This window comes from Macrosteles quadrilineatus, unplaced genomic scaffold (assembly GCF_028750875.1).
Source record: "Macrosteles quadrilineatus isolate MER2022 unplaced genomic scaffold, UCM_ALF_1.0 Scaffold_1__1_contigs__length_201487025, whole genome shotgun sequence".
Taxonomy (NCBI): Eukaryota; Metazoa; Arthropoda; class Insecta; order Hemiptera; family Cicadellidae; genus Macrosteles; species Macrosteles quadrilineatus.
In genome coordinates, this window is record NW_026542594.1 from 116,054,304 (window position 1) to 116,115,830 (window position 61,527).

General features: G+C 35.3%; 1 protein-coding gene across 1 annotated transcript; it reads left to right on the top strand.

Moving 5' to 3' along the window:
* Positions 1-1,511: 1,511 nt before the first annotated feature.
* On the top strand, positions 1,512-38,772 carry LOC129000038 (dihydroxyacetone phosphate acyltransferase). The gene is made up of 16 exons (XM_054426892.1): positions 1,512-1,662; positions 4,114-4,339; positions 6,750-6,926; positions 9,047-9,176; positions 10,650-10,853; positions 12,027-12,178; positions 12,779-12,963; positions 13,419-13,582; positions 25,242-25,370; positions 29,815-29,929; positions 29,976-30,220; positions 30,644-30,723; positions 30,934-31,098; positions 31,539-31,708; positions 32,487-32,548; positions 35,468-38,772. Exons 2-16 carry the CDS (start codon positions 4,136-4,138, stop codon positions 35,563-35,565), a joined length of 2,280 nt encoding a protein of 759 aa, XP_054282867.1. The 5' UTR covers positions 1,512-1,662; positions 4,114-4,135; the 3' UTR covers positions 35,566-38,772.
* The last annotated feature ends 22,755 nt before the right edge of the window (positions 38,773-61,527 follow it).

Here is a 61,527-nt window from a genome sequence, read left to right on the forward strand (position 1 = left end):
ATAAAATGTTATATAAATGAAATATTAAACTTCCTTTATTTAAAACATTCTGAAAGGATAATTATTGCTATTTTTTAGGCCTACAACCACTAATATTGATATAATGATGATGTAACATTATCATCATACCATGGCTGAAATACTTAACACGGCCTTTTATTAAACATTAGCATAGACTAACCAGGGAGTATGTTTTATCTATGACATTAGGCCTACCCATAATTTATTTACTACTCAATTTATGATAAAACAACTGTTAGATCATTGTATCAGTGGTCCAAAAAACCGCAATGGTGAGGGGAAGGGTGTTTGATTGTGTTGTATTAGGTGGGTTAAAAATAACTCATGAGAGGGGGCCCGAAAAAAAGTTTGCAAGGGGGCCCGAAAAAATCTGTTACGCCACTGCAGTTAGAACTGCCAACAAAAATCTAATTAGGTAGAAAAATGAAACTGAAAGTCACATTTTTAACATTAGTCTTATGGGTTGCTGAGTAACCATGTTTTGGTCGAATTAAAAAACAAGGAAAATGTAAACAAACAAAAGACTTCTAAGTCGTCACATGTGTTCATAAGTAATAAGCCATCTACCCACAGTATAATAGCAAATTACAAAATACAGTACAAAAGGAAAAACATTACTTGCTACTATTGAGCAAAGATTATACTGAAGATTATTCGATACATTGTAGTAAAGGCTAGCAATGCGGAGTGTGGAATCTGTTTATGACGATTGGAGTATCTGCGATCCTAAAATGATATGGTAAGGGAGAAAAACAGGTCCGCGACGTAGGGAAGTGGTTAAGGAAGTAGTCAATGCGAGCTATCCGGAGTGTGGGAACTGTTTATGACGATTACATTAAAGTATCTGCAATCATAAAATACTATGGGAAGGGAGGGAAACAGGCCTGCTACGTAGGAAGTGGTGAAGAAAGTAGTAAAGGCGAGCAGTGTGGAGTTTGGGAATAGATTAATGTATCTGCAACTTACTTAAGACTGTTTTCAGAGTAAACTTATGATTTCCCCCGAGCAAAGCTCGGTCCCCAGGTTCTTTGTCAAACAAAAGCAGGAGTGTAATATAAGAGCTTCTCTCGCTCACTCAACAAATCTACTAATTTATCTATGATTAAACATACTCCTTTTGGTTAGTCTATGTGTAGGCCATTATACGAATAGAGATAGATTTTTGGATCGGATAGAGAGATTTCAGATTTTCAAACAGAATCAATCAAGTCTATATTCTCAGTGCAGTATCCAAAGAAAATTATGCAATTGTCCTTTCACTTTTACGTGGCTAAATTTATTGCAGGGTGTTGGCTTGTATTATGTCATATGTGTTGCTTACTTATTATTTAACAGCTTTCTTTCCTCTATGTCATAGGGATCTGTCATACCGACCAATCAGATCGTCTGTTTTAGAGTTTTGGGTGGTTTTGGTTCGGGTTCCCGGTTCGGTCCCGCCACAGCCGCGAGTAGCTCTGGTTGGCTGGTGGCTCTGTTGTCTTGGTCTTGCCTGAAGTTGTAGCAGACGCCCTTTTATATTTATATTTATTTGGGCTGTCTGTGCATCATATTTCAGTATTATTTTTGTTCACTGTTGTGTGTTTATATTAAACGAGTGTAATACCTCCCTTCGTGTCTTCTACTAGTAATAATATTCAAAAGGTATGGTGATTACGATTCTGTGGATTTCTTAAAATAATATTCAGCCTTTGCCGGGTGTTATTACTTAGGCTTTCGCCTGAACTATCAGTCTCAACTAATCGCTATAGGCCTATTAAATGGCATTTTGGCGTAAAAACAACAATCACAAATATGTTTACTTTTACATATAGATTAATTGAAAATATTCTAAATTATGGCGGAAGTAGAAGAGACAGAATGGTACCATACTCAAACATTGCAACTATATGTGAGGTTATGGTGGGCCTACTGGTGTATTATCATTTAAGTTAACAAATTCTGTAACCATCTAAACGCCATGCACTAATGAAATTGCTGTTAAAACCCTGTCAAATAAATGTAGGCCTATTTAGAGTTAGTTTACTACATAATTCATATCATTTGTTCCAAATTATACTTAGGTACATAAACCCCTAAGTTATCCTAAAGCTGTGTTTACAGGAGGCCAGTTGGCAGTGCACGTTAAGCCGCGTTTACACCGGAGTTTCAAACAAAAAGTTGCAAACTTTTATTGCAAACAACAGTTGCAAACAGTAGTTGCAAATAAATGTTTGCAATTTTTATTTCATAATTTGTTTCTATGTTTCATTAAAATGTTTGAAATAATTTCGACCTTGATTATGACTCGCCACTTTCTGGTTCCTCGGATCAGTTTCTTCCGAGGATGTCTAGTGTCGAGGATGTTATTGTAGCCGCGGCGGCGTGTGTCGTGTTGTCAAAGCAACGTAGGCCGAGACGATGCCGGGTGAACATCGGTGATTGTATAAATCATCAAATTAAAATTATTATTCATTTTTAAAGATTACAAGGAGTTAATTAGCCTATAACCCTTTTAATTCACATGCGACGTTATTGTTATTTTTAAATTAGACGACCTTGTCATTTGAGGTTAGTGTTAATTTTTTTTTTTTTTTTTTTTAACCTTGCATTTGCCCGTCCACATAGACTACAGATCTGTGCGTGGAACGTATCCAGCAAAGCAAGGGGTGAGCCGGTCCAGTACAAAGGTGAACCGTACTGATAAAAGTTAGTGGCAGTGAACAGGATCCGAACCCACGACACTTCTGCCTTAGGCCCGAAGTCCGCGACGCTACCGACTGAGCCACCGACTCACCAGTCGGTGTTGTCTGTAATTCATTGACAGACAAACATCATTTTTCCGATTAATTTTCTGAGTCGAGACACATCCAAACTCACTCACTGGTGCGAGTGATCACGTGAGTGAGAGTGGAGGTGGTAGCGTAGGGGATGGTGGAGAAATGTTTCGGTTTCGTGTTTCAACGGCTCATATTGACCGAAACTAGTGTTGCAAACAAAGAGTTTGCAACTCCCTTTGATCTTTACCGACTTCAAGTGGAAACAAAAATTTCTGTTGCAAACACTGAAAAACTGTTTGCAACAGCAAAATGTTTCGTCTAAAAATGTGCGTTTTTAGAGATGTTTGCAATTTCTGTTTGCAACTCGTGTTTCAAACTCCGGTGTAAACGCGGCTTTACTTGCCTCAGCCAGGCAACTTGAAATAAAATAGAAGCAAGTAACCTGCCGCATAACCTGCCTTCTTTAGGTACTAGCCTCCTGTAAACACGGCTTAAAGGATCATCTTACGCGGTGTAAGCCTATTATGAGATTACCATATTTTCAGTAATGCTAACTCATCAAGAGTTTGTTAAGGTGAAGATTAACGAATAATATGTGTTGGATGAAAGAGATGACATCTTTGTTACTGACTAATACCAGCTGGTGTTTTAGCCAGGATAATTATTGATAAAAGCCCAATCAAGGATCAAGGATGGTTGGGTCCAGCTTCAGTCCTTTATAAAGAAAACCATGTTTTACTCTAGTAAAAATAACTTATGTAAGAACTATTTAAGTCAGTTAAAAATACAAAAGACCATAAGATTCAAATTGAGATCGATATTACTTCCAAAATTTAACAGCAATCTTTTAGTTCACTGTATGTGGATAATTGTTTCGCCTCTATGTCCTTGAGGCATTAAGTTATCAGCAGGTACAGTCCCAGGTTAAAGCGAACGTACAAAATTCTTGTCACAATGTTTTCTTTGTTCAGTATGTGTCAACCTGGGTCTGTACACCACCTGCTGATGATGCCTCAGGGACTTAGAGGCAAAACGATCATCCATATACAATTGTCCAGTGTAGGCCTACAAAAAGGATTGCTGTTAAGTTTATAGACATTGAGTTCTTACGAAACAACATTAGCCTAAATGAATTATGTGAAGAAAAAGTGTGTTTTCCCCTGGTAAACCCTGATATCGCTGACATGTTTTGCAGTCTATTGTGCTACCAATTGATAAATGAACTCATCAACACATTATTTTTAACTTAATGTTTTTAACTAATGTCTTTTAAACAAATTAATTTATAAGGCCTAATCATTTTATGATCTTAACTTAGTACTTTTCTTCTTTTCAGGTTCAAACTGTCGGAGTGTACAATGGAGTGTATTAGAGCCCATGAAAGGCCATCAGTTACATTTACAGACATATTAAAAGAAAGACATGAAGAAAGTGATTTTATGTGGGTCTCCCGAGAATTTAATTGGACTAAAGCTTATAGTCTCAATAAAAATATGAAAAACCCTTCATATCTACAAAAAGAAGTATTGAAAAGTCAAAGAATATTAAGGTTAATAAATGAGGTATGTTGTTTTGGCTCTTTTGTTGCATTAATAAACATTACAACTTTCAACCTCAGCCATCTTGTAACTAGTTTCAGTACAAAATTGTATCCATAGGCCTAATGGAGAAACCATTGGAATGAATAAATAAATTAATTAATCAATCAAGTAAATTCCCTTGTTGGGAAATAAGTATTTGCTCCAACATTTTTTTACAAAATTGTTTACCTGATCTTGTTAATCTATTCATATTAAAAAAATTATTAAAGAAATTACAACCGCTTGGCCTAGCCAAGATTAAAAAACTTGTCGGCGAAGTCCAGTTGAGGCATAAGGATATAACAACATTTTTATTTTTTTTTTCTTCTCTTTTTTAGATCAAAGATAGGGCCTACCTAAATTGATAAGGCTATACTATTTATAAGGCGGTTTGTGGCAGGCACTTTAACTTGAAATGAAGTAAATTTGGCAGCATAAGGTACTAAAAATCAAAATTTTAGTGTAAGTTAATGACATCTAATTAAAATTTAATTGTTAACAATCAATGATCATTATGTACACTGCTTAAGTCTTATAAGTTCTATTCTCTTAGAATTTCTGCTGAATTTTACCATCGCTGTACGGTACCTACCTGTAAAACTAAGAGGCGGTTCACGAGTCACGGTTTATCTTAAGTCTGAGCGCAATAGGCCTACCTAGTTATAGCCTAACCAGTTTGCGCAGCGGCTTATAAATCGGGTTCACAAGTACGAGGTTATCCGCACTTGGGCGCAGACAGATAAACTTCACCCAATTATGACAAAAATAGTAAACTGAGCTGAGGTCCTATTGAAAAGAGCGCGAACTATTAACACTAACTAGGGTGTCTACTGCCATCTGATTTTGAAATTGGTTCCACTCCTCTACACAGTAAGTACTGTAATGAAATATTCTCATATCTATATATTTAATACGCTAGGCATATTTTTGTCATAACTGTTTCGGAGCGGTGGTGCTACCGATCACCATGTTCAAGGTGTCGTTAGAAAGGTCTTAGCATGTAGTTTTGCCATTAAACAAAAAAACTTTGGAATTCCATCAGGGAAAACTTGCCCATGAAGGGGAGAGGAAAGGTTGAGCGAATCTCAATGATCCCTATCGCTCAGGACGGTATGGGGAAGGGAGTCGTGCAGTTAGGCTTTTAGACACATAATGTATCTGGACGAGGATTGAAAGTGGCAGAAGCCTAAAAAGAAAGAAGGTTTTCACGGGGAATTGGCCTGGCAAATAGCCTAAGTCTAAGCCAGGGGTGGTGGTGTGAACGAGGAGTTTGCTACAAACATTTACTGACTTGGTTGAAATTGAAATGACATATTTACTATTTGAATTTGGGTTGGCGTAAATATTACTTAGCAATTGCTCGAATTCGAGCAACAGGTACACTAGTCACTTATTACTAACAATCAATATTTATTTGTTTCTCAATAAAAATAATAATCTATGGCATCTACATTACAATCACATTAAAACAAAAACATTTACGTTTTATTTTATTATTTTTTGGTATGATGGCATCCCGACTCCTATAATAGCTAGTTGTTCCTCCAACTTTATTTTTTAAACAAATTTAAATTTGTTAGCCCCCAACCCGCAACGTCATCCTATTGTTTTGGGGCTCGTCGACGGCGAGCAGGTAGGTAGGTAGAACACGTGGCTGTTGCCAACCTTCAAACAAAAATTCCCCGTATAGTAAATCCCTGCTGTTGAGCGACGACCAGCGTTGTCACGGCTAAGCCTGATGTCGGCTAGCGCTCTATGACCCATTTTTTTGCCGTCGGTTAAAATTGGCCAAGATCAATAGATTTGTAAAGCATCAATTAATATTAGGTCTACTAAAGGTATTTAAAATTTTTTAATTTTTATTGACTCTTGTGTTTGACTATTATTTATTACACTAAAAGTGTTTGATTTAACCTTGTTTTGGGTTTATTTTTTACTTTTCTATTGTCAATCCTTAAGAAAAGAGGATATATATAAGTGAAGTTTATTTTGTAATAATGCTCGCACAACTTCAGAATAATGATTATATAATTCCAAATGAATAGCTCTTAAATTTTAAAAGTTTAAGAGATTGCCCGTTTTAACCGACCTTTTGAGTTATTCTAGGTCCGTTCCCGTAAGGGTCGGTTAAGCCTACTGTAGGCTAACTAGTTAAAGCCAGTCAGCCATCTGACTTCACTAATATTATCTATTTTTGTTATTGTATTTTAATGTTGTTAAGCATTCTGTAACATCCAGTTTGTTTTTAATCAATTCCTATTCAATAGGCTAATGATAAGATCTTTAGCAGTGAGGTGTCAGTACAGAATTAAACCTTCTCAGTGCTTAACTGGCTAATAGTCTCTACTCTGCTACCAAGTTAGTGATTATACAAAAATCTATTATTTTACAGGAAGCTAAAGAGAGAAATGTTCAAGAAAAGGTTATTTACCAAGAGGTAGAGAGCATCTTGGAAGAAATCAGCTGTTCCAAGCAGTTGCCTATCGTACGATGGCTAGGCTATATACTTCTAAAAATAATGAAGAGGACAATGTCAGCTTTATATGTCAATGAGGAGCGACTGTTAAAGGTTGGTATTTAAGGAAATGAAGCTTTGGTTACCATTCTGTTAGAATCTTGTAGTTTTATAGATACAGGTTTTAAATAACTTAAGTTGTGGGTATGTTATTTTAGGTTTTCCCTTTGCATGATCAAAAACTAGTCCTAGGTAAATGGTACTCAATTTATTTCAAATTTGTAATTCTTAGCATGCAAATTATTTTAATCATAAGATTATTTCTGTTTATGCTATTGTTAAGGTCTCTGTTAAATAATAACTTATAGGCCTAAGTCTTTATTTCTTTACAAGTAATGCAATAAATTAACATATTTATTAGTAGGATCTCAAATAAAAAATATTTCAAAATTAATGGTACCTACATAAAGACTTAATAGCTTTATTCTAATTAATAAAAACTATATGTTTCTTAAACTTGCAAAGAAATATTCACGACCAAAGAATAGTGATATAAAGATAATTTATTTAATAAATTAAACATCCTTCTTGCTCTATCACAAGCAAGCTGCTAAACACAAAGGATAAAAAACAAAAATTTAGGCTAAACAAAAAAAATTTCTTACTAATAAAATGACACAATAATTTTTATCTTAATCAATTGGAGTATAAATGATTTTGTAGAATTGATATTGAAGTTTTTAATGCCACAATGGACATTTTCTTTAGAGTATTTCTGTCCAATTTAAATCTTTTCCATAATGTATAAAAAAACTTGTAATGGTCCCTCTTGATCCAATAAAGAAACCAAATACTTTAATATTTTTTAAGTTAATTTTTCTTAAAAAAATGGAATTGTCAGCTCATATATAATTTTTTTGCATCGATTTCCAATGGTTGTTCTTGACTTAATTTGAATCTTGTGGTTGGGTCAATAATAAATCTATTACTTCTTTCCTTATTAAATGTTAAAATGTTTGTTCTTCTTTGAGATCGACCTTCTGCTACGCATGGTACTTCTTCGTAAACAGTGAACTTAAGTTCACAAAATGAGTCTGCTAACATTTTCCTGATAAGGTGATGCCTACTATTTCTCAAAAGTTCTCGAAACGGATAGAGCCCAAGAAGGATATTTGGCAAAGACTCAATAGTGTAATTCTCAGGGCTGGAGTAACGCCTGCACTGGTTAGCAATCTTGGATCTGCCCGGGTTTGACCTCACTGGTGCCACATCACCTATCATTTTCAATCCTTCTATATATTCAGACGTAGTTATTCCTTCCATTCGGTGTAAAGCACAATTGGGGGCAGAGTATTCCTAAAAAAGAATAACACCTCGTCTTTTATATGGAAGGGAGCCCCAATTATCATATTCCCTTTTTTGTAGTTCTTGCCTTATTTTTCTTGAAGATCTATATTTTAAAGGATCAATATCATCAATCTGCAAACTTTTAAAACATATTTGCAGGTAAGGATACAAGTTAAACTGACCAATAAACATATGCATTTCAAGGCTCCATCCTAGTTAGTTGGGTTGACCAAAGTCATGCTTATGACATTATGACAGCAAAAACCAACCAACACATAAGAAGGCATAAGCGTTTTCTAACTGGGCAATTGACATGATCAGAGCTTCTCATTGCTCGAGCGTCCTCAGATCAACATATGTTTGTCTTTGGTCACGCAAGTGACAGGATAGAGGGGTGACTAGTGCCTTGTCAGTTCTGCCTTATATTTCATAGGTACAGTGAATAGCACTCTTTTGTGATGCCGAAAATAAACAACTTCTAATCTGTGAAACTCTCCTATTTATAAGTGGTAAAACTCATCAAACTTGTAACTCTCTTCAAATCCTGTAATTTGTTTGAGCTATAGGATAATCAAATACACAGATATTTTTCACTCGCCATACTCCATCTACATTTCCACTACAAGCCACTTTGGATCACCCATAGTTCTTCAGATAGGACCGAGCCTTTAAAAAACGTTGAAAATACGTTGAACGCTGGATTGAGGACACTGTTAACCGGAAACGCATGAGATACTTCTTGTATATTGACTAACATTTATTGACATAAATACTTTACCTTGATATTTATCTCCCATACTAAGTTGAATTGAAATGAGTATATGTTTATGGTGTTAAGTTAAGGATTTGTCATGTGTGTTTCATTACTAACCCTGCTTGGTAATCAGTTAAAGGCTGAGATGGGAACCAATCCTGTACTATTTGTTCCGAGCCACAGAAGTTACGCAGACTTTATCCTCATGGCCTTTGTGATGTTTCACTACAGTGTGGACATTCCCTGTGTGGCTGCTGGAATGGGTGAGTGTTTTGAACAATTTATTAAAATTCCCCTAACTGGAGTGCCTTGAGTCAATTAATGATGACATTAATGTATAGCCTACTTACACAATATTACATAGTCTTTTGTGTTTGTTGTAAATTTTATTCCATGTTGGATTAACCATGGTTTTTATCATCTGTGGTCTCTGGTTCTGAGAAATACACAAGATTTTTCACTAAGTCAAACTGATGGAACGCCTTATTGTGAACTATAGCAACTGTTATGGCCCATTAATTTGGTCGGCAACCCAAGATAAGGGAGAAAATAGTATTTTAGACTGTAGCACATTCTGTGACTGGCTCACACAACTATGTTCTGTTTTAATCAAAAATCGGTGACAGCTGTTCCATATAGATGGGATGTCTACTTCAATATCCAGTAGTCAATGGTTCTACTGTATTGAAATTATTTCGGCTAATCCGATCAATCAGTTGATCCTGACACGGTTCGGTCCCAATTAGTTTGAATTAGACTTGAGTATATCTCTTGGTTTTTGGTTATGATGAGAATTATCTCTACATTGTATAAAGTCTACTACATATTGGAAGGCTGGAACAGGACTACTCTGCTGTCATTGATCTCCAATTTTGGCTAAAGAATCAGCTGGTGTTAATTTAAAAAATTTTTATAAGTTATTTTACCCAACCCACCATGTTAAACTTCCCTATCCCAAGCGTAATGTAAACAACTTCTTTACTTCACGAGTGAAGTAAAGTTTAAAAAATTCACAAGTGTAGTAAGAGCGTTTTTACATCACGCAGGTTGTATAATTCACTAAGTGATGTAAACACGCTCTTGCGTAACGTGTAACGTACAAGATTTTACCTGACCCGACAATATACATGGGTTTACGTACAATATTTTTCATTATCCATTTCACTCATCTTCTAACAGTAACGTTCTTTTACGAACAAAAGCTAGGTTAAGAAAATACTTTAAAGCATAACAATAACATTCAAGCGCACAGCTGGTTTCTAGCGTTGAATGTCGTTGGCTCCATAGAGGTATATTTTTTAAGTTAGGTAAGCAATCAATGTTATTTAAATGGGTTTCTTTACATCACCGAGTGAGTTTTTCATACTTAACATCACTCGAGAAGTAAGGAAATTGTATACATCACGCTTGGGATAGGGAAGTTTAACATGGCGGGTTAGGTAAATAGCTATTACACACTTCTAATGATTATGATTATAGTCAACAAAAATAAATAGGCTTAGGCCTACTTGTGCTTATCTGGCGTCCAATCCGATTGTATTTACTAGTTAAATAATCACAAGACATAGGCTACTGTATAGGCTACATGTAGATTCAACATCATCAGGACATTAATGACGTTTGACAATAGGCTATGTTACATATTTATTATTTAATGAAATGTACTCATTTAAGGAGATGAAGAATCAATTGTTATCCAGTTAGATGATCCCTTGATGTGTGGTTCTTATATGCAGATTTCCATTCCATGTGGCTGATGGGGAAGTTACTGAGAGACTGCAGTGCGTTCTTCATGAGGCGGTCGTTTGGTGATGACAAGCTCTACAGAACAGTGTTTGATGAGTATGTCAATAAACTAGTCACCCAGGGAGAAGCTCCTGTTGAATTCTTCATCGAAGGAACAAGAAGTAGATCTTCCAAGTCTCTTGCACCAAAGTATGGTATGTTATTAACAAACTATGTACAAATTGGTTTATCTTTCTTTTACCACACCAATCCATGATGTATCAGATGCGTATACAGGGTGATCAACTCAAGGAGGCCACCATTGGGTTATCGGAAACGTTAGGAATTAGAGAAAACGTTAAATGGGGGACATTCCTTAATTATTTGTTAATTCCTCAATTCCTTAATTTAAAAAAAATTACATATTTACATATTTAAGACTAAAAAGTAGAAAATAATTTATAAATTAATAAAATGCCACGTTTTTAAAAAGTATTTTTATTTATAAATTATTCAAATACCTAATAATATCAATATTTTTTACGCGTTTTGTGGTATTTTTGGAATGTAAATGCAATTTTAAGACTTATTTTCTTCTCGCTTTTTTGCTCGAAACTTATTTGTTTAGGGGCTACATGATGTTAAATGTAGGCCTGCTTGGGAAGTCATTTTTTCATAGACTCATATAAAAAAAAATAAAAAAGTTTTTAAATTGCATGTTCCATCCAGAAAAATGATAAAATATAGGGTGTTCTATGAGAAATTTCAAAGTTAGACGCCATATTTGAAAATGGCGGCTGAATACCAAAAAACTCAATTCATATTTTTAACTGTCACAAAAGATTAAGGAATGTCCCCCTTAAGTTTTTTCTAATTCTTACCGTTTTGTTTAACAAAACATAATCCTTAGAAGACTTCCAAAATCTCGGTTTGCATAGCCAACATTCTGCCTCTTCCATGGCAAATCTGACCCAGCCAATAAGCAGTAAATGTGCCTCTGGCTGTAGTGAACCTGACAAGAGATGTAGCAGGAGGATTGGATGATGAGTGACCAAACTTGAATCACATAGATTTATTCAAATAAACTAATTGACTTGCCTTTTAAGTGTTAAAAAAATAGTAGTGAAACGCTAGTATCTACTATAGTTTTTAATTAAGTTGGATTATTTACATTCCTTTTGCTACCTTATGATCTTTGTTTGTTAGCTTTGATTGATTTATTGTAAAAACTTAAATTGTTATCAAAAGCATTCTGGTTTCTACTCAGAAGTTGTTAAAACACAAAAAATAGTTTGTGTAATTAATTTAAATTTAAAATCAACCCAACCACCAGCTACACAAAATGCCTTGATAATGAAAAGTTGTTAATGACGTAAAATTACTTTTAGGTTTGTTGACTATGGTCATGGATGCATTTTATTCTGGTCAAGTCCCAGATATCACTATAGTTCCTGTTAATATTAGTTATGACAGAACACTTGAAGAAGTATTGTTCGCATATGAAATGCTGGGTATTGCCAAACCAAAAGAATCAACATCGGTAAGTAGACTTCAAATTATTTTTTAATTACAGTTAGGCGGGTTACACACTGTTGTCGCTGACATCATGTAAGACACGTTTTGTGTCTGATGAAATTGGAAGAAACATGCCTGTTTATCGCATGATCGAGACATTTATCATACAATACTGAGTCAATTGAGTACAAAATGTGTTTGAAAGAGAAGAAAGTTTTGTTCACTTCCGATGGTGCAGTGTTTTTAATATGTTTGACCCATATTCTCTAATTGAAACACAAAGTTATCAAGCTAGTTTGTTACGACAATTAATCAGTAGTGTTTTAAGAATCTTTCAGGGCTAAACTTAGGTCAATTAGTTACTTCTAGGCTCAATAATCATGAGACCTTTTGCAATGGGGAAAAATATAATTTTTGACCATTTGTAATAGCAGTGTGACTGAAAACAAACATTAGACAGTAGACTTACACAGCAATGCCTCAGTATCAATCAACCCTTGCCAACTGTATACTTGTCATAAAACATAAAACACAAGGGGACTAATGTGGGAAAGATAAGTTCTAATTCACATTCATCCACTTACACACTAGCAGTGCAAATGTAATTTAAATTATGTTATAACAGGGCCTGATCAAAGGCATCAACATGCTGGATGAGAGGTACGGCAATGTCTATGTTCACTTCTGTGAGCCCATCTCAGCACACCAGTACGTGTGGCAGATGTCTGGAGGCCAAGTCAAGTATGTGTCTCGATCACTACAGCAGGAGCAGCTGCAGATCATGCACTTAGCACACGACATCGTAGACAGGTACAACACAGAACGCAGCAAAACTGCAGACTAAACATATTGTTATTTGCCTGATTGGATTTTCACTAAAATATTTCCGTAAACATGTAAGCTTTATTCCCTATTTAAATAACATTACGTATAACGAGTAGCCTACTTAGATTTTGTAGATACAGTGAAGGTAATAATGTGTGTTTTTTAAGTGAAATGTAAATAGCTTGGTACGAAATAATTAAATTGGCCAAGTTTGATCAAAATATATCCATAAACATTAACAAGGAAACCTCAACAGTGGTAGGCCTATACTTTTTCTCTGTAAAATTTAACAAAAAGTGTAAAATCTACTTCTTTTTATTTCTCCGTGAACTTAAGTCTTGCAACATAATACGTTATAAAACCAAAACAACTATGTTTGCTGCAGTGAGTAAAGTTTGCTTCAGTGTTCCAAAAAATTATTTCCATTTGTTTTGTTACAGACAACAGAAGCACAGTATACTGTCATGTTTCAACGTGTTTTCTCTAGTCCTCAGTAATCACATAGTGTCATCTGACAGTCCATTGCTTCTCTCCAAGGCTGCCGAAGACTTAGCATGGTTGTCGTCAGTGCTGTCTGTCATGGGAGCATATGTCAAACAAGACGGTTAGTTAACATAGATTGAATTGTCTGAGAACATACTTTACCATTCCAAGTGTCTAGATACATTACCTGTATACTATGAACTAATTAAGTGTTAATGTGTTAAAGACAAATCTATTTTTTTTTTTTTCTTTTAGATAGGCTATAATCTATAAATTAATTAGGCTACGTAAGCCGATTCTTTGCGTCAAAATTGTGGGCGACTGGGAAGTCGCAGAATGACGGGAGAGGGTTCAAATTAAAGGTCTTGATCCCGTGACGGCGGGAAAAATAGTTAAATTCCCCAAATTTTAACACAAAATTAGATATAACGTAAAATGTTCTCCATAATAATAGCATAGATGAAGTAATATAATGAGATAGACAGCCATATGGAGTTTATCGTGGGCGTTTTTATAGCCTAGTAGTGTGCTGCTCCTAGCGGCAATATCGAGCCCTACAATCTGCGTTACCAACGGAAGCGCAAACAATGGCATTGTTTCCCATTGTACATGCCCAACGCAACTTCGAGAGCCCGCTTCCCGGCTCATGGATAAAGTTTACTGTGTCTGTTGCTTGATTTTTTAACCTCGCAGTGTGCGTGTTAGCGTTAAAAAATGTTATTACTCCATTTATATTATTAAATTAATAAATATTTAATACCTATACTAGTGGATATTATGTGAATGAAGTATTATTTTAATGTTAGACCTAATTAATTAATTTTAATATTAGGCCTAACTGAATTAGTATGCTATATTTATTGTACGCATGAAATGTTAACGAACTACAGTATATACAATTTATTTGATATTCTGTTATTTATTTATAATACTGTATTAATAATAATGTTATAATAACATTTAATTATTTACTTGGTTGAGACGCAACAAAACTCTGTTTACCTTTGTTTGTTTACTTTTCTAGTTAAAAATTCAGAATGTCCATACGTTTTATTTTCATTTCCACCTAACCAAATTTAGATTTCTAGCGAATTTCCCTATAAGGAAGTACAGTAGCTATTGAGGTAGCACGGTAGGACTTAGGCCCGGGACCGATTAACATTTTAATTTTTATGTCCACAGAGGCTAAAAACGCTATTGATTCAAATTGTTATATGCATTTCTTTGTACGTGAACGCGATTAATTTTGTCCTGATTTTCATGGAATTTGGGTTAAAGGTTTAGGGCGTGAGAAACTCAATGAGATTGAGTTTCAATTCCAAAAATTGTAAATTTAAAATTCGTATGTCATTAAGTAAACTGTTGCAGTTTGCTTGTTTATGGATATAATATGTTGCCCAACATTTTGAAAATCTTATTTATTTCATCCTGTACTAAAAATTTTGTAGAGAAACAATTGTTACTTATCCCATACCAGCAAACCTAATCACTTAAATCGTAAATCTTAGGTTATTCGAACTGGGAAATAAATTTGTTTTGTTTATGGAAATTTTTTAGTGCGAATCCAATTAGGGAAATTTAAATTTTGCTTCGTCAGCAGGTTTGCTGCGATAGGGGTATTTTAAATTAAAACTGTGCGCATTTTAACACAAAAAAGGGTAAGAGTTTGGAGTAAAAGTAGAAATGTTTTATTTTGAAGATTTGAATAAATATGACACAAAATCTGGTACAGAAAATTTTTTTTAAATTATGGAATGTCACCACCCACCTGCCAAGACATTCCTTTTCATTGAACAGATAAATTTTAACTAATTAAACATAAGTAACATTGTGACTACGGACACTATATCGGGGTTTTTAAACTAGCAACATTATGTTTTTGCACGTGGTTTATAATTAAAAACTAAATTTATCAATAGTATTTATATTAGTGGTACTTATAACAAATATACTTTAGTGGTATCATACAAGTGCAGAGTGACAAGTTATAAGACAAGTTAAAAATGAGTGAAAGTAAGACAAAATCGGTTATAATTATCTAGAAATGAATGTGGAATTGTCATTTTACTAAACGTTGATTCCGTACTCAGGATGTGCACATAAACAGATCCTGTATTTAACTTTTTCATCCATAATGTTTACGGGGTTTGTTAACCTCCGTCCATTGTTAAACGGCCGGCGGCATCAAAGGCGAGACGAGTTTTCACTTCACCAACCCGCCTCGGTCGGGGTGGTTCGGAGTACGTGACTCGCCACCGTCCATGGGGATGACACACCGATACAACTATATGGCATGTTGTAAATCAACCAAGTCAATTCACACTTCTGCACGAGTTTGGCCACTCCTAGGGCATTTTTTTGGTGATTCTTGTGTTAGTGTTGTGCCGGACGTGGACTGAAGAGGTTCAATTCAGTTAGCCTCTATGTAGTCGCAGTAGTTTCGTTAAACATTAGTTTTTATTAGTATACATGTGCCTCGTGATAGTTTTTTTTAAATACGTATCGTTATTAGTTTTTTAAGTTCTGTACAGGATTTTAGTGAACTAGTTGCAATGTGCTTTTAGATATGTCAGGCGGAAGCAAAAAGTGTGCGTTTTTATCATGTACGTCATCTCAACCAAAAGATGGATTGCGATTTTTTAAATTCCCTGTAAGAAATCCGGAAGTATGTGATCGTTGGGTTATCAATTGTGCTAACAGCCAGCTTATAGATTTGCCCCTATCTGCTCTCAGGTCTCGGGTTGTTTGCGAGAAACATTTTGAGCCATTATGCTTCAACAACCCGTCTAAGAGTAGTAAATTGAGAAAAGACGCAGTGCCTACTTTGTTTATTCAAGACACCGAAGTGCATCCAGACCTCGGAGTACACCAAACGGTCGTCAGAACAACCTCAGCCTCAACAACAGCTGATGATCCCGACAGTCAACCGCCGTTGTCTTGGATCGACCGACAACGACAGATGCACGTTGGGGCTGGTCCATCATCACTCGCGTTACAGCCTCCGCCACAGCTACCTCTGCCTGGACAATCTCCGTTCCTGCCTACGTCACCACCACAGTCATCATCGCCTCTGTCTCAAGAACCCCAGTTCTTGCCTCCGCCACCGACATCCCTTGCCAAAAGAATGAAGCTGTGCTCGATGACAGAATCAGCGCCCACAGCCGTTCACACCCCGGTCACAAGAAGTAAGTTGATAAGTCACGCATCTCCAGATACGCCCAGGAAAATAAAACTTAAAAAAAGACTATTTAAAAGCAAACGTAAACTTCACCAAATTTCTGAAAAGTCCCGGCGACAAAAGCTAAAACGTATATCAAAACATAAGGCTTATTCTACCGCTTGTGGTTATATATCAAGCGAACCTTTTAAAACTTTACTGAAAATGCAAATGTTGCATACAAGGGGTACGCAATGGTCAGAAAAGGAGAAGCAGCTTGCTGTAGAACTCCACTACAGATCACCAGCACTATACACCAACTTGATAACCGACAAACAATTTATTTTGCCAAGTCGTCGTACAATATCAAGTTGGGTTAATGTCATCGACCTTATGCCTGGAATTTCCCAAGATCTTATTGATAAAATGAAGTTCAAAGCAACGACCATGAACGACAATGAAAAACAAGTGGTTTTAATATACGACAAAATGGTCATCAAAAAACACCTGACGTTTAATGAAAAGCGTGATTTGGTAGAGGGGTTTGAAGACCTAGGACCCCACGGGCGATCTCCACGCGTCGCAACACATGTACTAATGTTTATGGTACGCGGCATATTCCACAAATGGAAAATGCCCATTGCGTACTACCTGAGTGGAACACCAACTGAAGGTAGTTTGCTGTCAAAGATAATTGTTGACGTGGTTCGAGAGGTGGGCAGAACAGGATTAAATATACGTGCTCTTGTTTGTGACCAGGGAAACAACAATGTGAAAGCTGCAAATCTCCTGGGAGTTAGTAAAGAAAAGCCTTTTTTCTTAAACGAAAATAAACAGATCTTTGTTGTTTATGACCCTCCACATCTGATTAAATCCATTAGGAATAATTTGATGAAAAACAATATACTTTTTGAAAATGGAAGGGCCTCGTGGCAGCACATCAAAGAGCTGTATGAGATAGATTCAGCGTCAACTACTGCTCGTGCACTAGTCAAGCTAACATCAAAGCACATTTCACCAAATGCATTTGATAAAATGAAAGTTAAACTGGCGACACAAATTTTCAGTCGTTCGGTGAAGGCCGCCATGACAACCGCTGGACAGACAAATCAACTACCCAAGGAAGCCATGGAAACAGCAGAATTTATTGGCAATTTTAACGATGTTTTCGACTGTTTGAACAGCAAACTACTGTTTGACAACACTCCTCTTCGGTGTGCGCTTTCTGAAACAACCAAACAAGGACAGTTGGTAAAAGAAAAGCTTCTCAGTGCTTTAAGATGGATCGAGAACTTACAAGTAGAGAAGGTTAAGAAAGTCAGAGGGAGCACAGTCCGAAAACTTAGTAAACCACCTAGTTTTCATGGCTTTGCGCAGACAATAAATGCAGTGTTAAAGCTCTGGGAAATCTTGCATGCCGAGGGAATCACGTTTCTGATGACAAATCGTCTCTCCCAAGATGCAATTGAGAACGAGTTTTCGATGTGCCGACAAAGAGGGGGGTTCGACCGAAATCCGTCAGCTACAAAGTTTCGCCAGAATCTGAGGCACCGGATCCAAGTGTCGCTGATGAAGCCTCCATCAACCACTAATTGCGAGATGGACGACGAGGAAATGGTCCCAGTTTTGTTGGAGCAAGCTACGGTGGAAGTTGAAGCTACTCCGCCAACTGACACAGAGGACGACCCTGACGACCCCTGTGATGTCGCCGACAGCGAGGACCAGACGCAGCCCTTGGACCACGACGACGCAGACGGCTCGGATGTCGAAGAGGACGTCATCGTTGTCTCCGCGGACCCAGCAGTTACCGTCACAAGCCTGACCGTCCCTACTCTGGAGACTTGTTCAATTGAGTAAGTACACTCACCATAGCTTCAGTTTCGTACCTATCATTATAATTTACGTTTACGTTATCTGAAATCATCGTACAATATCTTTTAAAGTTACTTAGCTTCTTATGATCTTAATAATCAAAGTAATTATGAAATTGTTGATAGTAAACTCACAATATTATGACAAATCTATATATGATATTACTGTATAAAGAAGAAGAGGTGTCTGTGGTACTGTCCGGCAGTATGTCTCTGAACCAATTAGTCTTAAATGTTTTCTTAAGACTACGACAACGACAATACACCGATGTATATGTTTTGAAATACACGAATGTTTTCTTAGAGCTCCAGAGATTTGTTTAGAGCTATTCGTGTTTTGATATTGACATAGGGCTCCACCCCGGTGGCTTTCAAAGGTTTTATGAGGTGAGAGATTTAAAAGTAAATTGATTGGTCTCCACGGCAACTAAAAGAAAACTCGCAATGTTTGTAACGTAGGCAAATTGTATTTAATGTTAAGAAGCAGAACCGTCAAATCCATTGTTTTCCACATTCCACACAGCTGGTTTAAACAAACTCAATAGTTAATACGTATATGTACAATTGTATGGTAGATTTATTTGTTCAAAAATGTTGTCATTGATTTGAGAAATACCTAAGATTCTAACCATGATTAATCCAGCCTTTGAACCTATTTTTTTAAAGTTAAGCTTAAAAGAACTATGCTTAATTAATAGAGTTTTGTGGAAACGATAAATTGCACTGCTTACATGTTTTAGTTTTACAATATTGGTATAATTTTTAAGCTTTGAACTCCTTGTCTTGAGTTAGAGTAAGGTTTAAAATGCATATGTTATGTTTGTCAGCTTAATTGTCCTAGTGAATCAAATTCGAATTTTTTTCTAACGAAATTCTAAAACATAAATAAAGAGAGGTATATATGCACTCTATTTTTGTTAATTTTTTTTAATCCTACTTTTTTATTGCGGCAGTAAAAATTCTGAGGGTTTTAGCCCAAAGGCAGCTGCAGATAATATTATTTAAACTTTCTTTTATCATTGACTTCGGGTAGTGCAAAAACGCTGTGCTAAACTTCGCATCACATTGTGAAATTGAAACCAAAAATTATTTGTTGTTTTTTACTAATTAATTTGCATTATATTTATTGGTTAGGTTGATTTTATGCTTAGGCAATACCTGTTGATTATTTGTAATAGAGCAATGCTTAGGCCTATCTATATAATTCATTCAGGTATACTTCTGTATATTACAGATACGTTGCGGGATACGTCGCCAAGGTTGTGTTGGACAAGTACCACGTGTAAGGTTGACTTGACAGTGAACTCAGTGTTGTCAGAGCCGAACCAATTGTTGATACTTTACAAGTCTTACGGCACCAAAGAAGGGATATCAAGCTTAATTGCGCCTTCCCAGGACATGGTGAATTTTACTCGGGACATACTCTTGTCCTTCCAGAAACATTTCCCAAAAATGATGTTTAAGTGTAATGTTAAGAGTGGACTAATTGATTTAGCCTCTAAAGAAATTGAGGGAGGATGGCTTTTGTTGGACCATGATAACCCGTGTCGTATCCATCGTCAGTTTATTTTAAGTTTCTTGGTACGATTAAAACTAATGAAAACTGTTTTGTGGGTGTCAAAAGACCTTCGAATACCCAAGTCAAGACGCCCACAGTGTTCATCGTACCAAGATAAGCTAAAACAAGTTCAACACATGTAATTGCTGTAGCAAACACATTGAAAATGCAACAATACTCATTCTAACGGTTAAATATAGGCCTACAAGAGTCAATAGTCAAATTAAAATTGGTAAATAAATAATAACTTATTATAGCAAAATTTTCAACTTGTTAAATAGTTTATTCTTGATTGATATTATTTATATATTATTTGATTTGTTTTTTCATCTTTCCTTAGTTGTGTTTGCTATTGTTTTAAGCGTTAAAAATTTTTTTGTATCAATGTGTTTAAAATTCCTGTGTTGTTGTTGTTCTTGCAGTGCGTATTAATATTAATTTCTTCTTTCACATTCAATCTTTCTCTATTTCGTAGATTATGTAATCTTCAAAATTGGTAATTTTTCTATATTTAAGAGATGTTTTGCAAAATTGTATTTCATAGATGTCTTGTTTTCGAATTGTATCCTGGAATGTGTTCGTTATTGAATATGACTTTTAAATTTCAATTTGTTTGCCCAATGTAGTTGTCACAGTAAGTACATTTAACTGTTTTTATATTTCCGATTTGTTGCATATTATTGTTGTAGGTTTGTTGTTATTGTCTATAATATTAAAAAGTTATTTTTGTTCAGTAGCTTAGTTTGATTGGAGTGTGTTTGAATGTGTTACTTATTGCTTTGTTTACGTTTAGTTAGGTTTTACGGAATGCCTATACATTTCATTTATTCTTTTTGTCTAGAATTGTCTTTAAATTTGGTTTCAATAACTAAATTTTAGTGTGTCCGAACTATACCTATAATAATTCTTTTGAGATTGGCGTAATTAACATGTCGAAATAGTTGTTATTTTCGCGATCAGGAGGCGTAAAATTTTATTTCATATGATATAAACTAATTTAACTAATTCTATTACTTTATAATATTGGAAATTTCACTTGTAAACTTTTATTTAATGCTTTTACATTTTACCTTTGCTTCTTTAGTTAAAATATAAGTGGACGATTTCTTGGCGAACGAAAATAACGGTTTTAGGATTTATTTGTGTAAATAACTATTATGTACGTAAGTAATTATGTAAATGTGAATAACTATGTTAAAGTAAGGTCATATTAATTTTTGATAATTATGTTTTATTGCACACTTTTAAATTAGATGGTTGTCATTATTTAAGCGATTAAATGTTTATTGTTTGTAATAAAAACATTTTTCGTAATCGATAAATTGTGTCTCTTTGTGATATTGTTTAACTGTTAAGTCCAATAATTAACCATAACCGAGCACTTATCGGCCCCGTTATTGTAATAACATAATACGTCATATTAAAGTATATACTTTCATTATTCAATAGCAAATGTCGTGGTTACTGTATAAGTTAGCGTGTCGGTAACGCAGTGCGGTTTGAGACAACGTACTGCGTTTAACCCACGACAGTGCTGCGAGCCGCGGATGGCCCGCGCAATACATCGTGCAGGCCCATCTAAAAACTCCCACGGTTTTATACACGCGGCTGCCTATCTCATTATATTACTTCATCTATGATAATAGCATTAGAAGCCATTTGCTACTGATTTTTGTTTACTTCAATACACAGCTGATTGTGATTTATCATCAAGCCAGTAAGCAATATTACATTTGGATTAAACTCATTTGCCAGTAAATTCTGCAATGTACTATATACTATTAAAAACCAGGGATAACATTATCTATAATTGAGACTTTTTCGTTATGTCTTAGAATGTTAAAATTAATTTTATTGTGCAATTTGCAAATTTTAGTATTTTTATGTAAATTAGCCAAGCGCATGATAAGTACCTAGAAAAATCATGGGAGATGGCTAAAATCAAAGGAATTGGACTTTGAATGGCTGAAAAAATTATTAAGTTTAACCATTTTAACAGAAAATTTTTCTAAAAGTAAAATAATTTGTATATTCTATTCTTGATTGAAACACTTCAGTTTTACATGTTTACAAAATTATTTTACTTTGTTTACATTTCTTCACATTTAAAGGTTATTGTTGAAGAAATGTTTATCATGAAATGGCCCCATTGACTAAATAATCAACGATGAAATAGCCAAGAGCCCATGCATGCCAGACCTTCATTATTTTATAAAAGCTGAAAGTTTCTCAGCACATGCTCGCAATTCAGTTAGAATGATCAGTGACTATGAAATTTGGATCTTGGTTAACGCAAGAAGAAATATAAAGAAATACTTTATTATGGTCTAAACAACAAACACGCTGAACATTTAAATAGGCTTATTTGATATTTGAATGTACTGTATAAACCCAGGGATAACGTTACCTATAATAATTAAGACTTTATAGTTACGTCTTAGAAAATTTAAATCTATTGTTTAACTGTGCAAGTTGCAAACTTGTGTATTAGTGAATAAGCGTATGAAAAGTAGTACAATCATAGGAGATGGCTCAAGTCAAAGGAATTGAACTTAGAATGGCTGAAAAAATGACAATTAATGAGTTTTTTCTTCAAATTTAAAGGTTATTATTATTTAAGGTTGCAAGAATGTTTAACATGAAACAACCTCATTGACTAAATGATAAACGATTCAATATTAAATGAACAACTTCTGCTTTGTTTTTGTTTTTTTCAAAACATATAACTTAATAATGTGTTAAGATAAACGCTACACACTTTTTTTGTAAATTCTCTGACATTTATATTTGATATTTATTGTAGTATTAAATCTATATTTTTGTATGAAGTGGATTAACCTCAGCGGCCACTCTTAGAAAACAATTTGGGAATAAAGATGAAATAGGTTCGTACAGGTCTTTGTTCATTAAGTAAGTACTATGGCAAGTTCCAATGGGCGGAAAAACAAAATTGTTTGGAGGAGATTTTAACCAAGTTGCTCCAAGCAAAAAGGGATTCAAATAATATAGCCTAACACATGCACGGTAGTAAAGGGATCATCCATATATAACAGTAAAACCTAGAGGTAGTTTCTGTTTCATTACGTTTCTAACCAAAAATATGCATGTCCAAGATGCTGATGAAAAGTAATTTTGTCATTGATTATGATAACTGAGTAATGGATCCCTATCAAGTCGCAGAATAGTTAGTAATCAGACGTTGATTAGGCTCTTTTTTATATAGAATGTGTAACCAATCGCACCTTTAGGAGGATTACCACCACATAAACTTACACTAGGCTAATAGCAGTCCTTCCAATGTTGATCAGAAACAAATCTAGGGTTAAGTTTGGTCTATTGGAATCTTAGAAATAAAAACTGGGTCGGGGTGCTAATTTAGCGGTTTTTACTAAGAACTAAGCTTATCTCAACATAACTTTATTTGCCTATTCATATTTGACAAAGACAAAATTTCCAATAATTCAATCAGGAAAGCATTTTTATCATCATTAACCAAAAGACCAAAGCTACCTTAGTATACCAATATTTATTCACAAATATGTTTGCTGCCTTTAGCAGAGTTAAACCTCTGGAGTCATTCAAATTATTTATTGAAAATAACACCAAAAAAAGGAACAAACTGTTTTTTTTACACAAAATATATGTTGTACTGATCTATCCTGACACATAGATAATTTGATTCTGAGTTTGTTTAGATATAACAATAATTTGTTTTACATTTGAACTTTTTAGGGATTTATGTCCCTACAAGCCACTAGTTTAATTTAAAGATCTAATTGATTTTGCATCAGATTTTAGAATTTGATTTGGAGAATTCTTTTCATTGCCAATTACTATTATATGATCAACCACTGGAGTTGAAACAAATAAATAAAAAAACACACAATAGAGTCTATTAAAGACTAAGTAAGAGTCATGGTTAGGTAGTATGAATCATACTACCTAATGAATCATACATAATTGTTATGTATCAACAAAGCATTTTTCCACATGAATGCATACATGTACAAGCCAGGTAATGGATGGGCATTGTAATGCTAATGAGACGTTGTAGACAAGACTAAGTGTTCTCAATTTCCTGTTTTATAGCTCCAATGTCTATTTTTATCCATCCTAACCATACCCTCCCCCATCCATCTCCATACTCTACTTTTATTTGCCACCCCTTCTATTAATTTTAGGTATGTCATTTTTAATTTAAATAAAAAGCATAAGTTTTTTTTGGTAAGGCCTTAATTAATTTTTTTTTTATCTTTTGCTATAAATTTGTCAATTTTGTACGATAAAATAATAGGAAAACACTATAAATTATTAACTTTATTTCTATTTCAGAGCCTTCTATATAATAAGCAAAATATAATATAATAAAATATTTAAATAGATTAACTAAAAGTAACCTTATTTTTATATCTGTTTGAACACATGCCTCGTATAAAAAAATGTTGATCAGAAATAATACGTAATAGATGAGTTAAAAGAAAATGTTTATTTTGAGGAAGGATGTATTTTTCCCAAGTCACTTTATTTACATTTATCCATGCTAAAACTTGTATACAGTACACTCCCTATTATCCGGATTCCTCGGAACCGAGGCCAGTCCGGATAACGGTTTTTCCGGTTAAAATGATGTCCCCAAAAACTTGTTCAAACAGACTGTTTAAATGTATACTGTATACCGTATTTGACATAAATTTAGGAGAGCATTGTATTTAGCTATTTAGCTACATGATCACTCTCAAATCTTTCCCACATAACAGTCGTTTCAGTACCGCCCACTTCCTGCCGATCTAGTCCGGTTAAACCGATGAGCTGATAAAAATTTTCCGGTTAAAGAGATGTAATTTCCACCGAGTGTAAGTTTAACATAAATGCTCTTATATCCATTTATAAAAATATTAATATAAAAAAAAAAACTTTTAATCATTGGAAAAATCTGAAATCATATTTTTGAAGATAAAAAGTATGCTCTATAACATGGGCTAACCCCATGTAAAATTTTTAAATTTTTTGATCCATGGCCCCCTTATCATTTAGGTGTATGTAATTTGTTGTTGTATAGTCATACACACAAATTACCGTGTGCCACCATCCTCATGCTAATAGATAATTGATTTGAGTGCAACAAGAATACCGTTAAACTGCACTCACCGGGTCTTGCCTGCTGTTTTATATATTTTTGTTACTTTCTTTGCAGGAAACACATTAGAGTCACTAAAGCAAGCTATTTCAGTCCACAAGTCTCTCGTAAGGATTGAAGGAGAAAACATCCATCTTGTCTCTGTACATTCACCACATTACAAGATTGACCCTGGTCGGATTAAAGGTATTCTTATCACTTGACTACCAGTAGTACTATGTAGGCTACGAATTTATTGTGTTATTTTTGTGGATATTACTAACTAAAATTTACTATTGGATGTTTCGTATGAATCATGAATCATGTGGGATTACACAAGCCCATAACTGAAGCGGTGGCTTAGTGGGCTCTTCCCTTGCTTTGCTAGATACTGTCCACGAACAGGCCTCTGTGGACAAGCAAATGCAAGGTAAAGTGGCCATCAATAGCTTTGATTAATAATAGGATGAGGAATAAGAGTTTTTAACCCCCCCCCCCCCCCCCCAACCTCATTATCTTATTTGTTAGGTTTGTTTGGTACTGCATTGATCAAAGAATGTCTTTCTATTAGATTCATTGTCAAATGTTATATTTGCTACTTTTTTCATTTATGCTAAAAAAAGAACAAAAATAGTTCAGTTTCAGTTATTGGTTTCTGAATCAAGACACTCTAAATAAATATTAAGTTTAGGGATTTGTCAGTTCTTGACACCATTGATTTTTGGACATTGGTATCGGTATTGAGAATCAATTGTCAAGGGTTGATGCCGGTACGATGCGATCCACTGCAAAGGTGACTGATTTCATGCTCACGCAATGGCATGTGATGTTCAAGGTTTTGCCGTGATCGTGGGAGATTATGGTGATGTCACCATGACTGCAGAAGATGTTCACGAGTTTGCCGTGATTTATTTATTTATTTATTAAACATCATAACATTACATCAATTCTCTTGACAGGTGATTTGTCACAAAGTCTAATACTAATACTATACTACATTTTAAAATAAAATAGCTTACAAAAGAAATAAAGCATATAATAAGCTACAAACCTATGGGAGAAGCAATATCTTTCAAATATACTCATTTTCCAGATATTCCTCTAACGAGTAAATTGCCCTCTCCAAAAGGAAATTTTTTAAAGATAGTTTAAATTTAGAGAATGAGGCAATGTTTTTAATCCCAGCGGGTAATTTATTGTAAATTTTTGGTCCCATATACTGAGGGGATAAATGAAAGATTTTAAGCCTATGTTGAACTGGTTTTATAATATTTTTGAATCTTGTGTTATGTGGATGAGATTGTTGACAGTCCATGAATGTGTCGAAATCACTTTTAACCATTAATGCCAATTTGTAAATATAAGAGCTAAAAAAAGTTAAAATTTTAAAATTAATAAATAAATCTTTACAATGTGTTCTACGGGAGACTCTGGCCATTAATCTTACTCTTTTTTGGAGAATAAATATTTTTTTGGCCTGGCTTGATGAGCCCCATACAGTAATTCCATAATTCATAATCGATGAAAAATATGCGTGATATACTATTATTTGTGTTTCTAGATTAGTAGTATCCCGAATTATTGTGAGAACAAATGTTGCTGAGCGTAGTCTTTTTGATAGGTTTTTAATGTGTTTTTGCCAATTTAGTTGTGAATCATATAATAAGCTACAAACCTATGGGAGAAGCAATATCTTTCAAATATACTTTTTAATGTGTTTAATGTGTTTTAACGTTTTTAATGTGTTTTTGCCAATTTAGTTGTGAATCGATTTCTATTCCCAAATAATTTATTGACTGTTGTGAATGAATTGTAGTTAAGTTTGTATTTACAATTATTTCTTGGTTAATATTGGATGCAGAAAACTGAATTAGTTGAGTTTTTGACACATTCATAGACAGGCCATTTACTGCAAACCAATCCCCAAGGAGTTGAAATTCCTTAGTTATTGAGGCTTGAATGAACTCATTGTTTTGTCCTGTGCAAATTAAAGCGGTATCATCTGCGTATTGAAAGGTGGACATCTTAGTAGCATTGCATAGATCATTAACATAAATAAACAAGGGCCGAGAATGGAGCCCTGAGGAACTCCATTGGGGTTAATGTTCCACTCTGATTTATAATTTCTCTGCATCTATAATATTAAAACGAAACAGTGTTTTTTTTATTTCACGATTCTGAATCAACCACTCGACAGATTTTCATGATTTTTGTGTTGAAAGAAAGATAATTTTGAGAACTAGGGAATGTTGAAGCCATAATTTTAGTTTAGGGCCCCAGTTTTTTTTAAAATTAAGCTTTAATTTTTAAAAAGTCTAGCAGCCGACGCTAAGATTCTAAACTAGCTTTTGGCATAAAATAATTTGCTTAACATAACAGCTGTAAACATTCAGCGATGGAACACAAATTCAGCATTTGGAACAAATTAAAAGACATACTAAGGGTTGACTTATTTATACTATGTGTAATGCTAATCATTGATAGGTTCAATCCTTCGATAAGAGGATGACGGATTATTTAAATATTCATAGTAAAATACTAGGATGTTCAAATTATTTTTTTAAGTAATCTTTGTAATCTTTGGTTTGTTTTAGTGCAATATAATTTGTTTTAACTAACAGCTGGTTAATTATAAAAATGCCCTGTAGAGCTATGAGGTTATTTACTCTGATTTTGTCATTGATTATAGGAAATAAGTAAGATTAGTAGACCACCGAGATAAGTAACACCATCGATGTGTACAAGTCGAGGCTCTGTACACGAGTTTAAAAAAATATATGCAAATAATTTTACTGCTCAACTTTTATGGAAAGGGTAGGAAAATCACAATTTTTACAAGATTTAATTCATCTCGGCAGCTTTTTTTTACAATCAATGTTTTTGAATGCTTGAACTTTGTTTGGATTAGGCCCGAAAATATTGATGTCATAAAGATGGAGATCAAGAATCCTCAGGAATACGATTTTAAATTACCACCACAACCTCAGACGGGTTTCATCATAAGATATAAAGATGAATGACATTTTGAACACAACGCCATCATTGGCCTAGGATACTGCAATTAGACTAACCATCCTTTTATGAAATCTAAAAAGTTGTTTGACGTGTGTTTAGTTGTGGTTACGTTTGGAGGCGCTGAATATTTTGTAGTTTAAATAAATGAATATGGGAAATTACGATGTACATTGATTCAATGAGGGTGGTTTAGTTATCAAGGATATTAAAACTGATAACGGAATGGATAATAAACATAGACAATTAATTACGTCACTAGCTTTACTAGCGTTTTACTATTTAAATTCCTTCAACATGTGACCAGTTCTTTTGTTGAAATGAATATTATTTTATTTTTGACTCAGCTGTTTAAAAAACAAACTAATATGTTGTTGTGTTTACTTTTCTTTGTTTACACTTATTTATTTGAAATTGACATAAAGGATATGTGTGGACGATTTGTTTAATGATGTCAGGACACCAACGTTATAATTATGTGTACTGTGAATTTTATTGGATGTTTTCGTTTTATTTTAGGGAGTTTCAATTCAGACCTACTGGAAATTGTGTATAGTATGAGTAATTGTATTGTGGTGATATTGATTATGGAAGAGCCAGGTATGCGATGGAAGGTGATATCATTGACTAGGCCTATACACTTCTCAATTGATAATTACTCTTTCTACTGTAGGGTGTAATAAAATTTGTCTTTATAAGTGTAAACTAGCTGTTCTGAATTATAGGCATACACCGTTTTAACAGACTACTCCCGTACGTAGGACGGGCTAACACCTCGTTTTTTGTAAAATAAGTCTTTGTTTTCGGGTCTTTAAATATGATATGAACCATTTTAATTCAGTATTTTTTATTCCATGCATACTTAATTTTTCTATGAGAATCTCATGATTCACACAGTCAAAAGCCTTGGATAGGTCACATAGCACACCCACAGTCTTCTGCGATCCATCCAAGGCTTCTGCAATGTAGTTAATCATTTTTGTTATGGATTTTTCAGTACCGAGTTCTGGGCGGAAACCAAACTGTGAAGGATTTATTAAATTATTGCTTTCTAAATATTCTGTTAGTTGAATCTTTACAATTTTTTCAAATATCTTTGAAAAACAAGGCAGAAGGGCGATGGGGCGGTAGTTAGAGGGATCGTTGACATCGCCCTCTTTGAACAGAGGTTTAATCTCAGCCAACTTTAGCTTATCAGGAAAACCCCCCCCCCCCTCAAGGGACTGATTCACTATTTGGCATAATGGATGTTCTATAAATTTAAAAACTCTAAAATCTCTAATCTCTGATAATACGTTCACAATTTTTCCGAACCATTGGAAAATTTTCAATTTCGCTTTGACTGTGGAAGATGTTTACAATTTTTGTGTGAGCACAGAAAACATTCTTGTATTGGCGTATTGCCCCTACCACCAAAACTTTCCATATCTCACTGTGACCTCGTACGATGGTCACAATTTTGCCACGACTAAAAGATGTTCTTGATAATATAGCGACCGTTTAAGATATTCATGGTTTTGCCCTATGGAATAAGTTTTTATCATTGACTTGTCATTTATTATACTTTTTTATATCCCTGGTGTAGAGTGAAGGGTAGAGTAGTATGTGTCTATGTCTGACTGTGTGGTATTGATTGCAGGACACAGGCTGGGCCAGGAGACTATGTGTGCAGCAGTCCCTCTCCTTATGTTACAGCAGTATGTCAACTCTTGCATGCACTTCATTGTTGGACCCGCTATCTATCTGACTGTGTGGTATTGATTGCAGGACACAGGCTGGGCCAGGAGACTATGTGTGCAGCAGTCCCTCTCCTTATGTTACAGCAGTATGTCAACTCTTGCATGCACTTCATTGTTGGACCCGCTATCTATCTGACTGTGTGGTATTGATTGCAGGACACAGGCTGGGCCAGGAGACTATGTGTGCAGCAGTCCCTCTCCTTATGTTACAGCAGTATGTCAACTCTTGCATGCACTTCATTGTTGGACCCGCTATCATCACCGTGGTGATGCAACACATGGGCGAGTCTGGCTACATTACTAAGCGTAAGTTCTTATTAACCCTTGCTTCCTGGCTAAGTACTGGGGAAAAACCGATCAGTTGCCATTTTCATCAGTTTGGTTACAGATCAGTTTTTATTTTGTCGAGTCTTCGGTATTTTTGGGAATTACCACCCAGTTATATTTTGACCAGACGAGTGATAATTTGTATATTTAAGTACTGTTGTCTATTGGTTTTGCTTAATTTTAATAAAACCGTGTTTAAAAGTTTTACAAGAGGGTTGAAGAAGTGCTCAGTATGTTTTTGGTACTAAACTCATAATCTTTGCTACCTGTGAGTTATGTAAGATTCTGGGTAGTCTCAGTCCCAACAACTTTGGTTAATCAGGAGGGTACTGTATTTGCATTGGCTATTCCATTTTAATTAGGCCTAATTAATTTATTCTACTTTATTCATCTGCCTTTTAGGTCAACTATTTGAAAAGTACCAGTTTCTGAGAAGACTACTTTCACAAGAGTTTGTTCTTTTCAAGGAGTGGGAAGTAAAGGTAATAATCTTACTTATTGTTTTTTTAAACTTTAATTTAGATCTTGTTAAAACAACTAAAGTAAAACACATGAAAGTGGTCCAAAGAAATATGATGTATAATGATCATGGACTAGAGTTCCTAGTATAAGTTATACTACTTATTTACATGTAAAATGTTACAATGTAATTGGATTTTATATCTGTTTAGTAGCATTTAGTGTGTTGACAGGAGTTTGAGGAGGCTCTACAGAGGCTTGAGCTGGTCAACATCATAGAGAGTGCTGCAGAAGACCAACTGACCCTGGGTAACCACAGGAAGCTGCAGCTCATGTTGTGTAATCTCCTGTACCCCTTCCTCTCCGGGTATCTCTCCATCACCAAGTACCTGCTACAGGTAAACTCTATCAAGGAGTAAGAACTGTAAAGTAAACAATGATAGTCTTGACAAAGTAAAACATGAAATTTTAGTTTGTAATAATCCTAAGCAACATCCTATGGCTGGTCAACCATTCATTAATGGTGTTCTGTCAATCATTTCATGTTGTCACATCAAGTAATAAAATCACAATTGTGTGAAATAATCACAGCACCATATATGGAGAATGGGGATATTGTCTCAATAAGGTTTGATGAGCAACTCGTGAAGTTCACTTGTGGTAGAGCTCAGTGGAAGAGCTCTTTATTTACATTATTATTATTAACACAGCTCAACGAAAAATTGTGCAAAGTATTATAATACACTCTTTTTTTTATTTTGTCATATTTTCATTTCCTTGTTGTAAATTTGCAAAACTTTTGTTTTACTTTAGTAACCAGTGGACACATATTTTTCAGATGAAGCCTGAAATGTTGAACGAGAAAGTGTTGGTCCAAGGGTGTCAGGGCAAGATAGAGGCAGACCTGCAGGCTGGCCACATCCTTAGTCCGTACTCTCTATCTCTGGACATGATATCTTGCGCTCTCTCTTCCCTCTCACACCTTCAGGCTCTCACCAGGGCTAGGAGGTTAGTAAAAACAAAGCCTAAACTGTCTTATATCATATTGGATGCCCCTTCAGGTTTTAACTGTTTATTCAGATTCCCTTCTATTCATAAAGCAAATTTGTCTTAACGAGTCATCTTAATTGGTTTATTGACCTCTGAACTACTAAGATCATGTACAGTAAAACTTCACCAACTCGACACCCGTTAACAGTCTGTGTTACTCGTAGGTCAATAGCTGACAGGGCACACGTCTAGCTGGCATTGTCTTACTAGTGTGTTTGACTTTTAGGATGGCTAAAGATTGTTTACAAGATTCTTTGAAGATTGTTTAATCAATATTTAAAAAGTACTCATTTTAGTAATAAATTTACTGTATATATATATATGTATATACATAAAAATTAGTCTGTTATGTATTCATTAATTCACTTACTAAAACCTTTTAAAAACTTCAATTTTCTGGATAACTCAACAACTCCCAAACTCGACAACCTCTGGGTCCACAAAATATCGAGTTAGTGAGGTTTACTTTATAATGAGTTTTATATTTAAATTGTTTTTAGTTTTTAAATATTAGGGAACAAGTTTTTAATTGACTGTTATTGAGCCTAACTATTTCATTTTTTTTCTCGGAGTTGAAATTTATCACAAAGTATGCAATATCTCCGCAAAAGGAAATATAATTTATTTTGTCAATTATTCATCACCAAATTAGTTTTAGTCTTAAAACTAGTTTTTAGTTTACTGTTATCGCTAGAAAATTGTGTTTCTTCCTCTCTCATCCTTGTCTTGTTTTCAGAAACGGAGAGGTGAATTACAAAGTCATGTTTGAAAGATTAGATTCCATTGTGAACCAACTAGGTAAGTTTATTAGTATCACCATAAAACAGCTAAAGACAATTTTTTTTGTTAGTTCCGTCCTGTGCCGCTGAGATCAAATCTCGAATCTGAATCTGTACTTAGGATTTGAGATTCTGATTTGTTACTGTAATACTTGACATACTTTACAATGAAATGGCGACCATACAAAGTTTTAAGCCAAGTATGAATGGAGATGATTGTAGGATGAGTGATCTTGTAGTCTTGTTAGTGACTAAGGCCGACTTATTCCTTAGACACAGCTGTTAATTAATAGCCCATACAGCTAATGGCAACTAAGGGACCTACAGTTTATAGTGGAATCCGAACCATATTTTTGCCTTGGTATATATGAATTGGTCTAATTTTCAGGATATCACTGCAAATAGTCGTAGTACTCACATAAATATCTACTGAATACCACTCTCAGTAACAGAAACATCATCATCCCCCTCCGTAATCGTGTTAAATTCATTAACATTTTTCGGCCTTGTAGATATTATCATTGTCTTCCACGATCGAGCAAAATTCATTTCCTGAAGTAGTGTGGACATCATCATTGTCCCGCAGTAGTGGCAAAATTCAGATCATTTCTCGGGGTGGTGTGAACATCATCATCGTCTCCCTCAATCGCGGCAATATCATGAACTCCTTCTTCTTTTAAAGGCAAAATAATTTTGATAGAAAGGGAATTAAAGTGATATAAGTGACCGGACAAAACCGCCTCTTCGATTTTTAGAACATAAGAAAGTGTACAAATCCACCCAACATAGGTTTTTAACCTAAGGTGGTTATTGTTTTTTTTTTCTTTTTTCATGTGTAATTGTATTTTTGTGTTTGTTTGTTGTATGGAAAAAACAATAAAGATTTCTTAAAATTTCAAAGCCAACATTTTTACTTTGGGTTTCAGCATTTTAGAAATTTAGAACAAGTCCAGTGGCCCATGCTAACATTTTGAATTATTTCTAGGCAAGAAGTTAGAAGAAGGTAGATAATTGAGCCAATCATAGCGTGCACTGCTTTTTTACTTTCTGAAATAACTTTCTTTTTACTGTTGTTCTCTTTTCTCCCTTAGTTTTCGATAATTTGAAGGATCAGCTGTTTAGTGAAATATTCATTATGCAGAAAACTGTCACTGAAATGTTTACGTTTTAAGTTATTGACAAAATATTTACTGTTGGTATTACATACTTTTTAGGAACTTGCTAAATTGAGTTTTGTTTTTCTTTTCCTAATTTACAACTACAACTATATATTACAAACCTTTAGGAGTAATCAAGTTTGATTGTAAATATAATCAGTGTGAATTATAAGCTTAGGCTATAAATATTTGAACTAATTTGTTTGACAAACTATTGCTTTATTGCTTAGATTATAGGTTTTTCATGTTGATAGTTAATTTTGACTTATTTTGAATGTATGTTTATCTGTCTGTTTACTACAGTGCTGGTTTTAAAATATCATTTGAACTGATGTTGTACCCATTGGAAGGTGGCATATAGTTGCAGTATTATAACCAGTGTGGAAATTACAGCAGCTCACATTTTCACTTCAAGGCTTTTCTTACAATGTTCTTTTGTTGTTTTTATATTAAAAATCATGGGATTTAAAAAAGTTTATAAACGAGTTTATACCTATCAGTGAAAATAGGTACTACGTGACATTTGTTTATTTACAAAAAGTTTTTTTCACATCAAAATATTTTATGAATTGCTGGTTAGTGTGTGTATGGTCCCTATTTCAATTTAAAGAATTAAAAGTAAAGTATAATCATGTTTTTGCCTGCAGCTCTTGAAAGATCCTAGTTTAATATGAAAACCAGCTGATTTAGTTACATTTTTTACAGTTTTAACTGACTACTTGATCTCCGTACGTAAGACGGTACCACAGCTATTAGTCTCTTAATTTATGATTCCTTTTCAGTTTAATCAAACAAATAATTACTTTCAAGTTGAATGTATTGTCTCAATGTAAGACTTTACCTCTCTCTCTTTTTCTCTCTACCTATAACTAGCTCAGCCCTTCTCTATCTATATCCTATAACTAGCTCAGCCCTTCTCCATCTATATCCTATAACTAGCTCAGCCCTTCTCCATCTATATCCTATAACTAGCTCAGCCCTTCTCCATCTATATCCTATAACTTGCTCAGCCCTTCTCCATCTATATCCTATAACTAGCTCAGCCCTTCTCCATCTATATCCTATAACTAGCTCAGCCCTTCTCCACCTATATCCTATAACTAGCTCAGCCCTTCTCCATCTATATCCTATAACTTGCTCAGCCCTTCTCCATCTATATCCTATAACTTGCTCAGCCCTTCTCCATCTATATCCTATAACTAGCTCAGCCCTTCTCCGCCTATATCCTATAACTAGATCAGCCCTTCTCCTTCTATATCCTATAACTAGCTCAGCCCTTCTCAATCTATATTCTATAACTAGCTCAGCCCTTCTCCATCTATATCCTAAATAACTTCTTGATCAGCATTGTACGTGTTATCAAATTTACGGAAAGTAAATAAAGATACGTCTTATAACACTTAAAACATATATTTACGCTTATACTGTTACTCACAAGATGGTAAATATACAAAAGATGGTAAGTGGTGATCGATTTTGATTGGACACTCCAATCATCATCAGACCCAATAGGCGAATCTAGATCTTAGATCTAGATCTATCTTAGATTATCTTTAGATTATCTTTTTTTTTAGGTTATCTTTTGTATATTTACCGTCTTGTGAGTAACAGTATAAGCGTAAATATATGTTTTAAGTGTTATAAGACGTATCTTTATTTACTTTCCGTATCTATATCCTATTACTAGCTCAGCCCTTCTCCATCTATATCCTATAACTGGCTCAGTATTTTAAAAAGCACCTGGCAATCAATGATTGTTTACTGTAATTGTGTTGTCACAGGTGAGTTAGTGGTGAGGCCTCAGATGGAAACTGACTTCCTACAGCTGAGCTCCAAACACAGTCTGGTCGACCCCACAGCTGTCCGAGCCAAGCTGTAGACACAGTCAAGCGTTACCACTATCAAGGAATAAAGAATATGAAGAAGACGTAAGAGCAAGCTTCCCTCCACACTGTGTGTTGAGTTATGCTCCAAAGTGTTCCAGTTCTTGAGTTTGTCAAGTTAACAAGGTTATGCATCTGTATTGTATAACAGGAAATTACCTAATTGTAAATGTTGCAAACGTTATTAGATATTCTTATAGGCTTGATGTTTTTTTTTCTATTATCCAAAATAAAATTGTTTCATGTTTTCAGTGAAAACACTAGAGAGATACCCTAGATGTAGAGGTTTTTAGTTTTAAGTGATGTATAGATTTGCATTTAATGATATTTTGGGAATGTTGAAAATTAATTAAGATAAATATTGTGTTAAAAAAAACGTTTAAGATATACCTTTTGTGCTTTGTGAATGCTTTTTATAATGTATCACCAGAAATAACTGATGTTGAAGTTAAGCATATTTAAAGCAAGTAAAGCACCCAAGAAGCAAAATATTTTAAACTTGTACTCGTAATGTAAAATGTTAACACCACCTACCTATCAATAATATTTAAAATGCTGATCATTTGGTTAGATATATTTTTATAACAATATGCCCCTTGGTAATAAGTAGGTGAATGTTATGGTGGTACAATAAGTACTCAGTAAACAAACACCAGTCTTATATGTTGCTTAAGTGGCTATAACTCACATACACTTCACAACTGACTTAGATAGTTTATAAACTATCAACATATAATATTTGATTTTCTTAAGTATTTAGTGTGAACAGTGTTTTTTAAAAGGCCCTCAAAACATATTTGTATATTTATAAGTGTTCTGTTGGTGTTTACTGACCAACTAACTTAATTAACTAATTACATAATTATCTTTGTGTATTGTGAGAAATGTTATACATTATATAGGGCGAGAACACAAGAAAATAATTGTATAATCGATAAATTATCATAAAAGAGTTTTATTCTTTTTATTAAATCAATAATCATTGTTACTAATGCAATAAGTCTAATTTTTGGCCCCCGTGTTGTGAAAGTAAAACACTATCTAGCAGAAACCAAATCCTTTATTGTAATTAGGCACAACAACCATGCAATAGACTTGTCAATGCACTTTTGCAAGTAAACTAACTCTCCAGATGTAGGTATAAACCAACTTTGATGTCCTTGATTTTTAAGGAAATAATCAAATGTACACAAAAGTAATTAAAAAACTATGTACATTGTATGCATTTCAAATAATATACTGTTTTACGGCCTAATTGACATTGAAGAGGTGCATTTATCATTGTATACTGTACTATTAAAGAAAGATAATTGTTTTGGTTCAAAGTTTGTAGGAATGATCACTTGAATACTTTTCAGTAATCATTTATATGGTTCACATTTTCACTAAACAATAAAATAAAATTTCAGCCACAGCCTTCTGGTAATGGTTGATACAGTAATGTCACTTAATCGTTATATGTGACATCCAATACCTTCTTTTTTGTATTAGTCTTCAGATTTTTGTCTAAAGATAACGATTTTTGGGCAAACAAACTCACCAATGATACCAATCATATTATAAGTAATTGGATTAATCTGTTGAGAATATATTTCCATTTTAGTTTTGTAGAATCTAATTTAGATTTATTCACGTGTTCAAACTAGTAGTTTGCCGTGTGCCATATTTAATATATTCTAAAAACTAATCTTAGATGAAAATACACTTTTTGCAGAATCATTTGTTATCAACTAGTGTAAACATCTAATGAAGTCTCAATGGCTTATTAACAAACTTGGACATAACACTTAAATTCATGATTTATTATTTTTCTCGTATGATAGTTTTATAATAATGATCTCAAGCCCTGATTATTTCAGACTTAAGTATTTTCTTTTAGAGAAGTAGATATTATCGTAAGTCCTAGGTACGAGACCGTTGCACTTTTTAGTTTTTTCATACCTTAGCTGCATTTGTTGTATTAATTGTTGGTCCAGTACTGTACTCATTTAACTTTTCAAACAGTTTTAGAAAATTTGGACAGAAAAAATATGTGTGTAAGAGTAAATAAATAAGCCTCAATATATACAAAAAAATTGAAATTGGAACAAGGTTTAAGTACTTAAATATAAATTAATTAATTACTACTGGAAATGCAAATAAATAATAACATATAAATCTATTGAATCCGTTGGCCAATAATCACTTATAAATTCAAGATCAACAAACTAGTTCCATTACTTTTGTTAAGCTGGATGACTGTATGTCGAGGGTTTGAATGTTGATATTGGTTTTATGTCCGTGGCAGTTTGGTGGGAGAGGCCATCCTATAGTAGATGGTATGTGGCTCATATGGAAGTTAACAGTGGGTGGGTTCTTTGTGATTTTCACCTTTGATAGAGTATTTTGTGAAGTTTGCACTTTATGTTTGTGTCTCTAATAGGAACTTTTTATACAAGAAATTGTATTTCCTGACAAAAAAATAAAAAGAGATTTTGTGTTAGAAAAGGGGGATTGTTTTTGTTAAAATAGGCACAGTTACAGTAAATCAATAAATAATTCCTGGGGTTCATAAGAATATTTGCTTCCCTAGAACAACAATACTGTTAATTTATAAGTGTATCCGTAAAATGACCCTCAATAGAGTTTGACAATTAGTTTTACTCTAAGTCTGCCACTCAAACCTCTGTTTCTAAAAGGAATTAAGGATTCAATTCATCATAAAATATTTTAAAATTCATATTACTATTACTTATAAATACTAATCTAGTCAAACTTTGGTTTTTAACGATTAGTGGTTTGTTTTATCTTCTTTTTAGTTTAATAATACAGGTTTAGAATAATGTGTGGTAAATAAGTTAATGACTGAATTTATTGTGTCCTTACTTTTTTTCTTGGAAGCTTTAGTGAAGTTGTGTATTAGCTATGCCTGATATGTTATTTTTAATGTGTCTACAAATGTATGTTATATTGCCAGTGGCAATGATGTGTTAACGAAACATAAGAAACCATAAATTGCATCCAAGCTGAGTTCATCAGATAAAGCCTGTTGAACATCATTACAAATCATCACATTTTAAAATGGTTTACTGCTTAAAACTTAATTCTAATTATTGCTTAGATCCCAACTGTGTTATTAATAATAGTTTTGTTAGTGTATAGTACCCTGAGCAAATAGTGCTCTACCACTGCTTTGTTTGTTACCAATAAATTTATCTAATTTATTTACTCTTTTAATGATAACCCTAATAACTAACTAAAAAAAGTCTTTGTGTATTTCAAAAGTCTCTAAAATATATCAATTTTCTATTTTAAAATCAACTATAGGTAACTTCCCCCATACCGTAGCTGAAATATGGGTAAGAGGAGCATTCTGGATACCTGAAATTAGAGAGTGTTAACCATTTACAATCAACTGTACTAAAAATGAGCAAAGTAGTATTTATATTCAAGGTAGGGCTATATAATTGGTTACGCCTAAAATGAAAATAAAGAAAGGATTTTGTCAAGCATGCTGTCTGAAATACGCTGGTCCATTTTAATTATTTTACAAAACAGCACTTGTCAATGTATCTCACTTTTCTTTGGCTAAACAAACTTGTTGATTCCACATGTCTAACGACAAATTTTAAAGTAAGTAAATTTGTCTGATGACAGTACCTATATTTGACTATGAGAAACAATAAGATCATTGATAAACAAAATTGAAAGATCAATGTTCTCCTTTTTTAAGGTCTATATAAAAAATGTATGTCTTGAATCATAATATTTGGCAATCTTTTTATATATCCCGTTCAAACAGCACCAATTAAGAAAATCACAATGATATTCTTGATGATGCCGATAAAGCTGCGTTGTCCAAGGCGCGTCTGACGCTCAGCAGAGCGATGATCGCTGAGCGTCGATCGCTTGGAGGCCCGTTGTCCAAGAACGCGTCTATTCAGTTCAACAGTTGGTTGCTGACTGTGTAAAAATTTATTTTGCTCTCACTATTAGCGTTAAGAGCCAAGTGTTGAAGATCCTATTCATCGAAGAGATAGAAAACGAAATTCTGGACCTTTAGTGAACCTCGATTGTGTACCCACCGTGTTTTCAAAAAGAGAAGTGAGGAAGGATATTTTAGAATACCTATCAAAAACCACTTTAATGCAGACAAGAGTGCATTAATTGATTTTTTTTTCTTTTAATGGCAACAGTTTAAGTTCCGTTAAATCCTTTAAAGTTTAAGTTGTAATAATTTAATTTAACACTAATTTATTATTATTTTGAAATTTTTCTTTACTTAAATACAGATATCTCCTATTCTAAATAACTCCCAATATGTAATCCATAGCTAAAATAAAAGTCAATACTTTGGTGAATTATTTTAGACTATAACTTTAATTTAATTTTGATTTAATTTTGTGTTTTTGTTCGTAGCGGGTCTCTAACTCGTCTGATTTCAATTATCAATAACTCAGATGGAAGCCCTTACATTACTGAATATTTTAAGGTTGAAACGAACTGCAAGCGTTAATAAGAACTGGAGATATTTAAAAAAATGATAAAAGTACAAAACGTCTATGGGGAGGAGTTTTCGTTTGAATTTCTTTAAAACGAAAAATAAATAAAAACGGATTCCCGCATTGAAATTAGCATGAAAATCTAGTTTTGTAAATTATGTGTCACAAAACAATCATTACATAAAAACAATATGTATATCTAATATGGCGGATCCAAGATGGTGGCCATAAACGTGTTTCCTATCGAAATGAAGTACTAACCACCCAATAAATACTGGTGGTGATCTTAAGTCAATATCTCGAAAATGTGCATAAAAGATGCATGTGGAATCATTTTTTATTATTTTTCCAATGTTGGGAAAAGTCACCATTTTGTATAGGCCTAATGATTTTAGGGGGTTTCTCATGGACCGATTTTTGGCAACCTTTAGTATATCAATCAGCAGAGTCAACACTACAAAATGAAACCCTAAAACATTATCTTGCAATCTTTTTAGGTCATATTCTATATTTCTTTGACTATAGCCATTACATTAAGATACTGTATATTATGGAGTATACGGGTGAACACAGAAACAACAATGCAATAGACGCTGGCCGTCAGCGATCCCGTCTGCTCCCGGAGCAGTGCCCCGCGTCAGACGCTCAGCGTCTCAAGCGTCAGACGCTAGAGACGCTCCCTTGGACAACGGGTCCATTGAAATCAATGCTTAGCAGTCACTGAGCGTCCATCGCTAGCGTCTATTACTCAGCGTCCGACGCAACAGACGCGTTCTTGGACAACGGGCCTTCAGACGCAACAGACGCGTTCTTGGACAACGGGCCATAAAGGGGATAATAATATCAACAATAGAAATCTTAGATCTTCCAAATAATATGCCAAATTCTATGTTTTATACAAACAAGTACTAAAAAAAAAAATGAGTTTGGTTGTAAATCAATGTAGGAATCATCAATCCAACATACAGTATAAACCATATGTCGTGTATCATAACAAACAGGAAATCCCTACAGGAGTATGTTTTATCTATGTCCCTACTTAAGCCGGGTTTTCCTAGACGCGGAAGAGGAGCGTGGAGAGCGGAAACGCGATTTACATGACATTCCGCTCCGCTTCTAGGAAAACAGTAACATTGAGGAGTCCGCTCTCCGGCCCGCGTTCCTCTCTCCACGCTCCGCTTCCGCGCCTAGGAAACCCCAGCTTTACTTAGTATTTTACAATTTGGTGAAGAAACCTAAGTACTCGTTGAATCTAATGTTGTTTAAATGGGGAATAAATGTAACAAATATTACCTGTGTATGGAAATATTTCAGTAAAAATCCAATCATACAAATTAAAATTCGCTAAGTCTGTAAGTTTGCTGCGGCGCGGTGGAGGTATTTTAATTTCGAGCGAGCCACTGACGTAATTTGTTATAGTGTATAGTACAGTATTGCCATAGAACATAGAACACGGTCCCCTTTAACTCCATTGCCCACTTTCTTCCGTGGGGTCCCAGTTTATCGACATCCCAAAAGATCGACACTGAAATAGTCCTACTTTGTCGACAACTCAAAATGTCGACAGTGTCGGTAATATGGGATGTCTGTAAAGTGGGATGTCGGTTATGTGGGATGTCTGTTATGTGGGACGGTTGTGTAAATTTTCCCACTTTATCGACACGCAAAATGTCGACAAGCAAAACAGATCGACAAAGAGCGGGAGATTCAAATTGAAGGTGAACAGCTCTTGCTGAACAGATCGGTTGAGTATAATGAGAGTCGTTCTTTTTTTTTAACTCAGAACGACTTCTATTCACGGCGCTTGCAGCTTGCAGTCTCCTTCAAATTTGTCAATGCTATCTCAACTATCTTGTGTATATAATATGTGTTCTGCCGTTTGAAGGCTTAAAATAATTTGACATTTATTTGTCGCACTTGTATTATGATTTATTAACAGTTTTTTTCGTGTAAGAAGGTAGTTAAAACTTGCTACCTAGGCCAAACTTTGCTAGAGGATGATTATGGTATCCATCAAAGTTTTTTCAATCATACATTTATTTGAAATATATAATGACATAGTAGGGGTGTACATAGTTTTTTCATTTAACTTGCTAGCTTAGTGTTAAAACAGATTAATCCAAATAACAAATTTACGTTGTTCATTGTTACACTTTGAAATATTAAATGAGTTGTAGTACATTTGTATCAGCAACTTACACCGGAAATGAGGAAATTAAAAAACTGCGTTAATTTGCCTAAACAAACTGCAGATGCTTTGATTCTTTTGTTAACCTTTCCATTGCCAATATGGCGATCCATAAAAAGCAATGACAACATAAAATTTTGCAATAATTTCTTTCCAAACTATTTTGTAGAGCTTAATAACAAATTATTTAGTATATTGAAGCATTATTATGCGCCTAATGGTTACGGAGAAAACTCAAACCGTTTTAAATTTAAAATCCCAATGATATTCTTATGGCGAATAAGTAAACTGTTGTAGTTAGCTTGTTTATGAACATCTTTTGATCAAAATTTGAAAATGCATTTATTTCATATTAAACTACCTACATGTAATAATATTTAAAAAAAACCCTTTAAAACCCTCCCTGTTACAACATACCTAAGTACTTGTTAAACTAATGCTATATTGAAATAGGGAATAATATTGTGATATTTTAAGGAGATAGTGTAAATCCAATCAAGCAAATGGAAATTCGTTTAGTCTGCAGGTTTGCTGCGGGGGGTATTTAAAATAAATCATAGAGTTGTTACAGTGTTTACAAACACACATCAGAACCACCTGTAAACTGTAATGGCTGCTTAAGAAACTTAAACACCTTATCTAAATGCAGTAGGTATAAAGAAATAGTATATGCCTACTGTATTAGGTTACTAGCCAGGTAAGCGGTAAGGTGTTTATAGAAGGCGTAGCCGAGTACGGGATTTTCGTGCGACACAATTTATTTAGGACAGAACATAAATTAGATTTTTTTTCTGAAAATAAAATAGTCCGCTGAAATTAGCTGTTTATTTCAACAGCTGACTAAGTACACTGTAATAGTATATTACGTTACTAGTCCTGAAAATAAGTGTGTTTACCGGACGAGTGTGGTCGTTCTCGTGCGAGACGAAGTCGAGTACGGGATTACCATACGAGTCCGGTACACACATTTTGGACGAGTTACGTACGTTAGTTTACGCCATACTAATAAATCTGTACAAATCCTTATATATTCCCACCAACTAAAGGACTAAAAATCACTACTCATTACGTTTTTGTTTATAACCATTCATTGCCACCTAAATACAGTATAATCAGCTGATTGGTGTCCGGTAACACTCATTACAGTATAGTAGTACAGTACGCAATGAAACCCCAATTGAATAAGCTGGCGGCAAACAGCTGTTTTCTGGACTAAATCCTTGCGTGGGAAGTTCGTCAAAATAATGTAGTGTGGCGTAAAAGTACATTACTACTTTTCCGTGTTTAGGCATGGCAAAGGGTAACTTCCCATCCTATGGATGGAATAGGAAAAGTACCTGTTTCTGTGTAGTAAGATGTAAAGAATTTTATTGCACACAAGGTTAGGTGTTAAAATTAAGTTTTTAATCTTAGATCCATAACAGGCCTAGATTTTTAAACTTGCAACTCTAACCACGTTCTCCTCCCGTTGTGAAGCTCGGTTACTATATAGACATACCACGAACAAAACAACCTGCTTAATAGCATCTCGTATTTTCTTAAAAATGTCAGATTATTTCTTTGCTAAATAAAAAGAAATAAACAAAGATTACCAAATTTGATTAAGTAAAATCCAAGAACAAGAAAACTAAAAAAGTTTTGTTATTATCCTTAAGAATAACTTGGGAACTTCTTATACATCCTCAACCGGTAGGCATGCAACAATAAACTAAATTATTTCTTTTTTAGCGAATTTCCCATATAGGGAATAAGTTATTACCGTAGTACTCATCGTAAGACCTGGACCCGGGACCGATTTACTTTTTTGTTTTGAGGTCCCTAGAGACCAAAAACACCATCCGTTCAAATTCATATATATATATATCGCGCTATTGGACACACATATAAATATAAATATTTATATTTATATTTATATATGTGTCCAATAAGGCGATAACTCGAGCAAAAATCATCCGATTTTGATGAAATTTGGTACAAACGTGTAAACCCACGTTTATTCGAACGAGTTTGCGAACCAGCATGATCGGACTATGGGAACAGGGGTTTATGGGGTAATAATAGGTTTTTCCCATTGTTGACACTAAAAACTTAAAATTTAGCAATTTCTTTCAAAACCATTATGTAGAGCTTAAAAAACTAGGTGGCGTTCGCAGAGGCATCCACAAAATTGAGCGGAGTCATCAAGGGTTCATATTATATTGTTCTTGTCTTACTGCAGTAAAAATAGTATTTTTTCATGCATGCGCTGCGGGTCTAAAGTAGCATTTTTAATATTTAGGGAGTAAAAATCGTTTTTAGCCTCTATGGAGTAAAAATCAGCTGTTGTCAACTCAGTTGTAAATTTCGATTGTAAACGATTGCATGTATCGAAAATATGTATCGATTTGTGCTTCGTAATCATTTTTAACATATTACAGTCTACAGTCTCTTCCCGTAGCATTTTAGCATTGCAGATACATTAATCCATTCCCAAACTCAACACTGCTCACATTTACTACTTCCTTCACCACACTCTACGTCGTGGACCTGTTTCCCTCTCTTCCCATAGCATTTTAGGATTGCAGATACATTAATGTAATTGCCAAAGACAGTTCCCACACTCTGCGCTGTTAGCCTTACTACTTCCTTCACCATTTACTACGTCATTGACCTGTTTCCTTCCTTTCTCATAGCATTTAAGTATTACAAATTCACTTATCCATCTGCTCAAACGGTTCCCCCACTCTGCACTGCCAGCCTTTACTACTTCCTTCACCACTTACGTCGTGGACCTGTATTCATCGCTTTCCATAGCATTTTAGTATTTTAGATACGTTAATCTAATTGCAACAAACATCCCCACTGTCCGTACTGCTAGACTTTACTACTTCTTTCACAATTTCCTATGTCTTGGGCATGCTTCCATCCCTTCTCATAGCATTTCAGCATTGCAGATACATTAAAACTGCTACAAACGGTTTCCAGTTCCCACACTCCACACTGCTCACCTTACTACTTCCTTCACCTGTTCCTACGTCGCGGACCTGTTTCCCTCTCTTCCCATAGCATTTTAAGATTGCAGATACCTGAATCTAATCGTCATAAACAGATCCCACACTCCGAACAGCTCGCCTTTACTACTTCCTTCGCCACTTCCCACATCGCGGACCTGTTTTCCTCCCTTCCCATAGCATTTTAGGATTGCAGATACCCTTATCTTATCGTCATAAACAGTTCCCACACTCCGGACAGCTCGCTTTGACTACTTCCTTCACCACTTCCTACGTCACGGGCCTGTTTCCCTCCCTTTTCCATAGCATTTTTGATTGCCCATACCCTTATCTAATCGTCATAATAGTTCCAACACTCCGGACAGCTCGCCTTGACTACTTCCTTCACCACTTCCTACGTCACGGACCTGTTTCCCTCCCTTCCCATTGCACTTAATGATTGCAGATACCTTAATCTAATCGTCATAAACAGTTCCCGCACTCCGGACTACTCGCCTTGACTACTTCCTTCACCACTTCCTACGTCGCGGACCTGTTTTCCTCCCTTCCCATAGCATTTTAGGATTGCAGATACCCTAATCTAATCGTCATAAACAGTTTCCACACTCCAGACTGTTCACCTTTACTACTTCCTTAACCTCTTCATACGTCACGAACCTCAAGCTAGTGTCGTCATTTGATTATAGTACCTGGGGACCGAGCTTTGCTCGGGGAAAATCATTAGTTCACTCTGAAAGCACCGTAGTATTGGAGATACATAAATCCACACATCTACATCCTACACAATTTCCTACGTCATGGACCTGTTTCCCTCCATTCCATTGCATTTAAAGATTGCAGATACCTTAATCTAATCGTCATAAACAGTTCCCACACTCCGGACTACTCGCCTTGACTACTTCCTTCACCACTTCCTACGTCGCGGACCTGTTTCCCTCCCTTCCCATAGCATTTTAGGATTGCAAATACCTTTATCTAATCGTCATAAACAGTTCCCACACTCCGGACAGCTCACCTTGACTACTTCCTTCATCACTTCCTACGTTGCGGACCTGTTTTCCTCCCTTCCCGTAGCATTTTAGGTTTGCTGATACCATAATCTAATTGTCATAAACATTTCCAACACTCCGGACAACTCGCCTAGACTACTTCCTTCACCACTTCCTACGTCGCGGACCTATTTTCCTCCCTTTCCATAGCATTTTAGAATTGCAAATACCTTAATCTAATCGTCATAAACAGTTCCCACACTCCGGACAGCTCACCTTGACTACTTCCTTCATCACTTCCTACGTCGCGGACCTGTTTTCCTCCCTTCCCGTAGCATTTTAGGTTTGCTGATACCTTAATCTAATTGTCATAAACATTTCCAACACTCCGGACAACTCGCCTAGACTACTTCCTTCACCACTTCCTACGTCGCGGACCTATTTTCCTCCCTTTCCATAGCATTTTAGGATTGCAAATACCTTAATCTAATCATCATAAACAGTTCCCACGCTCCAGACAGCTCGCCTTGACTACTTCCTTCACCACTTCTTACGTCACGGACCTGTTTCCCTCCCTTCCCATAGCATTTTAGGATTGCCCATACCCTTATCTAATCGCCATAAACAGTTCCCTCACTCCTGACAGCTCGCCTTGACTACTTCCTTCACCACTTCTTACGTCGCGGACCTCTTTCCCTCCCTTCCCATAGCATTTTAGGATTGCCCCATACCCTTATCTTATCGTCATAAACAGTTCCCACACTCCGGACAGCTCGCTTTGACTACTTCCTTCACCACTTCCTACGTCACGGGACTGTTTCCCTCCCTTTCCCATAGCAATTTTGATTGCCCATACCCTTATCTAATCGTCATAATAGTTCCAACACTCCAGACAGCTCGCCTTGACTACTTCCTTCACCACTTCCTACGTCGCGGACCTGTTTCCCTCCCTTCCCATTGCACTTAAAGATTGCAGATACCTTAATCTAATCGTCATAAACAGTTCCCGCACTCCGGACTACTCGCCTTGACTACTTCCTTCACCACTTCCTACGTCGCGGACCTGTTTCCCTCCCTTCCCATTGCACTTAAAGATTGCAGATACCTTAATCTAATCGTCATAAACAGTTCCCGCACTCCGGACTACTCGCCTTGACTACTTCCTTCACCACTTCCTACGTCGCGGACCTGTTTTCCTCCCTTCCCATAGCATTTTAGGATTGCAGATACCCTAATCTTATCGTCATAAACAGTCCCCACACTCCGGACTGCTCGCATTTACTACTTCCTTCATATCACTTCCTACGTCACGGACCTGTTTCCCTCTATTCCCATAGCATTTTATGATTGCCTTTACTACTTCCTTCACTACTTCCTACGTCACGGACCTGTTTCCTTCCCTTCCCATAGCATTTTAGGATTGCAGATACCTTAATGTATTCGTCATAAACAGATCCTAGACTTCGCACTGCTACCCTTGACTACCTACAATGTATCGAGTAATCTTAAGTATAATCTTTGCTCAATATTAACAAGTGATGTTTTTCCTTTTGTACTGTATTTGTAATTTCCTAGTATACTGTGGGTAGTTGGCTTATTATGAACACATGCTAAAACTTCAAATCTTTTGTTTACTTTTTACTTGTTATTTAATTCAGCCAACATGGTTACCTAGCAACCCATAAGACTAATGTTAAGAAAATGTGATTTTCAGTTTCATTTTTCTACGGATTCCTGAGAGACTTTTTTAACGCCATATAGATGTTGGCACTCACCGATATGGTCTTTATCACCATGCAAAATTTGAAAACGATTGATTCAGCCGTCTAGGAGGAGTTTGCGTATTACGAAATGCATAAAAGTCGACGTATAAGAGCTTCGCTCGCTTCGCTCGCTCCGCTCAACAAATAATTTAGTATATTGAAGCGTTATTATATGCCTAATGGTTACAGAGAAAACTCCAAAAATCTGTAAATTTTAAATTCCTATGTTATTCTTATGGAGAATAAGTAAACTGTTGTAGTTTGCTTGTTTATGAACATATTTTGATCAAATTTGGAAAATTCATTCATTTCATACGAAACAATTACATTTTACAACAAATACCTTTTTACCCTCCCTGTTGCAGCAAACTTAAGTATTCGTTAAACTAATGTTATTTAAATAGGGAATATATGAGATATTTTAAAGGAGACATTTTAGTGTAAATCCAGTTAGGCAAATGGAAATTCGCTTAGTCTGCAGGTTTACTGCGGCGGGGGTATTTTACTCTAAAGTCATAAGTCATTTATTTATCTAGATTTACATAAGTTATGCATTGGTTACGTCAATTACAGAAATACATAAAATATATACTAGGTGGCGTTCGCAGATGCATCCACAAAATTGAGCGGAGTCATCAAGGGTTCATATTATATTGTTTACGCCACACTACATTATTTTGACGAACTTCCGACGCAAGTATTTAGTCCAGAAAACAGCTCTTTGCCGCCAGCTTATTCAAATGGGGTTTCATTGCGTACTACTGTGCTGCAATGAGTTTTACCGGACACCAATCAGCTGATTGTACTGTATTTAGTATTTAGGTGGCAATGAGTGGTTATAAACAAAAACATAACCTCTCAATGACTAGTGATTTGTAGTCCTTTAGATGGTGTAAATATATAAGGATTTGTACAGATTTAGTAGTATGGCGTAAACTATCGTACGTCACTCGTCCAAAATGTGTGTACCGGACTCGTATGGTAATCCCGTACTCGACTTCGTCTCGCAAGGGAACGACCACACTCGTTCGGTAAACACTTATTTTCAGGACTAGTAACGTAATATACTATTTTGTCATACTGCAGTAAAACAGTCGCCATTGATGCATGCGTTGCGGGTCTAAAAGTAGCATTTTTACTCTTTAATGAATAAAATTCGTTCGTCATCGTCGCTTTTGTCAACTCAGTTGTAAATTTCTATTGTAAACTATTGAATACGTATCGAAATATGGTACGATTCGTGCTTCATAATCATTTTAACCAGTCTCATCCCATAGCATTTTAACATTGCAGATACATTCATCCATTCCCACACTCAACACTCCGCACTGCCCACCTTTACTACTTCCTTTACTACCTTTACCTTTACTACCTTTACCTTTACTACCTTTACTAACACCCCCTACGTCGTGGACCTGTTTCCCTCTCTTCCCATAGCATTTTAGGATTGCAGATACATTAATGTAATTGCCAAAGACAGTTCCCACACTCTGCACTGCTAGCCTTACTACTTCCTTCACCATTTCCTACGTCATAGACCTGTTTCCTTCCCTTCTCATAGCATTTTAATTATTAGATACATTTATCTAACTGCCCAAACGGTTCACTCAATCTGCAATGCCAGCCTTTACTACTTCCTTCACCACTTCCTACGTCACGGACCCGTTTTCCTCCCTTCCCATAGAATTTTAGGAATGCAGATACCAACCTAAATCTAATCGTCTTAAACAGTTTCCACACTCCAGACTGCTCACCTTTACTATTTCCCTCACCACTTCCTACGTCACGGACCTCAAGCTAGTGTCGTCATTTGATTATATTTATGATCCATACCACAGTTTATGTTCTAATATCTGTGGCATAGCTATTTATTATCTAATGCATTCAAAAGTCAACAGCTGATCATATGTCTTTGTTTATGTGTCAAATACTGCTTCCATAAGGATTACATTGAAACTTTGAGACCCAGTGGGGCGGATTCCTGAGAGACTTTTTTAACGCCATATAGATGTTGGCACTCACCGGTATGGTCTTTATCACCATGCAAAATTTGAAAACGATTGATTTAGCCGTCTAGGAGGAGTTTGCGTATTACGAAATGCATAAAAGTCGACGTATAAGAGCTTCGCTCGCTCCGCTCAACAAAATTCCTTATCCTGCATGCCATACATAAGCTATTTGCAATTGGTTAACATTTTAAATTTTGTTTGGAGATTCACTCATTATGCCCATGTAAAAATCTTTACCTTATTCTTATTACCCTCGTAATAGTAGTTTACGCAACGATTGCGTTAAGTTAGTCTTTACGACACGAGTAGAAAATTTAAGGCACGAGCCTCGGCGAGTGCCTTAAAAACTTCTACGAGTGACGTAAAGACTATTAACGCGAGTTGCGTACACTACTTTACCTACGACCGTTTTTTAATTACTATCAATCTGGATTTAATTACTAACAATCACTAACGATAACTTTTTAGAGAGGTTATGTTTTCGTGTATTGTCATTGCCACTGAAAGTGATGCAACGACTTGTTGTATAATCAGCTTATTTCCTGTAATTACGTGTTTGTTAAACTTCGTTAAATATTACATTGCTAGCAGCATTCTTACCATAAATAATATTGTATCAGGTACAATTCGGCAAATATTTCATTTATTTTTGGACTTCCACCAACTTAATTAAGAATACGCGAGTATCAACATGAACAAGTCGGATCAACAATTAAATTGGTCAACTGATCAGCTGATCAGTTGATTAGTTGACGTTCGAAGAATTACAATTTTAATTCTTTTCTCTCAATAACTGAACCTCATTGGTCCGTTACCTGTGTGGATATGAGAAAACTATGCGGATATGAAATGAAACTATGCGGATATGAAAGTAAACAGCTGTAAAGTGAAACTTTTCAATTCTAAGAACTGGACTGAAATGGCTACTTTAAAAAACGGTCGTAGGTAAACTCATTTTCGCGTATTCCAATTGTGTTGGTTCGCGGACTCATTCGTTGTAGGTTTACACGACACGTTTTTACAAATTTCATCAGGATCGTATTATTTTTGCCATGAGGCCATGAGAGATTTTTTCGCATACGCGTATTACCTATATGGAACATTCACCAAAATGTTTTTTCATCACTCCGTAACGAAAGTAACTATTTTCGATCACGGCTGACATCAATGAAAGTAATCATTTCGCAAGCTCAAATTTAGGGCGAGGGAAAATCGATCAGCTGATTTTCCCTCGCTCTAAATTTACTTTCCCTCGCTCTCAATTAGTTCTTCATTTATTCACTACGCGCGAAAGTGTTTTGTTACGGTATTTAATGATTTGAATCAGCTGTATGTATTGTTAAAAGATGTTTTATCTTTTATTTTCATGTTTAAACAAAATTTATTGAGAAATATACGTAGGTTTTCTTTTAGAAGATTTTATTTTATTTTGATGTTCAATCAAATTAATTGAGAAATAGAATAGTTGTAATATTACTGAGGTCTGCTAATCTGTGTTTGTGTATTTTTGCGTCGTGATGAAAAGTATCGTTCTTAACTCGTACCGAAAGTTATTATCCGGCACTTGCTCCATTATTCCCGACCTCGGCTTCGCCTCGTACGTGAAAATAGCTCTCACATACTCGGCTTCGCCTCGCAGGTGAAATTGGGGTTCCCTGTGGAGGGATCTTAAAAGGTTTCTGGGGCAGAGCCCTAAGCTAATTTACTTCGTTTTTCTTTTGATAACTCATCTACAGACAAAGACCTTTCTTAGGACACCTCTACCTAGTTTCTACGCCCAGCCGTTCTCTCAAATTAGTGGAGACAAAGTTTCCAATTAAATATTTAGATTCCCCCATGTTAATCTTATGGGAGAAAACCCAACTTTGATGGAAGATCCAGCCCGAACTAATAAAGATTTCAAAAAAATAAAAACACTTTGTAAAACTACAGATAAGGGCCATTCTTTTGACACTTTAATCATACAAATCGGTCCAAAAATGAGGGAGGAGTTCTGTTCACAAAAATCGGGAAACACTTTTCACACGAACTGCGCCTCGCAGTTAAAACGCACCCTCGAAAGGGCGGGGGGGGGGTCAACGTCCTAAGGTTGTTTAGGCCTAAATTAATATTTCGGTTGGAAATCAATAATTAATTACGTTATTAATATATGTCTCTGTTTGAAGTAGGCCTAAAGTAAAATATCAAATAATTTTTGATTTGTTATTTATACATATTTGAAATGATTATTACAGTACAAGTATTATTTTAATAACGTGCGAAAGTTCCGCATTGACCTATACCTAGACAATTTGAATCATAAAAGTACAGTACTAGGTTGACCGCAACTGTAGCCGTTGGGAGGCTCACATCGTTGGACGATCCTTTATGATATCAATGGCATTTCCGGCATTTCCGCTCGGGTATTGTATACTGCTGGAGAGATAGACAGCAATTGAGATAAGACTTGTTTGATTTGTTTCGGCTTCTTTAATGTATGAAATGTAAAAATACACAAATTTTCAATTACCTCCACCTATTGAACTAATGTATTATTATCAATTGCATGCACCCAACGTTTTTTGTTTTAAATCTTAAGTATTTATACTCTCCACATATTTATAATTTATTTTCTAGTTTTTAATGTGTTTGGATGTTAAATCTATTAAGCATCTATATCAGATTAAGACAGAGGCATGTGATGGGAAATCTAAGGTTTATTTGAGTTTCTTTTCATATAATTATGTATTAGATTGAATGTATGGCCTACCTACTAACTATAAATATACCAATCTACTAGCAGAGTACCCGTCCTTCTTATGGGGTTGGCATATAAGTATAAAATGCTTATTGTAGTTATACCATAGATAAAAGGAGTATAGACTATAATCAAGAGTTATACTCAAGCTTTGCGTATGCAATGGGGAGGACACAGTTTGATAAAATTTGCTTCTTTAAATTTACAGTTTACATAAACATAGCCATTAACTTATGTTCTACCACTTCACCTAAACAATAGAGAAAAACATTATAAAAATCCACAAAATATCACAAATTATTCATGAAGTTAGAAACGCAAAGATAACACAATCCTACTTTGACATTTCTCATTACTATCACAGTTTTTTTTTTGCTGCTTAGTTCAAATGAGCTGTTCTTATAAATGCAAAATAAACGGTATCAGCAATTTGACACATACTTTCTCCCATTAGCTTGTCAACAACCTTTATCATAGGTAAGCGATGATAGTGGTAGGCCTATTTAATCTGTATTGGAAGTCTTAGAAGTCCTCAGAAAACTTGATGTTACGAAGGGTGCTGGCCCAGACAATGTGCCTCCATCCTTCCTCCAACACTGCAGCGACACTTTGGCCCAACCGCTGACTATGTTATTCAACTTGTCCATTCAACAAGGAATATTCCCTGAGACTCTCAAGACGGGGCACATTGTTCCGATTCTAAAAGGAGGCGATCCATCGAAAGTCGAGAACTATAGACCTATCACCATCCTTTCATCAGTGGGGAAAGTGTTTGAAATGTTAGTGCTCTCTCGCCTTAAACCCTTTCTAAAACCGCTAATAAGTCCCAGTCAACATGGTTTTACCTCCTCTAGATCAACCGTCACCAACCTGATGATATTTGAGGAAAGCATATTATCTGCTATGGGATCAGGTAAACAGCTTGATGTTGCCTTTATCGATTTTGCGAAGGCATTTGACAAAGTTGACCACTCCATCCTTGTCAGCAAGCTAGAAGCTTATGGAATCCATGGCCCATTGCTTTCCTGGTTCTCCGAATATCTGCATTGCCGGCGCCTAAGAGTCAAACTGCCTGGTGCGCTTTCCCAAGAATTTCTGCAAACCTCCGGTGTTCCTCAAGGGTCGCTACTCGGGCCACACCTATTCACCTTGTTCATCAACGACATAACGTCTGTTCTTCTCGTCGACGCTCTACTCTTTGCTGACGATGTGAAGATATACACCGTGGTCTCCAGTGATGATGACTTTGCTCGCCTGCAGACAAGTCTCAGCAATTTATTGGACTGGTGCATTGTTAATAACATGAAGTTAAATCTTTCTAAGTGCTCCGTTATGACCTTTGGCCGTTTGCACAACCTGCACCATTTCCAGTATACACTGAATAACCAACCCCTTGGAAGAGTGAATACGATGAAGGATCTGGGTGTCACATTTTCTTCGGACATCTCATTTAATGCACATGTCAACGACATATGCAGAAGAGCTTATAGGATGCTGGGTTTCATCACTAGGTCGACTCGTGGTATGACAAATGCTCTCGTATTAAAGACTCTCTATTCATCCTTTGTGCGTCAGCTCCTGGAGTATGCCAGCCCTGTCTGGTCCCCTTACCACCTGGGTCTGATCGATAAGTTGGAGGCTGTGCAGAGGAAGTTCGTGAGACTACTGGGGGTTCGTCAGGGACTGCACTACAGGGAAATTCCATTTGCTGGACTTCAGGCTAACTTTTTCCTCCCTGACCTGGAAGTGAGATGCTGTATAGCAGATGTGCTGTTCCTTGCTAAGCTTATCAGTGGTCAGCTGGACTGTCCCATGCTTCTGTCACAAGTGGACTTCCGCCTTCCATCCAGAACTCGGTCACGTGACTTGTTTAGCAGGCGCCATTACCAGCGTTCCTACGACTTCCACGGTCCACTGGCAAGGATGATGAGGCTTGGGAATGGTCTCTGCGACACGGTCGACCTATTCTGTGACAGTTCAACTACCATCAGAAGACGGATGCTCGCTGCTCCCTGGCCTATAGCTGATTGATTCGGTGGATTGAAAGTCTCTTTGCTTTTGTAAATAGTCATTTCTGCTTGTTTTGCATTTGTTGTAATTTCTCGTAATCTCATTGAATATCAAGCATTTTGCACATATATATTATTTGTATTTCTGTATCCATATTTCTATATGTTTTTCAGTATATTTTTGTATTTGTATTTCCTATATATTATGTATTTATATTTCTGTGTATTTCTGTATTGTATTATCTGAACTTTTTGTATATTCTTTGTATGTAGCCATGTTGCATCATGCCTCCTATAAGTATTGGTATTTGCCGTTGGAATGAAATAAAAAAAAAAAAAAAAAAAAAAAAAATAGGTAAAATCTCAAAAGTTTCCATTATCCCATTACCCATTATCCATGATATTATATGGATTAGCCACTTTGCCGTTAATTAATGAATTAAAAACCATCACAGATACAAACCAAGTATGGCATGCGGATGACTCATCATGTCAAGAAAAACTTTATAATGTGATGAAATGGTGAGAGAAGTTACAAGAAATTGGGCCTAAATATGGTTACTACCCACAAGCTCGCAAAACCTGTTTGATTGTTGGATCTGAACCATCAACATTAGACCTATCCAACATATCAGGATTAAAGATTGTTACTGGGAGTAGTTATTTAGGAGGATTTATTGGATGTGTCAAAACTGAAAAAGATGTCTTTATTAAAAAGAAGGTAGAAAAGTGGAATAGTCATTTGGTAAAAGTCTGGCGAATGTAGCTGAAAAATACCCACAATCTGAACACACTGTTGCCACAAAATCAATACAAGCTAAATGGATTTTTTTTCAAAGAGTTGTTGAAAGTGAAGACATTAATTTTCATCCAGTAAAAAACTCAATAGAACAAAACCTATTTCCTGCTTTATTTGGCTCTCACCTAAACCAAGATGAACAACAAATATTACATCTGAAAGTAAAAAATGGAGGAATTGGTTTAGTGGATCCTACCGCTCAGGGAAAAGCATTGTTCCGAGCTTCAAAGAGATGTTGTAAATTCATCATAGACTCCCTAAAAACTAAGAGGAAAATAAGAATGCAAGAACATGAAGAACATTTGATTATCACAAAAGGACTTGAAAGAGGAGAGAAGATTAGGAGAAGAAAACATTTTGAAATCGACTATTCAAAATTTTCCTCTAAAACAACAAAAAATTATCTTGCGAGGAGCAAATACTAAAGCGAAACACAGTGGATGGCTGTCATGCATTCCTCTGAAAAAACTTAACTTAGATCTTTCTCCACTGGAGTTCAGAGATGCTCTTGCATTAAGATATGGGAAAACTCCTATACACCTCCACTCTTCATGTGATGGCTGTGGCAAAAACTTCAATATGGAACATCCCCTTAAATGTTGCACAGGTGGTTTGATAATAAGAAGACATAATGAGGTAAGGGATACGGGTGGCGTCGTCCTGTAATCCAGCTACTGGGAGGTCACGAATTGTGGATATTTATAGGGATGCACTGTGGATGTGATGCTCCCTGGTGTGGATTAACGTCCGCACTAGTGAGTACTACGACTATCCGCAGTATTATCCTGAATAATTAGACCAATTCGTAAATTACAAGGAAAAATGTGGTTCGGATTCCACTATAAACTGTAGGTCCCTTAGTTGCCATTAGCTGTATGTGCTATTAATTAACAGCTGTGTCTAAGGAACATGTCGGCCTTAGTCACTAACAAGACTACAAGATCGCGCCACTCATCCTACACTCATCCTTCACTCATATTTGGGTTAAAATACGCACATAGTGGCGTCCCCATCTTAAATAATTGAATTGAATTGAACCCTTGGAAGCTTGATGGAGCTAGCATGGGGAAACTGTGTGTGTGGGGAACCAATGATCTCTGAGCAAGGATCATTTGATACTGCAGCACTAAAAGCAGACTTGGCTTGTAGGGGTGTATGGGAGGTTCAGACGGAAGCATTATTTGATGTACGTGTCGTTGACACTGATGCTCCATCGTACTTGAACCTCCCATACAAAAAAGTGTTGGAGAATGCAGAAAGAGAGAAGAGCAAATATTTAACAATAACAGAAACCAGAAATGTATCTTCACTAGTCACGTCTGTGGACGTAATGCTGGGCAAAGAGTTTCAGACCTTGCTCAGAGCAATGGCAGAACGCCTAACAGAAAAATGGAAGAAACCTTTTTGTGCGACGTTTAGGGCCAGCAGCATGTGTCTATAAGGAGGACAAGGAAGAAGTGGAGGACCCTTAGAGAGTTTGAAGATGGGGCTGGAGTACCAGTTATTTATTAATTTAAATAGCAAATGTTTTATTATTTTCCATATCAAAATTGTGAATTATATTATTTAGTATTAAAAAAAAATTACAGATGACTTAAATTAATTGATATATTTACATTCTTTCAAAATGTAAACATGGAAAATTTGGAAGGCCATGGGGCGTAGCCCAAGGGAAATGTGAAATTAAATGATATAATATTGCATTGTCATCCATTTGGGGAGCTATGTTTCAAATTTAAAGTCTCTAGCTCATCGGGAACTTTGTTTAAAATTAATATCAAAATTTGTAGGAAAGCGACTACCGAGCTAAAGCCGCGTTTACACCAAAGTTGACAACCAGGTTTTCGACTAGTTTCGGAAACTTGTTGCTTTTTCTACAAAATTCAGCAACTTTTTCTGTCGTCAACTAGTGGAGCAACAAGTTTTCCACTAAATTTTGGTTTCCCGCGGAGAGTCGGTAAGATCAAAGAAAGTTGACAACAAAAAGTTGAAGACTAGTTGCTACGCGCTTTGCGCAAGCAACTTGTTGAAAACTAGTGGAGAACTATTCCCCCTCCCATATTGTACACATATTGTAAATGTGTAATATTGAATTATTTTAATTATTATAATAGGGTAGATGTTAGCTATCTTTCTATTTAAATATCTTAATTATGCCTAATAACTCTGGATGTGTACAGAGCTACACACCACGCCCGTGGTCTGATTTTGATTAAAATTTGTATGTAGGTACTAATCCACAATATCTCCAGGTATTTTTGAATTTTTAGAAATTTTTATTTTTAATGGTGATTTTTCCAAAATACGGAAAATTTGATCTTGAAATGGCCGACGACATCCTTGACACACTGTACTTATTATTACGCGCCTATTCTTTGGCAACAAGTTTTCTACTAGTTGCTCTAAATTAGTGAGGAGCAACATTTAGTTGTAAACTTTTAGTTGTCAACTATTGGTTGTAAACTTTTGGTTGACAACTTTTGACTGTCAACTTTGGTGTAAACGCGGCTTAATAAAAACAAGCCCATGCCCATGGGGCGTAGCACAAGGGAAATATGAAAATTAAATAATATTGCATTGTCATCCATTTGTGAGCTATGTTTCAAGTTTCAAGTCTCTATAGCTCATTGGGAACTTAGTATAAAATTGATTGCAAAATTTGTACCAGACAAGAAAGCGAGCTAATAAAAAACGTGTTAATATATAATTCTGAGCAATTTACAGACAAAACTCTAATTATATTTATGAAGATTTATTGTTTGTTTGTTTACTCTATTACTGAATTATTAATTATAATCATAATTATGAATCTTTGATTCTCAATTCAATTCTCATTACTGTATAGATGTTTGCATTACCACAAAGTTATTGGTTTTTGTTCTGTCATACTGTTCAATGCAAACACAAGGTTGCCTGCATATTCCAACCATGGTAAGTGTGTGTAACTTATTCAGTTATAGGCTAGTTTGACTAGCCAGAAAACCGGGCTGACACTAACAATGACAGGTTTTTACTTTCCTGACCCTATTTTCACAAGGTCAGTTTGTGTGATGTATTTTCCAGGGTGGCTATTTCAGTGACATCCATATCCATGTTAATCAGACACAAGAACAAACACTGAAAATCTTCAAAAATATTGTTCAAAATGGTTCTTTGTGCTGGAAATATATAAACACCTTACCTACCCTATGTTAAAAAAATCTAAAATCGTATAACTCATTGAGCGAAGCTCTTATACGTTGACTCTTATGCATTTCGTAATATGCAATCTCCTTCTAGACGGCTGAAGTAATCATTTTCAAATTTTGCATGGTGATAAAGACCATATATATCGGTGAGTGCTAACATCTATATGGCGTTAAAAAAACTCTCTAAGGAATCCCCCCCACTGGCTCTAAAAATTTGTATGTAATCTTTATGGACGCAGTATTTGACATAAAAACAAAGACACAAGATCAGCTGTTGACTTATTAAAGGACTTAACTGAAACGGCTACTTTAAAAAAAGGTCGTAGGTCGTAGGTAATAGTATATTACGTTACTAGTCCTGAAAATAAGTGTTTACCGGACGAGTGTGGTCGTTCCCGTGCGAGACGAAGTCGAGTACGGGATTACCATACGAGTCCGGTACACACATTTTGGACGAGTTACGTACGATAGTTTACGCCATACTACTTAATCCGTACAAATCCTTATATATTTGCACCAACTAAAGGACTAATAAACACTAGTCATAACCTCTGAGAGAGGTTATGTTTTTGTTTATAACCACTAATTGCCACGAAAATACAGTATAATCAGCTGATAGGTGTCCGGTAAAACTCATTGCAGAACAGTATTACGCAATGAAACTCCATTTGAATAAGCTGGCGGCAAACAGCTGTTTTCTGGACTAAATCCTTGCGTGGAAAGTTCATCAAAATAATGTAGTGTGGCGTAAAAGGAATTACTGTAACTGTTATCACCGATATTAGAACAGAAACGGTATGGTTCATAAACATAAAAAATGATGTCAATAGCTTTTTATTATAATAATAGTTGTTTATTACAAATCCAGTTATTTTATTATAATAAACCTTTTAATTGGAAGTCAACTATACTTTTTATACTAAATAAATTGTTGTTAATTTAATTCCCTCATCAGTAGATTGAAATATACAGGGTGAATTTTAAATGAGTTCCCCCCCTACTTTTTTCTACATTTCTTAAGATATCATCTCCGGACCACGTCAGATCATTGTTGAGTAGTAAGTACTTCATTTTGCCTGGGTATACATTTTTGGCCGCCATCTTGGATCCACCATATTGGATACAAAGTTTTTTTTTCAAATGTAAAGGTAGGGTTGTGACCCATTATTTCAAATTAGAATTGTACGCTGATTACAATGCCGCAATTAGTTTTTAAAAATCTTGATCCGTTCTAAAGTTATGAGGACTTTTTATAACTTTATTTTTACCGCATTTTAACATTGTGCATTAACAAACTAAGACCATAATCTCATAATAGTGCTAGATAAAGATAAGTATACACCACCATTCATTGTCGACATATTTTCACTTGGTTATGACGGATGTAGTTTTTTCAGCCGCCATCTTGGATCCGCCATTTTGAAATGTGATCATTTAATTTAAATATGAAGGTGGTGTTGTGACCCATCATTTTGAGCTACTTTTTTATGATGAACTCAATGCCGCAATCCGTTTTTCATTTGCATCTTTGAATTTTGAAATATTGAAATTTTAAATAAGAGTATTTTAATATTTCTTTAAGAAAGCTTGATAACCAAAAACGGATTGCGGCATTGAATCCAGCATAAAAAAGTAGTTCAAAATGATGGGTCACAACACCACCTTCATATTTAAATTAAATGATCACATTTCAAAATGGCGGATCCAAGATGGCGGCTGAAAAAACTACATCCATCATAACCAAGTGAAAATATGTCGACAATGAATGGGAGTGTATACTTATCTTTATCTAGCACTATTTTGAGATTATGGTCTTAGTTTGTTAATGCACAATGTTAAAATGCGCTAAAAATAAAGTTATAAAAAGTCCTCATAACTTTAGAACAGATCAAGATTTTTAAAAACTAATTGCGGCATTGTAATCAGCGTACAATTTTAGTTTGGAATAATGGGTCACAACCCTACCTTTACATTTGAAAAAAAAACTTTGTATCCAATATGGCGGATCCAAGATGGCGGCCAAAAATGTATATCCAGTCAAAATGAAGTACTTACTTCTCAACAATGATCTGACGTGGTCCGGAGATGATATCTCAAGAAATGTAGAAAAAAGTAGGGGGGGAACTCATTTAAAATTCACCCTGTATATAAAAATAGTCACACAATGTCCACAAAATGTCAATATCAAGCAGCTGATTCGAATCCTACCTGGTGTTTTCTAGTTATGTTTAATTTTTTTACTCCTATTATGGATACTATAATAAAAAGTGTTCCAATAGTTACATGAATAACAAAACCCGGTTCTTATAAAAAAAAGTTGACCCATAAATTGAACTAGGTATATGTTGCTTGAAATCGAGCAATCGCAAAGAAGTACATAAAGGAGTTATTTAAAAACAAATAACTTGTTTAAGAACAAATATAATTTATAAATTCCGATGAGTCTAAAAGAGTCAACTCAAAGATTACGTAACTAATGATAATACTCACAATGTAACTTACCAGTTCAACATAATCAACATTTCTTGTAAATATCTTATCATGTTTCAAAAGCTGATCTGGCTTTAGCATGGTGGAAGGAAAAAAACATAGGTGTGCTATTCCCGTCATATTCTGATGTTATAATGTGTGTTTTTATAAAAAAACATTAACAATCAAATCAAAACAATTACATACTAATTTGACAGTTACAATCAGGTGATCTTTTGTTTGCAATCCAAGTGACGTCAGAATATGACGGGAATAGCACACCTATGTTTTTTCCTTCCACCATAGGCTTTTAGTGTTGTAGAAATGTTTCCCACT

Coding starts and splice junctions, on each gene's coding strand:
- LOC129000038 (XM_054426892.1), top strand. CDS start 4,136: ATGGAGTGTATTAGAGCCCATGAAAGGCCATCAGTTACATTTACAGAC. Junction 9,177..10,649: donor CTGTGTGGCTGCTGGAATGG/GTGAGTGTTTTG, acceptor TCTTATATGCAG/ATTTCCATTCCATGTGGCTG. Junction 30,724..30,933: donor TCAAGGAGTGGGAAGTAAAG/GTAATAATCTTA, acceptor GTGTGTTGACAG/GAGTTTGAGGAGGCTCTACA.